At 37.8% G+C, this 72,089-nt stretch overlaps 1 protein-coding gene across 2 annotated transcripts; it reads right to left on the bottom strand.

Annotated features, from left to right (window-relative positions):
- Positions 1-19,067: 19,067 nt before the first annotated feature.
- LGSN (lengsin, lens protein with glutamine synthetase domain) lies at positions 19,068-50,100 on the bottom strand. 2 transcript variants are annotated; one of them, XM_027057505.2, is made up of 6 exons: positions 50,032-50,100; positions 48,187-48,461; positions 33,710-33,839; positions 32,780-32,977; positions 25,679-25,845; positions 19,068-22,116 (listed from the first exon to the last, which is right to left on the bottom strand). In XM_027057505.2, exons 2-6 carry the CDS (start codon positions 48,214-48,216, stop codon positions 20,917-20,919), a joined length of 1,725 nt encoding a protein of 574 aa, XP_026913306.1. In that variant the 5' UTR covers positions 48,217-48,461; positions 50,032-50,100; the 3' UTR covers positions 19,068-20,916. The 2 variants fall into 2 exon arrangements, with proteins under 2 accessions (XP_026913306.1, XP_053078596.1); XM_053222621.1 differs by lacking the exon at positions 32,780-32,977.
- Between the last annotated feature and the right edge of the window lie 21,989 nt (positions 50,101-72,089).

Raw genomic sequence — 72,089 nt, 5'->3', positions numbered from 1 at the left:
ACCCTCAGGACCCTTTGAAAATAAGAAAGGAATGATTCAAAGTGTTTCTTCCGATTAGGAGTAAGCAAGTTGCTGCGAGACAGGAGTGGCACTAGTAGAGAAGAAAATTAAAACCTCTGTGAAAGTTCTAATGCCGAATCTGATTTTTTCAATTCTGACAATGCCAAGTAGTATGAGGAACAGAGAGCCCTGGATTCATGGTTTGAGCTAAAGGAGAAAGCAGTGCAGTGGAACCCCAAACAATACAATAAGCACCATGAGCTCACTTCTGTGAGTAGAGAATGAAAGTCTGTCCTGTCATTTCCACCAGATATAGGTCAGGAAAATGCCTCCTCATAGAAAAAGAGTATTATTTTTAAGAAATATAAAGTGCTTTAAATTCTCCAAAAATTTCCCATAAGTTTCCAAGGTACTTAATATGAGGCGAAATTTTATACTGACTTTTATAAAAGCCAGAATTTGTTGACTTTCTAAGAAAGAACTCTTTGGAAAACACAGATCGAACATTTCATTAATAATATTTAGTCAACCTAGAAGACTGGCAATAAGCTGACAGAAATATCCTTGTATTTTTGTTTTATTTTGTTAATCACTTCCGCATGCTACAGATGCAACCAAAATTTTATTCTGATTAAAGAAAATCATAAATAATCATTTAAAAATATAAATCTCAATTCATAAGCATCATCAGATGCGCATTCGTTGTCCACTGTGCTCAGGGCACTAACTGAATACAATGGATGCCAGACCATGTCATCTTTGCTCAGACTCCACAATGGCACCCAGTCTGACCCAGAGAAAAGGTGAAGTATCTTTAGGAGCCTACAAGGCCCCGAACATTCTGCTGCCAACAGCCCCCCTTCTCTGACTTTATCTGCCGATCCTCTCCTCTTTTGCTCTCATGACTACAACCTCACCAGAGAACCCCCATGCCGGCTCCTGCTTGAGGATACTGGCCAACCCCAGAGTCCTCTTCCTCAGGTATCTATTTTGCTAACTCCCTCACCTCGTTTCAATCTTTGCTTACATCTCACCCTCACAGCGAGGCCCTCACTCGCTACCCTTATCGAACGCTTATGTAGCTCCTGCACCAACACCACCAGGCTTCAACCCCCTCCCCTCTGTTCTTTTCTTCTTTCCATGGCACTCTCCAACATCCTATGCAACTGACTTATATGCTTTGTTATTGTTTCTCTCTCTGCACTAGAATACAAGTTCTATAATGGGAGCTTTTGTCTGTTCTATTGATTGATGTATCCCAAGATCATAGAACTGAAACAGAGCAAGCATCATTAACTGTATGTTGAATAAATGAACACAAACTGAGGACAAGAATTTTTTTAATTACACTTTAATCCTTGCAATAAACTGTAAATTTGATAGCATTATAACTTATTTTTACAGATGCCTAAACTAAGAGCCTGCAAAGTTAAATAATTTACCTATATTATGCAGCTAGTAAATAACCAAGCTGAAACTCAACTCAAAATTTTAAACCTTTTCCAACATACCTCACAACAATACCAGTTTTCATTCTTTAATTCAGTAATTATTTCCTGAGTGCCTAGGCCCTACAAAGCATCATAGTACAGAAATTATAAACAAGAATAAAATATGGTACTTGTTCTCAAAGAGGTGACTCTCTGATAGATTTTCAAATGAGAACACACAGATTGGGATGGAATCCATCTGGTCAGCCAGCTAAACATACAGGGTTCTTAAGCTTCTCCCTGACCAACCTATCTCAGCAAACTTTGTCTCTCCTGGTTGGAAGGTTTCAGCATAAACAACAGCTTCTCTAACATCCTACGTTTAATCATCTGAGAAAATGGAAGGCCTTCTGAATTCTATTTAGTCTTGAAATGTTTTACAGCCTATAATTAGAGTATAGTTACTCAAAAGTACTTCCATTACCCTTATCCTGTTTGTTCTGCAGAGTTTCCAAAAAATGGGTTCTCATTTTCTAATGATTTATGGATTGTGGAGATGGAGAGGATAAATAATCACCTAAGTAGAGTACTCCAGGCCAAGGTTTCAGATATTCTCCAAAACACCTAGAACTTTTACTGGAAACGTAGCAGGAGCAATATATCAAGATAGTGTTACGGACTGAATCATTGTATCACTTCAAAATTCATATGTTGAAGCAATAATCTTCAGAGTCGTTGGGAAGTGAGAATAGAACCTTCATGATGAAATTAGAGCCTTCAAAAGGAAAGGAAGACAGCACACTCTCTCTCCACTGGCACATGCCAAGGAGAGGTCGTGTGTGCACACAATGAGATGACAACAATCTGCAAGGCAGGGAGACAGCTCTCACCAAGAGCCAAATCTTCTGGTGCCTTGATTCCAGATTTCACAACCTCCAGAACTGTGCAAAATAAATGAAAGTCTGTTATTTGAGCCACCCAGTCTGTGGTATTTTGTTATAGCAGCCTGAACTGACTAAGACATTAAGATATGACAAAATAAGAGTGCTGGGTGAAATAACTAAAGAGAACTATCAAAAGCTTTCTCCATCTGCAGCCCCTTTCGACTGTCTTAATAATGGACCTCGTCAAAACAAGGATTCAAGTTTTCCTGCTATGGGAAAGGAAGTGAACCAAATAAGCCTTTTAGAAAAGGCACTGTACCATTAACATGGGAATTGTTCACATTAGATGTGAGAAAATGTTTACTGCTTTGAGTCTAGGTGTTACATTGATTACTCACAAGATTCTGATTGGTTTTGTGAGGTCTATAAATCTCCAACTAATGTGCAAGCTAGTCTAGGAGATTTTAAAAAAATGTATTTTTAATTTAGTGTGTGGCTTAAAGAAAATAAAAGATGGAGTGGAAAAGAATATTCTAGCTAGCTTTTGAAGGATGCAAGACCTGGGCAAACAGAGATGAGGATAAATGGAAGTTAAGATGAAAGGAGCACCTGGAGCGAAAGTAGGCACAATGTTGCAAACTTCCCTGGTGAAAATAAAATTTACCACTAGTTCAGTTTCGCTGGGCTATGGGATCTTTGATGGCCGTGCAGACGGTAAAGACTAAGGAATCTAAATATTGTTCTATAGACAGCTGTGAGTCACTAATGTTTTTTGCTCAGGGGGTGACAATATCTGAACTGTATTTCAAAACGATTCATCCATGTGTAAGACAGATTAAATATCCATATTATTAGAGGAAAAATAAACAATAAGGAAAAGATATTCTGCGTAAAGATGTCAACACATAAACACACGAAACTTTTTGTAAGATGACATACGCTTATTTTGTCATCCAAGAACCAAAATAGGAGATATAGGACTGGACTTGTGCATAGGTTACCTAAATTACTCCCTCTTACCACGAATGACCAAGTGTGTGCCACCCCAAGAACTCAAAAGTTAATAGGTTTTTGGATTATTCATTATTCTGTCTGAAAATTTCTCTGGAGAACCCACCCACTGAGAAGACCTGAATCCTCCAGCCTGGAAGAATCTGTCTTTTTGTTAATTATAAGAATCCAATCCTCAGAGATACTACTGTTTTGCATGAATAATGAAAAGCACATTAAGCTCCCATGAACAACTGCTATTCGGATATTGAGAAGAATACCTGGCACTCTTAGCGTACCCTAATGCATAACTGCTCTGATCCAGCCCACTCTGGTGTTCTCTCAGAAATGGAGCCACTGGACAATAAACCACACATTTAAGCTAATTATGCTGTGGTTCCCATCAAATACAAATTACTTTTAATAAGCATCCCCCATCAACATTATGATGTTATGCAATATTATGAATTTCCTTTGTTCTGTAACGAAGTCTATTTGAAGTCTTCCTTTCTTTCCTTGTCTTTGAAACTATTTCTTAAGTTTGCTTTTTGCAGTGTCTCTTGAAACTTGAAGCTCTCACCCCATAACCTTAAGCTGTTGTGTGAATTTCACATTATCCATCCTTTCTTCCACTGGAGTTAACTCACCTCAAGAACCTACATCTATGGTTCTCACATCCCTATATCATTGGGCCTTGGAAGTCTTCTTTTTCTGTTCATTTGTTCATGCATTTCTGGGCCTGTGGTTGTTACCAATGATACTTTTAAAGTAGATCACCAGTTCTATATTTTTTATAAAGGGATAATGATATTATGATGATTCACTTGTAGGTCTTCCCCATTGTGTGTGGGGTTCATACTAAGAAGAAACAGAACTTCTGCAATAATAACATACCTTCCTTGTTCTCTGTCTCTCTCTCTCTCTCTTCCTGAAACTAAGCTATGAGGACAGTACATGCGATGATTTTCTATTGCCAGATCAGGAGATATTTTAGGTCTTCTTGTCATTTATAATCATAGGCTTTGCCAATGAAGCCAAAGAAATGTAGCCAGCCTGCTGTTCATATTTGCATAGTCTATATTTTCTATAAATATGGACTATTGAGAAGCTTGAATATATTAAAATTGATATACCCTATCAAATAGACATCCTATTTAATAAATATCAGACTCGAATTCACTTGTTACGTTTTCCTATAATTTAAGAAACTTATTGGGTTTTGGAAAAGGAAAAAAATCTCACTATAATGAAGCCAAAATGGATCTTTAGGTTATTTTTGTATATTTAGGGTAGAAAAATAATAATTCTGTGCATGATGATTATAATGCTGGTGATAACTGCAAATTGGATAGATATGTTTTTAATTAGACACAAGTCACTAATGAGCTTAAAATGAAATGTTTCAAAATACAGTTGCATTTTTGAGACCGCCTACATTTTTAAAAACAACATAATAATTAAGACTAAAATAAAAAAAAACAACCTTGACATTTTTGTTTTTCTTAATAGATGGCAATTAAGTCTTATGATTGTTCCAGGCTTGATATGCTCCTGCTTGATTATCCTTCTCTCCTCGTCGTCCTCTCTACATGTATTATTGCTCAGAAAAAAATTATGGATATGCGATAAAAATAATGGCTGCCTCTTACCACCTTCCGCACAAAGATTGTCCCAGATACATTACAGATGTTGCTTCCCAATAACCCCACAAAAGTATGAGGTCTTCTTCTATCCATTTCATGGCTGAACACAGATATCTCGAGTTTACACAATGGAAAGTGCCAGCTGCAGGGCGCAAGTCCAGGTCTTTTGCAACATCAAAGAATCACTGAATTGATATATACTTACCTCAAGATAAGTTTATCAACAAATCATGTTAAAATTGCACAAAAATTTTCTCCTCCTTTTCCATATTCCTTCCTATTCTTCTTCCCACTTGGGAAGCGTTTCCAGCATAACTTTCACTTCTCTGTAAACTCTGTAAACCCTCCCCTTCCTCAGCTATGAATAGTGCCGTCAGCCGAGGTTCCTATGAACTTTAGGGACATAAGCCAAGATAAATTATCCAGTAATTATCAGAACACGGGGAGTCTGGGTGGCTCAGTTGATTAAGCCTCCGACTTCGGCTCAGGTCATGATCTCACGATCTGTTAGTTTGAGCCCCTTGTTGAGTTCTGTGTTGACAGCTCAGAGGCTGGAGCCTGTTCCAGATTCTGTGTCTCCCTCTCTCTCTGCCCCTCCTCTGCTCATGCTCTCTCTCTCTCTCTCTCTCTCTCTCAAAAATAAATAAACATTTAAAAATTTTGTAAAAAGAAGAACAGATAAACAGTTCTCTTTCTCAAGTAGCTGACTGCATAAAATATCACTGAGGAGGTATTCTCTTCTTTTTTAATGTTTATTTTTGAGAGAGAGAGAGGAGAGAGAGAGAGAATGCAGGTAGGGGAGGGGCAGAGAGAGGGAGACCGAGGATCAGAAGTGGGCTCTGTGCCGACAGCAGTGAGCCTGATGTGGGGCTCGAACTCATGAACCTTGAGATCATGACCTGAGATGAAGTTGGATGCTCAACCAACTGAGCCACCCAGGTGCCCTGAGGGGGTATTTTCTTAAAAGCATATTTTTGGGGACCCACCCTGAAGTCATTCTGTTTGAGCAAGATGAGGCCGAAGAATCTGTGTCTTCAACAGCCTCCCAAGGCAATTCTCATTCACAAGCAGGTTTGAGAATTATTGGTTAAATCAAAAGCAGAATTGATAGTCAATAATCCCTTAAAGGCCAAGATTAAGAACAACTCAGCTGCACATTAGAATCACCTTGGGGGGTTTTTTATTTAAATCCTGAAGCTTAGGCCCCAGCCCCCAGACCAATCTCATCAGGATGTTTGGGGGTGGGACCCAAGCGTCAGTGTTTTTCAAAGCTCCCAGGTAACTGCAATGTGCAGCCAAGGAGAGAACCATTGCTTTAAGGGGTGGAAATAATCAGGCAGAGTGGTTTGGTTTTGTTTCCCCCCAGCTCCCTTCTCTCTGTGCCTTCTTCCTCTCTCTGGGCTACAGTCACAGAGCTGTCACCCTGAATGTGACGACACATCAACATCTGTTCGCAGCTTGAGGGTAGCTCCAACAGGGAGCCAAGAACTGGGTCTGCAGCTTCTAGTTAGCCTGCCTTCCACTGGAGCAGAATACTTAAGTATCCAAAACTGAAATCTGAAAGAGAAATGTATCCTAATTTCACTCATTTACCCAACAGCTATTTAAGCTAAGTGTAAGCATTACCTTGCACTCATGTAAAAGAAAATGTGGATGATTTTCTATTTCTGACTTGCTTACCTGCATCCATTCACAAACTCTGAACACACACTCACACGCTTATGCATGTAATCTCCATTGCAAACTCTTGCTTAAAACTTTGTCCCCTTGTGTATTTCAGGACTTAGATGGGAAGAAAGGAAGGTAGGAATGTTAGGAACTCTGGGCCGAACTGGACACAGAAAAGATAGAATTAAAATCTCAAAGATCTCAGTCGGTTAAGCGTCCGACTTCAGCTCAGGTCAAGATCTCCCGGTCCGTGAGTTCGAGCCCCGCGTCAGGCTCTGGGCTGATGGCTCAGAGCCTGGAGCCTGCTTCCAATTCTGTGTTTCCCTCTCTCTCTGCCCCTCCCCATTTCATGCTCTGTCTCTCTCTGTCCCAAAAATAAATAAACGTTAAAAAATTTTTTTAAAAATAAAATAAAATAAAATAAAATAAAATAAAATAAAATCTCAAAGATTATTGAAGGTTAGAGGTAAAGGTGCCCCAAGCAGAACATATATGTTTACATAGTATTTCTCTGTTACTCCAATTCCCAAAGGATATCGTCAGTAAAAGCTTTCTTTAAGTTGGGTGGGGGGAATAATTCATATTCCTGAGAGAAAATAGGAAGCCAGAAGCCTGACACTGACATAGCCATGAGCATCCTGGGTCAGGCAGTCAAAAGTTAATGAGGTGATAAAGGACTGGAAGACTAGGAGTCATTGACATCTGCTGGCATTTTTTCTGGAACAGGTTTGAATACACTTGGTATCTAAAATCTACCGCTACTCTTTCTTTTTTTTTCCTTAATGTGTTTGAATCTGGTCCAGGGTTCTCTAAATCACCTCAAGGGTTGGGATACTTTCCTCAGTTTCTGTCATAAGAACGTAAAACAGAATAGCAAAAGTCTGACTGGTGATTGGGAAGTAGAGAAAAATTGGAAATTATCTCCAGTTTATGTCTAAGTCAATTTAAATCAGGGGCTGGGCCCAAACTCAAGCAGGACAAGCTCACAGTTTTATGAGCCAATTCAAAATGAGTTTTAAAACAAATTTAGAACCCAAAAGGCAATTTAATTCAAAATTCCTCTAGGCAGAAAACCAATGGGGCTTTAAAACATGGCAAAACGCAAATAAAAGGGCAGATTCAAGGGTAAAAATATTTTACAAGTTCCAGTGACAGCACAAAAATTCTATTTAAATATGGGATAATAGGAAGATGACATTGTACAACATTAAAAAAAAAAAGCACTAGGCTGGAAATTAGAAGATCCTGATATTATTTTGGCTTTGCCAGTGACTAACAGCCCTTGGGCAAATTATATAAAATTTTCTGGGCCTTAGCTTCCTCATCCTTAAAAGAAAGGTGAGGGATAATTGGTATCTTTCACATTCCTAAAATGTTTAGTTCTGTATGTACTTGAAAAGCTCACACTTTGGGTTGTCTGAAAGGTTTACATCATTTGATTGTCTCATAAGTGAAAATCACTTTAAAATCATATTTGATACTTACAATTATTTCCCCCTACAACAGACTAAAACCCAATCTGAACTCACCCTACTTAAATTTAGTCTTTAGAAAATTAATAGCATTGTACTAAAAAGGCAAGAAGCTTTCAGAATTGAGAAAATATTTCCAGGTTGGTAAAATATTTTCTCTAGAAATTGTTTGTCCTCAGTCCCTAAAACGTTACCATTACAAGAGACCACGGAATCAAGTAACTATATCTCACTGGCAAAAAAAGAATAAAATTTTTAGTAATTGCTGGATGGGATATTTCAGTCAATGCTTGACAAGCATCTTGTTCTCTTCCCTCTTACAACCTCCTCATTCTCTCTGAATCCTTTTTGCTATCATCCTACTTCTCACCAACAGAAAAATTTCTTAGCCCTCGGTTTCTTCATGAGTTTGTGGTTCTGAAAATTGTCTTGCCCCTTCCAGTAAGTTTTTCTTTTTTTGTCCAAGTGGCTCCAATATTTGACATCATAGAAGCTATCACCTTTATTCATGAGAAATTCATTAAGTATCTGGAGGCAAGTTTTGGAAATAAGACTTCTTTCTTAGAAACGTTATGCCTGTAGGTTTATTGCCTAATGTAATGGCAACTATCCAGTTTTAAAATAAATAAAGACACTTGATTTACCATGCAATTCATAGAAGCTAAAAGGTGAATCCTATTGTGAATCTCCATTGATTTAGAGTAAAGCACAGGGAAGCTTACCATATAATTCTGTTGTAAAATGCTATTGATTTACTGTACGGTATATAGAAGCTCATGGTGTGGCTTTATTGAGAGACTCTTATTCACTGTGCAGTAGCATGAAACCAACTGAGTCACTTGGTAGTGAAACCCTCTGGTTTGATATGGATCTCAGAGGATTTTATTGTGTCACTCTCTGGTAACAGAACTTGAAATTTCATTAATTCATTGTGAATTTCTCAGTAGAAGCCCTTCGTAGGCTGCAATGTGGCTCTAACCAACCATGAACAGTAGCAAGCACAGTGTTCTGTGTGGAAGTCATGAAAAAACAACCTCAGGAGAACAGTCTCTGGCATAAGATGAGTGTCGCTAATCTTCCTTTTAGTAAGAAGGATGAAAGATTTTATCCTCACCAAAAAATTGTTAATACCAAAGTTCATAGTATAAATTTGAAAGGAGAAAGAACAATGTGATAATTCATCATAAAATTAGTTATATTTTATAAATACTATATGAAATAGCCTGTGATTATCTTCATTTGCTCATATTTTATTTCCTATTTAGAAAAGTGTATTAATCACTATTTGAACTATGTAGAACTAGATGAGGTAGCACAAAATAAAGTAGATTATTATCTGGGGATAATTTTTTAAAGTCTTCAGGAAAAAAATCTTACAAGATTTTCAAGTTTGAAAATAATGTAAAAAAATTAAAGTGTGCAAAATTGTGTGTTTCTTGGTCTAAATACTGTTACCAATTCGTAATATTTAATTTCTAAGTTTAATGTCCTCATTGAGGGCAATTCTTTGTTTAAAAGGTTATAAATCTGTTACTCTTTAGAATAAGTTTACTTTCCTTGAAATTTAATAAAGCGAGCTCTTTTCAGAAGAAATCCCAGTGTCAAACATTATTTTTTGTATATGTGAGGTTTTTGTCCTTTACATAAATTATTCAAATTTGTCTTTCTCTTAACCCTGCATATTTCTTTTTTGACTTAACGTGAAAATTGTACTTGGTAGTAAGCAAATGAATGAACAGGCTTGCATTTCAGTCCTTTGTATTGTTCAAGAAACACACTGTGATTTAGTATTTTAGAAAGATTCCTTTCAACTTCACAGGCAGTTGAAAATCTATGCTACATGGGATTTCTTCTAGAAAGTTCCATCTGCAAAAGTCATCTTCTTCTTACATGTGTATAAAATATAACTGTGAAGAATAATGTTCGAAGGACTGCTTGAATTTGACATACTATTATATTTTCTGTCAGTCAAAGACTACCTCTGAAGTGTATTACAAGTAAAAAAGTAATTTTTTTAAATTATACATATTGAAAGAAAGAAAGAGAAAGAGAGAAAGAAAGAAGGAAGGGAGGAAGGGAGGGAGAGAGATGAAAGAAAGAAAGAAAAAGAAAGAGAAAGAAGAAAGAAAGAGAGGGAGGAAGGAAGAGAAAAGCGGGGCAATTGGGTTGCTCAGTTGGTTAAGCATCTGACTAGATTTCAGCTCAGGTCATGATCTCAGTTTGTGAGTTTGAGCCCCATGTCAAGCTCTGCACTGACATGATAAAGTAGTGCTTATCTTGTCCAGGAACTACTTGGATTGGGAAGGAGGAAAACAAACATTGAGGCCTGAAGACATCAAGGTTAAATCTAAAACTGGTCCCTATCCTTGCTTCCTTTATACAACTCCACCATAAATATCTCCAAGAGAACTCCTTTTTTAAACTACAACCCCCAGCTGGGAAGGTCTCAAACCACATGGACAGGGTAAAAGGAAATTCATGTTTTCTCTTGTCACAAAAAATAAACAATACTATAATTTGTTTGCAAATATTTACTGTGTGTTTAACAGATGTCATGAACTAATTCAGGGGCTCTCTATGCATTAACTAATTTAATACTCACATCGACTTTTGAAGTTTTATTTTGAGCCTCCTTTTCCAGATCAGAAACTGAGCATGGAAAGTTCACAAAACCTTCACAAGGATACAGAGATAGTGAGAGATAGAGCTGGGACTCAAACCCAGAGTCTAATTCCAGAACCTTCACCATTGAAAATTCTACACTAGACCTCCCCAATAGGCATAATGGCTGTCCTTCAAATCATACATTTGTGTGTGTCTTTATGTAGGGGTTTAAATCTATTGTGGATAAATACACTTCTTTCTCTTTCATTCCTGTGTATGCATGTGTGTTTGTGTATGTATGTGTATGTGTGTGTGTGTGTGAATCTGATGTGCATAATGCATTTTAGAAATATCAGAATCTTTTACAGGAATGTGGACAAATGCAGTGTGTACACTGTGTTTCCTATTGTGAGTGTATATCCTAAAAACTGCTTCTGCCTTATGAAAAAAAAAATGGGCTTATTCTTAGAATTAAGAGGCATTAAGAGAATTAAGAGGTATTGCATAACCCCAACTAGTACCAAATAAATACCATGTGACTTCTTGATCATGCAGGAATTTTGCCTCCACAGAGTACAGATAGCTCAATAAGGTTAAATGTCCTGCCAAAATCGCATTCTTAAAAATATCCCAAACCCAATAAGTTGGAAGTCATTCAATGAAAGACTATTCTTTATAGAGCCTCTTTCCTTCCTTAAAGGAGTAAGTGATGAACTGAAGTGAGACCATTCACATGTCAAGAAGCTTTTAACTGCCTTAGCTGCAAACTTGATTAATAGTCATCACATTGGCCCTAATAGCACAGCAGATAACATACTTTTTTTGAAGCACGCAAAAGCCTTTCTTGAGTACTAGGCAGATATCCTAGGTGTGAGAACAGCTGTTTGGCTCTGTGGCAGTTTAGAATAGCAAATGTTAGCCCCAGGGGCACGAGAAACTAGAAGCATGGAAGTAGCTTCTCGAAGGCAGTGGAGGCTTTGTGTGTTTTCCCCTTAGATTCGGGGCTTATGGAAATCTCTGTGAACTACTGGACAGGTCTTGATCTTGAAGATCAGTGCTTCTCAACCCTAAGCATGCAGAGGAATCGCCTAGAGCACTTTTGAAAACACATATTCCTGGGCTTGAGAGTTTTGCATTTCTAAAAATCTCAGAGGTGATGCTTCTGCTGTTGCAAGGTTCCCTTTGAGCAGCGCTGAGCAGCACTGTTTTAGGGCATCCTTGTAACCACTGTGATTCTCAAAGCTGCCTCAGTTTCTCACTATTTTTTTTTCTCTTCCTTCATATCAGTGAGACGGAGAAACAGCTCTGGGAAACCAGGACATGCAAAAACAATTACTGTGCCCTGACCAAAATACCAAAACAACCTGCAAGGGTGTCATACAGCATGAGGCTTCTTTGACTGGGTACATGAGTATGAAAAATGAGTGTCCCTGAAGAGAATCATTCTATTGTACCATGAGCTCCAAGGGCAACAAGTGACCTTAGGGTACTGTTTCATACTATAAAGAGAAGCCAAGAAGATTTGAAGGTGAGTGCATGTGGGGTCCAATTCAGATGCTTTCTGCAGATCTCAGTCAAGACATTTCTTTATTTTCCACTCAGTTTTAGGTTTCTGTTCATCTAACTCATAACAAAGTTTTCAGTAATTGTTGGATGGTTAAGTCAAATGATCACTCATTTAATGTCACATTTTTAAAGGAATATCCAAAGAAGCTTAGCACAGTACATTTTGAGCTAAAAAGGGAGAGTTATTGCAACAGGCCTGCTGCTGTGGATAAGCAGGATATCTTTATTTATCAATGATACAAACGTGGCTTAAAGAAATTAGCTTACTTGCCCAAAATCACATGCCAAAAGCATAGAGGGAAATAGTTGACCTGAGGCAAACTGGTGTGCAGGATGAGGTAAAGCCATAGCTGAAGGTGCCCGGTGGACTGTGTAGATCCTTCAGTGGGTAGAGGATATGACTGAGACTCAGTGAGCCCTTCAAACAGGAAAAAGCTGAAGACAGACTAACGTGGGTAGGTGAGAGGGATCGGGGGGAAGACCCGACCATGTGAAGAGAAGAGAACACATGTCTAACGAGACCTCCAGTGCTTAAACAATGAATGGCAGCAGATTATCAGTAACCTGGTGAAGGGACTTCTAGTAGGACACCAGTCAAGACTGAAAGAATAGCAGAGGACAGATATGGAGATTTTTGGGCCAAAGGTCATGAGTTAAACACTGGACACTTAATTTGAGATGCCTGGGGGATATGCAAGTGGAAGTGTATTTTGAGCCATTAATTTGGAAGTCACCTACTTGTAGATGGAAACTGAAGGGATGGAATTTGCCATGAACACTCACTGGATTTTCATGTCATCCCACACAGGTTCCCCCTTCTCTGTCCCACCCACATTGTGATAGAGGAAACAGCCACGGTTGTACACTATGTCTTGCCCTTGCAGGCCACAGTTAACTGTATGAAGAGTGGGTACATTGCCCAAACTGAACCAGGCAATTTAGAATTGGAAGTAGAAAGTCCAGCTTCAGGCAAGTGCTTGTTGAACATAAAAGATATAAATCTGGTCCGTTGTATCAGCAGCCATTTTCCATTGTATACAGAAAGATATAGAGAAATCCAGGCGATGGCAAGAGAGAAAGCATAATGCTAGCATAAAGAGAGACCCAGAGATAAGAACAGAGATGTTCTGGTTCATCTACAGTGCCTTAGTCCCTGATTAGATCCATTTCTGGGACCTACCCACATGCAGGTTCTTATGGCCCATGAGGCACACCTTCTACCTCTATCAGAGAAAAACTCTAAGACTTCCCTTTTGTTTAATCAAATTCAATTTGATTTCCATTACTTCAAACCAAGAGTTTTAATCAATAAAAAGTAATACTAATAATAGATAAGAGGTTATGGGGACACTTTTTAGAATGAGGAGAGGACTTTTTAGAGAGATGACAAGGATCATAAATAATAACCAACAAAAAGTATCAGACAGAAGAGAGAAGTTCACAGGAGATTGAGAAGTGGCCATAAAGAAGAAAACCTAGAACCTGTGTTGTCTTACAAGTCAAGAGGAAGCCATTTCAACAAAAAGGCAGAGTCCAGCTGTGTCAAATTCTACCTGTCTAGCAGTCCTGAAACATAAAGAAGGAGACATGGCCAGTGGATTTAACAAGAAGGGAGGACATGGCTGTCAACCTTGATGAGAGAAGTATGGAGTAGATTGCTATGGAGCCGTCAGGAGTAAATAGTAACAGGAGGTAGAAAGAGCAAGGATATGTAACATAATCAATAAATTTGATTTAAAAGAGAGTATGAAGGGTATTTGAGATGGATACAGTTTTTTTCCGCTTCCTGGGATGTGTGTACATGTATTATACACATTGGAAACATGTCAACATGTTTAAATTCTGACAGAAAGAAACATCAGGAATGGTCCACACAGGAGATAAGTAGAAGTATCATAATGGTAGCATTAGGGCTGAGAAAGCCAGAAAACTAGGGTCCTGAGAACACCTGAGAGATGCCTCTTGCATTAGATGAGAAGCTCAAGTAAGATGCCCGTTCACTGTCAGGGAATGAAGGCAGGGGTATAGCCTGACCCAGCCTCTGTTTCTTCTCTCCTTCCTAGCCACACCTCTTTTCCTTCTTCAAGCCCTGGAGACAGGGATCCTGATAACCCCTGCCCCTGCGGGGAATGAGTTCGGAGTCAAGGACATATAGACAAGATACAGACTTTAGTATTACTCGATCAATGACATTCTCCACTCTGCTGTTTTGTTGTCTTCTCCAACATGTATCTGTCCTCAATCCGTAGACATTAATAAATATGTCTTACTCTCTCAATTAAGTTAAAAATTCTTTGTGAAAGACAAACATGTATTGTCCAGTTTTGCAGCTTCCTCTTCAGAATTTACATGCAAAATTCTCTCAAAAACAATTATTTAATAAGTTGATTAGAAATGTTGCTTAGTATCTAAGTCAATAACCACTTAAAATCTCACCATATTTTTTCACTCCTGATGCTAAAGTATCCTAATTTCTGATTACCTTGTGAAAGGTGATTTAGCCTATGTGTTTTCTAGTGATGTGAGAAAGAAAACTATCATTTGGAGAAATTTTTTTAATTTGTAGAGGTTTGAGAGGCTTTTATAATCTGATTTATTTAAATGGACCTCCGAATAAGTAACAAATTATAGCCAGGCTTTTTATCATTCTTTTTATAGCTTATTAAATATTAAACATTTCTTCTTTAGTCCTTTTCAGAACTATTTATTCCAAATCCATTGCAGAGTCATCCAGAATTTTAAACACCTGGATTAATTTCAGGCATCACATAATGAAGCTAATGTTTCCATGGTTTCATATTTCTAATGGCTCCTGAATGTACCCTTCAGTGTCAGTAATATTATAACCTTCCTCTCTCCTTTCCCCCTACCCTGATATTGAGCCTCTGCTTAATATCTGTTAACCTAAAGATACTCAAATGTGAGTCATGTGATTGGAGATGCATTTATGCTGTTAGTATTTCTAATAGGTTTTTTTTTCCAATTTCTATTCATTTAAGATCTGGTTACTTTCATGTTTAATATCAGGTTTTGTGATGAATTCCAAGCCACAAGTTCTGTGTTTGATGGTCCGCTGCTGCCCTCTAGCTTACATTTGCAAACTTCCCCACAATGTAACAATTTATTCAGCAAATCCCTTGTATGAGTCCAGTAAACAGATACCCATTCGTTTTCAATGAATCATACATTGGAGGCCCTTTATTTGTACAGCTATTAATTAAAGTTATACATTTCTTTCCTTTCCAGATAAGATTTACGCAGATTTATAAGTTGATTAACTGATCATATTACAATAGAAGAAAAATCTTAAAAAGGAAAAAATTTAAAGCTCCCTCATTGTGTGCCAGATTCCCAGCCGATTCTCTTTTCACCTTAATTTACACCTTCTCCTTTCAGGTAAGCTGACTGTTTTAAAAATCAATGTGCTTTCTTATCTTTTATTCCTTAAGCAGCCAGAGAGAAGTATCAAATCTTTTATGCTCTCAGTGAATGCTGAACACTTGTCAAAGGATATTTCTGAAGACAGAACAAAATAATTTCAGTTCACATTCCGAGGACTATCAGTAACTTCAAAAACAGCTGTTTTTGTATTCAAAAAAATTATAAAACTCTTTAAGGCTTGGGTTGCTATTCTTCTCTGAGAAAAGTTCTGAAATAGATGCTGTTCTGACATGAAACTCCTTTGTGATGGGATTTTCTGGCCTTGGACAGAGTTATCAGCTATTTGTTACCTGAACAATTCCGTATCTGCTTGGCTGAGGTTTATTTGTAGTCAAACATATTGGCTAAAACCCAGTGAAACGACATTAAATTGAACATGTCGACACATTAACAGAAAAGGAAGATATGTTTATTTAAGTATCTACTTGCATTTTGGTACCCAAAAGCCTTAAAAGTGAAATATAATGTGCAGCTTAAGTTTCAGTGTTGTTCTCAGCTGGAACTGTGTAGGGAATGACATTTGCATATAGCACAGAGACCATGATGCCCCAAGGGTGGATACCTGGATTTGATTCTCAGTTCTGTCAGCACTTAAGTACTGAGTCTTACCTCTCTTACATTTAAAATAATGAGTATACCATGCTCATGCAATTGTAGAAACCATCAAACGAGGCAATGAATGAGAAAGCACGAGCATGATGGAGGCTCCAAACAAGGAGTTTAATAAGCCTTTGTTTACTCTAATATAAACATTAAATTGTTCCTATTCTTCTGATAAAGGGCACTCTCTATCTTGTATCTTCTTTTCCCCTTATCAAAGTTTCGTGCTTTTTGTGTATCCTTACGTACTGTTTTTCGATCTTTGCAAATTCGAGCTTGTTTAAGCAGAAGTGAATTTATTAAGAGATATTAAGTAATTCACAGAATCAGGGATGGTCAGAAAACCAGGTTTGGAAGCTACACTGATGGTTCCACACAGACCATAAGCCACTCCCACTGAGCAACTAGTACTACCAATGCCAACCCAGGATGCTACCCTTGGGACTCTTGTCACTGCTTCCTCCTCAGGTTTACCCAGAGTGAAGTCCATAAGGGTTGAATTATTACATCTGATTGGCAGAGCCTGTACCAAGGCTGCAAGAAAAACTGGAAAGGTGAGATTCTAACTTCTACTTTGGACAACAGGAGACAAAAAGTGAGGAATTCTACAAACATAAGGAAGTTACTTAAGGGTTCAATGTGGCCAAAAAGCATGATCACTCCACCTTGCTCTCTGTTTTTTGTTTTTTGTTTGTTTGTTGTTTTTTTCTAAGATCCCCATCAAGCTGATCAAATTGTTTACCCAAGAGTTCCTAGAAACAGAGAAGCTGAAGAAGTACATCTAACGGCAGAACGTTTAGGGCTAATAACAAAGCACAAATCATGGATTCTCTCAGCTGTCCCCATTTCTATTTTTCACTCTCTCTGGGCATATGAATATGTGTAAGAGTATGATACTGGACAAGCATAGAACTCCATTATGCTTACACTATATACATTGATTGATTGATGGATGGATTGATTAAGCATTTATTGAATTCCTTGTAGAACATCTACAAGGAATAGGAAATATAAACATAAATATGAATAAGATCTGTGTCCTTCATTCTTGAAACTCACATCCATAGGAAATCCGCCGTATGAACTGCTAACTAAAGATAACATGTGGAGCATGTTAACAGAGAAGATGTAGGGCACTCTGCATATATGTAGTGTTTAGAGACACTAGTTCTAACTCTTGTAGTGGGAAACCCAAGATGAAAGGTATTGCCCCGTAAGACTTATATCACAAACATATTGGTAAGTCTATTTTGTTAAACAGAGACCGGAGATATGTCAATAGACTGTTGCACATTGCTGATAAGTTCAGGTCTTACTGTGTGTGCACTTTCAATTTTTATTCATATTAAAGTTTTTGGGTCTTTTATTGCCTTCAAATCATCATTTCAAGCTTCGTTATGATTCAGACACTGTAAAATGAAATTTTAGATCATAAAATGTCCTTGAAAATAGAAACTTCTTACTATGATACTAATGTTTTAGTTTCTGGTCTTAAAACATTATAGTTTTTAATTTACATTTCTTATGTATACTCATTTAATAACCAACTTTAAATTCAGGAATCACATTTTCCCCTAAGCTTTGATTAGAACAATTATAGTTAATGAAAATAAGAAAGTAATTTCTGTAAAGAGATTCATAAAGCATCCTTTTCAAGCCATAAAGCAGCCTTCCAAATAGTTTCTTCAGCATTAGGTCTATCAAAAAAAATTATTCTGTTCTGCTCAAGATACACAGATCCAAAACACTTTCACTGTCTTCTCATCTTTTTTTCTGGGTCTACTCTGGTACTGTGGCTCCCAGCAGAAGAGTTAGCACACAAAATGTGCCCAATAAATGCTACTGAGTGAGTATCTGGCCCTTTTGCCTAGACCTAAAAGCTTGAAGCATTAGCAGAAAGTCCCCTCAAAAATAGAAAGCATGTAAACAGGTAAAGAAATAGAAAAGAAACAGATCATTCCATTTTTACATCTATCACAATTTTTCTTTAACCCTCAACTTTACTCTTGGCCAATGTTACTTTGGTTTTACCTTTAAAAACAAGAATATACATCAGCCCACACCTAAAGGAAATCTCTGTGAAGATTACCACACCAAATTATGTTGTAAGATCAGCCGAAAATTTTTTGTCAACTCACTATGGTACAATTAACATCAAAGGTATTATTCCTGGTTACATGATTTCCTCACATTGCCATCCTGAATTTTGTAGTTTTTTTTTTAGGTTATGCTGATATAACATATATACACACACACACACACACACACACACACACACACACACTGATATAACAACTTGATTAGCAGAATTTTTATAGTACCTTCTATCTGTTGTGGAAAAAACAAGCCAAAACACTAGCCATGTTTCATGAAGGCCCATGGATGACAGAAGTGTCTATACAGCTCTGTTAAGGTGGGAGAGAGTACAGTTTTTTTTACACGCGTGGATCCTTCTGATTCAGATTCTCAAGAAGTAGAAACATTGAGGAAGTAGTCTTTCACTGTTTCTTATATCTTTATTCTTTCATTCTCAAATTCCCCAAATGTCCCCCACACACGTATATATACACATACAACTCAGGCACATGCACTCGTGCACACACACACACACACACACACACACAAGTAGGAAGATAAGTTTTGTCACAGAAACAAAGACCCAAAATCACAGCACCTTAGAGGAGAGTTTCCTTCTCTCTCAGGTAAAAATCTCAATGTAGGCCATTGAGCAGAGTTTCCACCTTGTAACTCCATCTCGTGTGGGTTCCATTCCCGAGGGCATTACTCTAGCTGCAAGACCTGCAGGTTAACCAACAGGAATGGCAAAGGCAGAAGGATAGAGAAAGGGCGGGAGACAGAGAGTGTGCCCTTTAAAGAAGTTTCCCAGAGTTTCCATGCAGCACTTGTACTTACATCTCTTTGGCCTGAATCTAATCACATGACCACACTCAGCCACAGTGGAACTCAGAAATGTCATTTTTATTTTCCATAATGCGTTCCAACTGACACATTTAGGTGTTACTATGGGGAACAGAGAGAGAATGAATATTGGCAAATAACTAGCGAGCTGCCATGGGGTTCCTCCCTGCCATCCTTCCCATGATGTAATGTGTGGGATTCCATTCTCAGAAGTTTCTGGGCTGATTCCTTTCCTTCTCCACTCACCCAGCACCACCTTGCCCTCTACCTCTTAATCCACCAAGAACGTTATTCTCCTGCTCAACAGAGAAAAGAGGGCAGCAATTAGTGATGGACAGGCGACTTTGACTGTTTAAGCTACTGGGTGCTATGAATTTGAATAGGAGGATCTGAGCCAAGTCTAATCCTCTGCTCTTGTGTTTGCTATTTAAACTGAGGCCACTGTCAGTTTTAATTGAACATAAAATCTCTTGTTTGATCCTAAGCAGTAGAATAGGGTTTTCACTTGCTAGTCAGTGGATTTTGGATTTCCTCCCAATGAAGCTAAACTTTAGGGATAGTTAGCAAAATTATCTCATTCAAATGAAGATCTGGAACATTTAATATTCTCTGGGACATACCAACCTCTGTGGGCAGTAGAATCAGTCATTTAAAGATAAACTTAAGCTGCAAGCATAGCCCTCTTATATAGGCAGTTGCTCTGACACTTCACAAAGCACTACAGACATCTTCAAAGAACAGAGCGAAGCATGAAGAGCCCAGCCATCCCCCCCCCAAGCCCTGCCACACATACCCATTCCACCTGTGTTTTATGCATAGGAGTCTATATGAGATATTGCTTAAAGAAAAATTTTCATGACTTTCAAATATTTGACCTCATTGTCCCCAGCCAAATTTTATTTCTTATGGATTTGTTTCTCATGGACATTATAGTCCTGAACTTCCCAGGCCTTTCAGAAACTAGTAAAAAAAACAGTGAAAAGAAGGGATATAGGTGAAAACTTCTGCTAACTTGTCATCATGACATATTTTTGAAAACTCATTTAACTTATTTAGAAAGATCACAATGATGCTTGCAAAATTTGCTTCGCAACACAGCTTCCACGTTGTTACTCCATCTTGTGCGGGCTCCATTCCCAGGAGTGTCACCCTCGCCACATCACCTGCAGGTTGGCCAACAGGAGGGGTAATGGCAGAAGGGTGGGGAAAGGGCAGGAAACAGAGCACCTGTCCTCCAGAGGTCTTGATTAGTGAGACTGTATTAGTAAGCATTTTTGTCTTTCTGGCAGTCACAACCTATGTGTATAATTGAAATTAATTGAAATCCTTTGGGTTTTTTAGTCATTTAAATTCTGTTTTGTAATTCTTAAGACTTCTTTTATTGTGTGAATGTATCCGTTGCCCAAAATAACTGCATATTTCTATGTAGGTCAACATACACAGAGGAAATGATGACTGACTGACAAGACCTGGTAAATTTGCATAATACAGCCGCACCACAACTTTATTGTTTGTTTCTACTGTCAGAATCTCTCAGCAGTCCCACTTCATATCTGTCAAATACTCCATGGGGACAAAAAAGAGCGAAAGCATTTGTAGTCTTTTTGTTGTTAATTATAAAAATCCAATCTTTTCTTTCTGGGAGATCAACTACTTAAGTAAAAATCACATCTCTGAAAGAAGAATTAAGGGTGCTATTCTAAATAAAATATTCTAAGAATTTATTTCTCTCTGCATCTGTTTCTTCATTTTCCAACTCATATTTTTTCATGGCAACAAAATAGCGAATAAAAGTTTCCCCGAGAGCCTGTCTCAGGCATTGATCTTCCTCCAGGGCCACAAGAGCATCTTCCAGTTTCAAAGGAATCTCGGAAGGTTTTGACTGATAGAGGTCTGTGCTGTCATCTGGACCAACCAGGACACCATCGCTGCTTTGAAGTCCATCCAAGCCTGCAGCAACAGTAGCAGCCAACACCAGGTAAGGATTCGCAGTGGCTGAGCCCAGTTTGTTCTCTATCCGGGTGCCTTTCTCACCATGACACTTGATATTAAAAGTACAGCTGTTATCATTGTATCCCCACGTTGTAGGCACACTGTCCTTGAGGTCTTTACTCTCCTTAGAATAACGCTTTCGGCAGCTAACAGCGGGAGCCATCAAGCAGCTGAGAGCAGCGGAATGCTTCAAGAGTCCTGCCAACCATTTTTTCCCAGTGATCGTGAGCTCCTCAATCCCAGAACTGCTGCAGAACATGTTTTCCTTCCCATCGACATCCCAGAGACTGTGAGACAAAATTCCTGAATTGCAGAATCCAGTCTCAATGAAAAAGCTGGCGATGTAGTTATATTTCCTTGCCACTTCTTTGACACCTGTTCTGAGGGTAAATGCATTATCAGCGGCACTGATGCCAAATTCGGGCAAAAAACAGATTTCCATCTGACCAGGCCTGGTAGAGGAGGAAAAGCTCTCAACATTGGCTCCTGTGTGATACAAACCATCAACGAGTTCCTGGATGAAAGGCTGGTCATGATTATTTAGCAACGTTGAAGCAGGAAAAGATATGGTCTTTGAATTGATAATTTCAGGCACGGCAAAAATGCAAAAATCATAGATGAAGGCAGAGAGCAAGGAAAAGCCAGAATCTTGTAGCTGGCTCAGTTGCCTCTTGGCAATGTACCTTGGGGAAGTCAGAAGAGGTTCACCAGTCACAGTGAATGTGTCACATATCACTCTTGCCGTTCTCTCAGCCCATGGCAACACTCGAAAGGTTGAGAGCTCTGGCATCAGGACTATGTCACTATTAAAACATGTTGCTCTTATGTGATCCACTTCGTCGTCCTTAGGATTCGGTATCAATTCAAGATAACCTCGAGGCATGCAAACGCCATGGATCACTTTTTCCTAAAGAAAGTAGACACAGCAATCAGGTTTTGAAACTTGAAAACAAACAAAAGGGTGGAGGTGGGGGTGAGACACTGCTGATGAGGAAAAAAAAATGTGTCTAATGTCTGCTGGGTAACATTAGCTTAGTATCAAGCAAATTTCAAATATTTTAAAAATAAACCCCCAAAGTTACTTTTATAAGCAACTGTTAACCTTTTTAGCCTTCAAGGCTTTATATGTTCTTGGATCTGAAAGTAGCCGTCCTAAATAAAGGGTACAATGATAAAATGTCTTTATCACAAACAACAAAGGTAAAGCCTTATGAAATTATTTGAAATGATTATAACCTAGCCCTTTTCAAAGCACTTTTTATTTTATGGCATAGTTGCTAATACTTCAGATAAGATTTTATTTTGGCTTATTCTATTGTAATCCACACAGTTAACTGAGAATCCTCAGTTCTTCCCAGAGAGACTAGTATGGGTCAATCCTAGGACACACATGACAATTATCCTATTCTAGGACACACATGACAGACATCCTAACACCAGAGGAACCGGGTCTACTGAAAGCTGCACTTCTGTCTTCAGTCATTTTTATAGCCCACTAAGAATGATTGCCTCGCAGCCTCACAGTCCCAGAAACTGCCTGTGAGCTAGAGTTCCAAAATGTTATAGCCTTCAAGTCAGCCATGAACTGGATGTTACCAAATCTGACTTCTAGCCCTAGGCCTTTCACCAATTACCTATGCGAAGTTAGGCAAATCACTGGACTATGTGCCATCAGCTTCCATGTCTGTGAAACAAAAGGGTTAGACTAGATGATTGCTAAGACACTTTCTAGCTATATACCTCTGGGGTCAATAGATTTGGTCATTTATTTAACTTTTGCTATGTGCCAGACAACAGGGACATGATGAGGTTATAAAGTTGAGCAGACACATAAAACAATTTCTAGAAATAGTGTCATAGCAGTATAACAAGGCTTCATGTGTTGAAGGTTACACTGATGGTAGAGAAAGCTAAATATAAAGTCTGGTTCCCATAATGTCAGTGTGCATCATGAGGTTAATAAAACATACTAACATTCTGTGAGCCAAATTGTTTCTTATATTACCTCCAATCCCAAAGAGCATGGGTACCAAAAAGGGGCCAAAGCTAGTAGAGGCAATCTACTGGTCCCTCTTCTGCCTTTGACCTTAAGCCACTGTCTCCTTCACTTTCCACCATCTATACACATGTTTTCAAATGCCATTTGGCTTAGCTGATCCAAATCTGCTTTTGCCAGTAATAAAGTAGAGAAAGTCAAGCACTATTCAGTTATTCAGTGCCTGCTTAATTTTTCAACTCCCTCAAGGACCTGTATACACACATACATATTGTGGAATTTTAGAGTACTTTAATATAAAATCCTTTCATTTGAATTTTTACTGTAAGAAATAATATTATTTCCCTACTTTTCAATTTCTTCGTTTGAAAATCTGTCGTTTTGTATGTATCTAACATGAGGGGTAATATTATTTTACTCATGAGACTTCCGAGAGTTCCTGCAATTTAAATCTGTTTGTATTCACTTGATTGTGAACAATAAAGAACGGCTTGTTACCATTTCATTCCACTAGGCCTTCACAAATTTAAAGAATAGTAAAAAGTCACACTGTATTCTTCAAACGATTTAATCTGTATTTTTCCGAGCAATCTTTGTTAACACTATCATTTTCTTTTCTCGTTTTTGGACATTCTGATTCAAACTACTCTATTAGTAGGGGGAAATATATAAATATATACAAACATGTCATGTTCATGACCACAAATTAAGTTACCTTGTATATATATAAAGCACTAGAACAACTTCACACCCCAATATAGATCACCAGGAATTCAATACTAATTCTTGCAAAATAGCTTAAATCTCTATAATAACTGAAATTTGGATCACAACAAAGTCCACCAAAGTCCACCATCTGTCACCATACAACGTTATCACAATATTATTGACTATATTCCCTTTGCTGCACTTTTCATCTGCATGGCGTATTTATAACTGGAAGTTTTGTACTTTGTCATTGCCTTCACCTATTTCACCCACCCCCTACCCCATACTCCCTGGCAACTATCAGTTTGTTCTCAATGAATCCGTTTCAGCTTGTTTGTTTGTTTGCTCCTTTGTTTTCTTTTTTTGAGATTCCACATGTAGATGGAATCATATGGTATTTCTTTCTTTATCTGACTTATTTCACTTAGCATAATACCCTCTAGATCCATCTATGTTGTCACAAGTGGCAAGATCTCATCCTTTTTGTGGCTGAGAAATATTCCACTGTATATGTGTTCCACATCTTTATTCATTTATCAATGGACACTTAGATTGTTTCTGTATCTTAGCTATTGTAAATAATGCTACAATAAACGTAGGGGTAATATGTCTTTCCAAATTTGTATTTTCATTTTTGGAGGGTAAATAGCCAGTAGTGGAATTACTGAATGCTATGGCATTTCTACTTTTCATATTTTAAGGAATCTCTATACTGTGGTTTTCCACAGTGGTTGCACCAATTTACATTCCCGTCAACTGTGCACAAGGGCTCCCTTTTCTCCACATCCTTGCCAACACTTGTTATTTCTTTTTTTTTTTTAACACTTGTTATTTCTTGTCTTTTGGGTACCAGCCATTCTGACAGGTGTGAGATTATATCTCATTGTGGTTTTGACTTGCATTTCCCTGATGATGAGTGATGTTGAAAATTTTTAAGAAACAAATTTGAACCTGTTGGAATTCTTGTAAAAAAAAAAGTGTTTTTGGGATGCTCAGTTTTTCCCAAAATAAAACAAATGATAAAATTACAATTTAATATTAAAGTGATGAAAGTAAGATATCTCTTAAAAATAAACTTCAAGGATGCTTAACTTTTACACTTTCATATGTAATACTGACTAACATCCCTTCCTTCTAAGAAATGTTTCAGTGATGCAATAAATCAGTCATTAAAAAAAATACATGACATAAACTGGAAAAAAAATCTCAAAAAGTCTCAAAACATATCCAAAACTACAATATTTCTTAATATCACTATTTTCAAGAATTTAATCATATTCATTAAGTCATCCAACAACAATAAGGTATTTTCTTATCAGAATTAGAAGCTGAAAGGGATGTTCTTTTTATCTAGCAAGTTCTTACTATTTAATCTTTTTTTTTCATTTGATATTTGCTCTTGGGTCTTCTGTTGCAATTTTCTCATGTCAAACAAAATATAATCTTCATAATTGCAGCAAGAGAGAAAAGATAATTCTATAGAGGGAAACTATTCAAGGCAGAAAAACTAAAATTACCAGTCTTAATTAGTTTTCTATTTCTATCGGGTAAAGGAATTGCTGCTTGGGCCTTGAAAGTATATGTTCAGCTCCTTAGGGAGCAATAATGTGTTTGGGGAGGGACAAGCAAGAAAGAAAAGAAATTATTGGTTTTCAGCTTTAATTACTGTATAGATTACAAGAAAATAAGAAAGATTAGTTAGGACCATTTGCTTGCTCATGGTTGTGAAATTACATTTGATCTTAACTCCACCTGTAAAACTCACTTGGAAAAAGTGTGCAGGGATACTCTTAGATCTGGACACACCATGGAGGTCTGTTGCTTCAAATCGCACAAACTGTAGGTGATTTTTGACCATTTCTTGCTTAATGTGCTTCATTCTAGAGGAGATATGGGGTGTGGTCGGAAGCTGAGTGCCATTTCTGGTGTTATCTGTAAAATAGAGAATGGCCCTAAGTAGTTAAACCACGATGAACTGAAAAGCAAAAGGAAGCTACACAGTAGTGGCTTCGTCACCATGATTGTTAACAAAAGCATCATATACTCATATACTCATATACTGTTATTGGCTTAGAATTGGGGATCTTACCTTTCTTTCCCTGCCTTTACCATATTCCCAAGAACATGGTCTCTAAACAGCCTTAGAGACTGTTTAGCACTTGGGGGTAGGTGAAAGATAACCTTATGTGAATAAGGCACCACACAAGTCTGCATACAGATGACTATCATTGAAAAGACTGAGCTTCTTGAACTAACTAGTAATGCCTTCATTAGAAGTTCCTGTATGATTAAAGGCAAAAGTGTTTGGTTTTTGTGTATTTTCTGCGGGTTTCCATTTTGTGTTTCTTGTTTTGTTTGCCAAAAGGATTTTATAATGGCATCTAAATCTAAGACATCTACATGTCACTGTCAGATTTAAATTTTAAAATCAGTGTGAGTGAGCAAACAAAAGGGTTCTTCAAGGATGAGAGTGTGAGAGAGGAAAAATCTAGAGTGAGTATTCAATTTTAAAACCAGAAACCTAACCCCAAATGTGCGTGTGTGTGCGTCTATGTGTGTGTGCATGTGTAGGTAGGTATGTATATATTTTCAAGGCATTTAAGGTAGACTGCAAATTCTAAAACTTCAGAGCTAGAAGAGAGTTTGGAGATAAATCACCTAATTCAACTAACTGTCTAGCTTGAGTCCCAGAGAGGTACAGTAAGGTAGTCCAAATCATGCTCTCAGTCCAGTGCTGAAATTGAAACTAGAAACCAGACCTCTTAACTCCCAGTTGGTGACTTGTTACCATAAAGTGAATGAATATATATAAAGCACATAGAGCTAAAGGATCTGGCACATAATACACATCATACATGTTAGCTACTGTCCGAACTTTGAGGAGAGGTAGCGGACCGTGATGATTCAACACACACACTGAAGCCTATCTGCCTCCCTCGGAATCCTGCCTGTGCCCTAGACACTTTTTTTATCCTCTCTGTGCCTGGGCTCTCTCACTGATGCAATATTACCCTCTTCATAGGCTTGCTGTGACGATTAAACAAGTTATTTAACAATCCCTGGCAGACATTAAGCATCATATAAGTGCTTCTGAAATGCATAAAGTGAACACAATTACTCTAACCCTAGTAATGGTACCATGATCATGTCTGAATCTGAATACTCATCAATCTGTCACATCACTGATGTTGAGCAGCTATAATTTTAACGTGATACCTGAATATCCTTTTTTGATATATAATTGGCTTTAAAAATAGGCATAAAGATTGACAGTTTAAAAACACAGATTAAGCAGATTTTAAGTATGTGAAGCATGAGGAAAACAAATTACTGGTTCCACCTCTACAAATATATTAGAGATAATGTCCTGTCACTGATACATTTGGCTACTCTGAGACTCCTGAGGCTTTATAACTACCTTCCATTTAACACAAACAATTAAGCTGTAGCAATTACAATGTTTCATGCTAAATTAGCAGTTGCTGTCTTCCCAACCTATCCTGAAGTATTGGGTGTTCTGCCCAGGTTGCACAATTCTCTTTACAGAAAATAAAGCTGATAAGCATTTTAAAATATGGAAAACTTCTGGGGCCAGTTAAGGGCTGACCTCAGCTTAGGTCATGATCTCACGGTTTGTGGGTTGGAGGCCTGCATTGGGCTCTGTGCTGACACCTGGAGCCTGCTTCTGATTCTGTCTCCCTCTCCCTCTGCCCCTCCCCTGCTCTCTCTCTCTCTCTCTCTCTGAAAAATGAATAAACATTAAAAAATTATAAAATATGGAAAATTTCAGACAAGCAGTATTCTAAAAATAATAAGCAATTAATATATAAGCTATAAATATTTTAACAACATAAAAAAATCAGTATTCATTTCCTATCAAAGGAGGAAGGTCATTTTATTGGTTCATCCGTAATATAATCACAGGCAATCTTATTAGTTCTTTGTCTTACCTGTAGCTTCTAACATTTCTACAATAAATATGCATTCTTTTAAAATAAGAAAAGTATGTATCCACTCAAAATATGTTGTTTAGTTACCATGTATCATTTATTTATTATTATTATTTATTGGACATATATCTAGGAAGAAGCCAGAAAAAGCCCTGCCCTCATACAGCTTTATATTATTGAATGGGGGAACGATAGACAATACATATGCCATTGAGTGCAAAGGTGGTATACTTTACCATGGTTAAAAGTGCTGAAAATAAACAAAATATAATCACCTGGAGTAATAATTCTATGAGATCTGATCACAGTACGGGCAGGTCTAACCCCTGATTTATTCAAAGATTGCCAAGTGGACATGTGGCTGGACAATAAGTAGATGTATTCATTTGCTAGGGGTGCCAAGACAAATTCCACAGACCAGGCGACTTATGTACAAATTTATTTTCTTACACTTCCAGAGGGTAGAAGTCTAAGTTCGAAGTGTCACCAGAGTTGGTCTCTTCCGAGAACCCTCCCTCGTTGGCTCGTAAATGGCTGTCTTCATATGATCTTCCCTCTTTGGGTGTCCTAATCTTCTCTTCTCATAAGAAGAGTAACATTCATTACTCCTTTTAAAACCCTATCTCCAAATACAGTTACAATGTGAGGTATGAGGGGATAGGATTCCAACCACCCACGAATTTGGGGAAGACACAATTCAACCCCTAACAATATATCATCTCATTTCCATTTTCTTGAGTCCCTATCACTACCCACCATATTGTATAATCACATGTTTACTTTCTGTCTTTCCCCACTTGCATGTCAGTTCCAGGAGAACACTTTACTTGCTGCTGTATCCCCGGTACCTGCAGCAGTACGAGCATATCAGAGATGCTCAATGACCACTCCTTTAATCCTTTCATAAAGGGTTGTGTGAATAAATTAATTAATTAATAAACCCTGCATGATTTGACCTCATCTAATTAAGAAGTAGAAATTGGCATCACATGTTTTGGTAATTTGATATCTTTTTTTTTTTAATTTAAAAGTTTAATTCTTCCATCAAATATGAGAATTCTATGCAATCTAATTTCATTTTCAAGGAATCAACTAATCTTACTGTATCGTTGTCTGAATTTCTCTTCTTCAAATAAATCATACTTGTTAGTTACAATTAAACCTTTTGGTCAGGACTTCCCAGATGTACATGATGAATAGCAGGCAGATAATTGCTAATTCGGGGACTCATTTGTTTTTCTTGCAGTATGGTTCCTGGGAGATGTTCTCCTTTCCTATCCCCTCAGCGGACTAATAAATTAAATCAATCTGCTTTTACAGAGGAAGTTTTCCTGCTGTGAGTGTTTGGCGGGGGGGGGGGGGGGGGGGGGGGAGATAAGACAACACTACAAAAAAAATTAAAATTAAAATAAAACCTCAAAGCTCTATAGCAACTAAAATGCCTTGGAGAAATGTTGTCTGTGTTCAGTGACGATGAGGACATATTTCAGCTATAGAGAACAAGCTGTGGTCACTTATAAAAGGCAGAGTGAATAGGTGTTTGAGCTTTCAGAAATGTCGATTTAAAAAGGGAAAAGTGCACCAAAGAGTACTGTGCAACACATTTAGCTTATGGAATATGCCTTGGATGATGTGCCACACTCCGTTCCCAGGGCCTGCCCTCCTTCCTCCACATGGCTTCTCTGACAGACACCCTCTTAGAGCAAATGTGACCCCACTCTCCAGAAGTATCATGTCGGCCCAGGTGGCAGAATAACCAAGTACAAAGCAGCAAGAAAAACAAAAACAATAAAAAAAAAAAAGTCCGGAGGGGGGGTTTCTTTGAAAAAAATATATTTTTTTAAGTCAGAGTGGTGGGGCACATGAGTGACTCAGTCGGTTAAGCAGTTAAGTGTTGGCCTCTTGATCTCAGCTCAGGTTATGATCTCATAGGCTCATGAGTTCAAGCCCCAGGCATCAGGCTATATGCACTGTCAGTACAGTCTGCTTGGGATTTCTCTCTCTCCCTCTCTCTCTCTCTCTCTCTCTGCCCCTCCCACTGCTTGTGTGTGCCCTCTCTCTCTCTCAGAATAAATAAATAAACTTAAAAAAAAAAAACTTTTTTTAGAGTCAGGGTGGTATCACAGAGAAGAAAACACCATGTTAAAATTTCTAGCATTTATTGGGGGATGGATTTTTTATACATATCTTTAAATTCTGTAATGGTGGTTTGTTGCAAGCTATAAACTTTTTGGTGCTCTGGGCCTATAAAAAAATTAATGTAGCCTGGGGCCAAAGAGGGAACTTCTGAATGAACCAAACTGAGTTAATAATGATACCCATAATCCTAGTCATAGTCGGTTGGTGCAAAGAGAGCTCATGACACAAATTCCTTCCACAGATTTTTTTGATGTAAGACTAATAAATGGTAAATTTCATCTCAATTTTATGGCTGAGACTATATGAAACAAGGGTCACAAACTGTTCATGGAAGAGCCAATGTGGCTAGCAGATGTTTTCTCACTGGTTGTCTCACAGTGTTTGGAAACATTTAAAATAGTTGACACTTGAAAATCTGAAAATTGCATAGAAAAATCTTCAGTTCAAGCTTCTCTTGAAGAAATTAAATTTGGTACCACTGGGTAATTATTTCTCCATAGCAACCACTGGCTGGAGCTCTGAGGTGGCCTGAAATGGGGCACACATCCTCTAATCCATGGGTTGGCAAATGCTTTCTGTAAAGGGCCAAAGAGTAAATATTTGCAGCTTGGCAGACCGTATGGTATCTGCTCTCGCAACCACTCAACTATGCCGCCGTAGCACAAAAGCAGCCATAGACAATACATAAACCTTACTTACAAAACATGGCCAGCAGGCTGAATTTGTCCTGTGGGCCACAGTGTGTCAACCTCTGCTCTAGTTCCTCACAGCCAGCATCACTGTTTCTTTATACAAGCCCACCTTACTCATTTGTATTATTTACCTGGCCCCTATGGCATTAACATCAATAGTTCCTGAGGCTAGACTGTCAGCGCTCACCCACATTTCATGGAGAAACTCACAAAGCCAACACACAAAGAAATGCAGAGATGAGAAATGCCACGGTGGGCAGAGCTGCCTCACAAATATGTTCACATCCTAAGTCCTGAAACCTAAAGAATATGTTAAACTGCAGGCAATTAAGGCTATAAACCTTAAAATTGGGATATTGTCTTGGATTATCCAAGTGAGTTCTTAAAAGCAGAGAACTTTCTCCAGCTGTAAGGAGAAAAGAGATGTAGAAGAAGGAGAATTTGGAGAGGTTCCATACGTGAGAAGGATTTGACTGATTGTCTTGGTCCCGAGACACAGGACCACACAGAGGCTTCCAGAAGGCAAGGGCCACTCCAGGTGACAGCCAGCAAGGAAACATAAACCTCAATCCTACAACCCCAAGGAAATGGATTCTCCCAACCATCTGAATGAACTCCCTAGAATCGCTGGATAAGAATCCAGATGGACAACACCTTGACTTCAACCTTGCAAAATCTGAATCAGAGAAACCAGCTGAGACAACCCTGACTTCTGGCATACAGAACTGTAAGGTAATGAATTGTATTCTTTTAAGTTACTAAATGTGTGGTAATCCGTTATGGTGGCAATGGAAAACTAATACATATGGAGTCCTGACAGCATTCACTTCTCAGGCTCTAGTTCCTCCTTAGGACCTGTGTGTAGTAAAGAATTTAACCTTACCAAAGGAGACCTCCTTACCCTTGGCTCCTGGAAGATAATCTCTAAGACTTTGGAACACCCTGCCTAACGAGAGTGTCTTTGTTTGTGATCTCTGGGCCACACTAGAAAATCTAATAATGTCATTTTTCATGGGAGCTTTGAGTCATGTTGTATCAGCTTGACCCCCCAGAGAAGCTGGAGACGGAGGTCTGCCACATGGAACCCTGCTATGGAGCTCCAGTAAAGACTCTGGAGACCAAGACTCAGGTAAGCTTCCCTGGTTGGCAATACTCCATGCATATTGTCACACATCATTGTCAGAAGAGTGGTTCTGTCCATGACTCCACTGGGAGAAGACAAGTGGAGGCACCATGCTTCGAACTTTCCTGGACTCCCCCTGCTGGGTCTCTTCCCTTGGCTGATTTTAATCTGTATTCTTTCACTGTATCCTTGAGTATAATAGTTTTCAATGAGTTCTGTGAGTCCTTATAGCAAATTATCAAAACTAGGATTAGTCTTGGGGAATTCTCAAACTTGCAATTGGTGTCAGTAACGACGGTGGAAACCTAACTTAACACCCTGTCATATTTCTATCTTTTCAAACCTTGTTTGTTCAACCCTCTTATCAGGGATTCCCTTATGGAATACATATTTCATTTTTTTAAATTTGTTTAAGGATTATTCATTTTTCAGAGACAGAGAGAGACAGAGCATGAGGTAGGGGGAGGGACAGAGAGAGAAGGAGACACAGAATCTGAAGCAGGCTCCAGGCTCTGAGCGGTCAGCACAGAGTCCAACGCGGGCTCGAACTCACAGACTGTGAGATCATGACCTGAGCCAAAGTCGGACACTCAACCGACTGAGCCACCCAGGTGCCCCAATATTTCATTTTAACTAGTTTCTGTCACTTGGATCCCAGAGATTTTTAACCCATACACAGATAGACCAAAATACTTATATAGCTATTAATAAGCCAGAAACTTAAAAGAATTTCACTTTAAAAAAAAGACTAGAAAGATCATCCATTGCAACCCCGCCATTTTCTTGATGAGCAGCCTAGTGGTTAAAGAAAATTATAAGGTCTTTTATAAATGATAGGTATATAAATTCTTCGATGACTCCGAGACTAGCGTTCTTCAATCAAGGCCACATTGTCTCTATTTCAAATACAAATTTAGGGGCAGTGGCTAGAATGACACGTGAGTTTGTTTCCCAGTCCTTACCAGAATGGCTGGAGTTTGTGTTAAATTCGCTACAAGGAGCACTGGCTGATGTTTTGAGGCGGGAGGGTTTTATCACTGTTGTCTGATTCTCAGAGTCCTTGTCATCTTGTGGCAGATGAGAGTCTGCAGAGCCAGGTCCCACAACTGGTTTGCTCATATCCCCCAACTTGTGGCACACCATTTGGTATCTGATCCTTTCTTTAATAATAAAGAAAAATGTTAAAACACGCACTGCCTTGTTTTTCAACCGTCTTTTAACATGATATGGAGAGGAATCTTTGAGAAAATAATTTATTCCTGGGCAGTGACATACCAAATGAGGGGCAAGGGGAAAGGTCTGCACCGGTTGCAGGCCATAAGGGGGCACATGGTCTGCAGAAAATTTTAAAGCAATAATAAAATCGATGAGCACCCTGCTTGCTTTTTATTGTTACCATGTACCAGCCATCCCTGTGCCCCTGCCTTGGAACACCACTGTTCCTGGATTGCATCTCTTGTTCAGATTAACTCCTAGTTTCAGCACTGTTTCAGATCTATTGAGTTTGGTTGAAATTCCAGCATGTGGTATGAAAACTTGTTCTACATCTTTATTGTGGCCTCCCAAATCCTTGGCAATGATCTTTGCAATCAATCTCAGAGCAGAAATGTGCTTCCCTGCTTATGCATATGTTCTCTCTGTTGTCTTCTTTTTGCCCCACTATCAACCTAGTTCTGCTCCCTTTACATTCTAAATATTTTGATTGGTTATTTTTATATATTTACGTTATACCCTTATATTTGCTATCTTTTGTGTTGCCTATGTAGAACTAAATTTCATTTCTTTGTTTTTGTTTTTCCCTTCGATGAAAAGAAAAGGTTTTGTAAAAAGGAGAACTAAATAGAGATTGCAATTGACATCATATTCCTGAGGGATAAGAGTAACTAAGTTACCTTTTGAGTTGGATATATCCATTTCTCCTACTTCAGTTGAAAATAGATGTTGTTTAGTAACTTTCTTTCTTGTTCTTCTTAATTTACTCATCCTGTTGGCTTCAGTCTCATTACCTTCATCTCTCGTGTCCTGTAATAATTAATAAACAAAAACCAGATAACAGATCGTGCACACGAGTAAATCTGGATGTCAGGAAAGCATGGTGACTGGATACTTAAGTTTTAAAGTGAATGTAAGAACTTTTATAATGAGGTAAATTTTGTCACTTCTGTCACTTGAATAATTCAAAATTAACAAGCCCAATATTCTGTTTACAGGCTGGATATTCTGTACTCCTTTTATACCTGGTACAGAAATATAATTAAATAAGTTGGGATCTTGTCCAACTAGTCAAGATTTTAATCTTTATTTTTTACTCTGGGATATTTTATATTATCCATGCCTAAACACATTTAAGCGTAAAATCCTCTTTTTATGATTTCTATCTTTTTTTGGATCTCTAACCTTTTGACCAAAAGCACAAGTACCCGAGGAATTAGATTCTATTCTTTCTTTTCTCTTACCCTCAGCCTTACTGCATCAATATTTACTTTACTTCAAAAGTAAATTAAAATATAAAAAATAAAATAAAAAATGCAGTTGCATTTGTACATATTAGTTTCTATGGGTAGAACAAATGTTATACTCAAAACAGTTTTATAGCTTGGGAAAATGTAAAGAAAAATATTTTAAAACAAAATAACTTCACTTTTACAATCAAGTTCTAATCCTTGACAGAATTCTTCAATAGACCTGTCAAGGGCTATTCCCAGCAAGGAGCTGGGCAGTGAAGCAGGGGCTGAAGGGGGAAGAGCTCGGGCATCTCTGCGCCAACAGTGGGCAGAATCACCCCTGCAGTCCCAGGACATGAAAGCTAACATTAAAAAAAATAATAAGAAAAAAAAGCAGACATTAGTATTCTTTATGTTTTTTTTTTTTTTTTACAAACTCCTCATTGTAGTGTGAAGGGAGAAATAAGTGGCAGGGTCAGGGTCAAAAACTATAGTCTAAAATGTTTTGAGCTATTGTCTTTTTGAAGAGCAGATTCTGAAAGATTCTGCATCTGGGAGCAAGTTATCTGGGGAACAGCTGTACACATTTGTCAATAAGACCAGTTCAGCCTCCAAAAGCTAAAAGAAGAAAACAGAATTCAACCTGTTGGTGTTTATATGTAATCAGGACACATTGTTATTATTGTTACTACGTTTTAAAAGGTATATTTCATAGGATACAATCTTTTTTGTCATTTTAAAATTTCACATCTTAGGGGCGCCTGGGTGGATCAGTTGGTTGAGCATCATCCGACTTCAGCTCATGTCCTGATCTCTAGGTTCATGAGTTCCCCCACATGGGGCTCCCTGCTGTCAGCGGGGAGCCTGCTTCGGATCCTCTGTCCCTCCTCCACTTGCGCTCTCTCAAAAATAAACATTTTTTTAAAAATAAATAAAATAAAATAAAATAAAATAAAATAAAATAAAATAAAAGTAAAATTTCACATCTTAGAAAATTGTGGTCCCCTCTACTCCAGACAATTTTATATTTGAATGATGTGATACTTATTGTGAGATATACGAGTTTAATTTTTCCTAGCAGTTTATCATTTTATTTACATATTTTCCAATACACTTGTGAAAGAATTCTGACAGTGATATCCTGACTTTATTGTACGTATTCAACATTTCTAAAATTGCATTGCCAGAAATATACATCATATAATTGTACTTTTGGTAAATGTTTCTATAAATACATGACTAGCTTTATTAAGAAGTCTTGTTTAGACAAGGAAATACTTGATCAGGTATGTAAATATGAAAGAAAATTGAGCAGACTAACATTTGTGTTAGTTGACCCATTAGGTATCCCTCATATACAGATAGAAGGAATCAAATGAGATAGACTTTAAGATTTCCTTCAGCTTTAAACTGTAACCTGCAATTGAATAGCAATGTGCTAAAATCGAGCCCTTTGTCAGGCACATTTCTCAGCATAACCCTCACAGTAATAGAATCTCCATTTTACAAATGAGAAAAGTGAGACCCAGAATAATTTGCCAAGGCCTCAAGAGGGAGTGAGAGATGTAGTTTACAAACACATCTTCCGATTGCCAAAATGCCATTCTGCTTCCCAAATGCCAGAGACGCCCGTTTAGAGAAAGTTCATTTTAATAAGAGTCACCTGTGAAATTTTATGCTTTTTAAATATTGGCAATTAATTTAAAGTATAAGGTAGGAAGTAAAGAAGAAAAGAAAATTTCTCAACTACTATATAGCCAGGTCTCAAAAAGACTGGAATGCTGCTCAGAATATGCAGTTCTGGAGGCCCCCAGCACAATGAGAGCAGCGGTGACGGCGTATCTCTTCCCTAACGTTGGTATTTAATGTGGTCCTGAGACATGATGGTCAAAACATCTAACTGTTATTACAGCTAATAAAAAATAAAAAATACTTTTATTGTACCTACTATATGTCACATCTCTTCTAAATGCTTTGCATGTATTAATTCATTTAGTCTCAAAATAACCCCTTGCAATAAATATATTATCAACTGAGTCAAAGGAATACTAATTAACTAGCTCAAAATCACATTTCTCATAATTGGTAAAGCTAAGGTTTGAACCCAGACATTGACTCCAGATTACAAATACTTAATGCATCCTTAATGAACACCTCCAGAATACCCCTGCATCATTGCTGGGATGCTGGGAAGCGTCATTGCTGGTTCTAGAAGGCCCCTGCAGGGTGAGATGTTAACTCTTTAGCTGATGGATCATGAAAGTTCCAAAAGCCCAAGAGGAATAGTAGGCTAGCTACAGAAGTTAGGAGGGTTGGGGGAGCCTTTAGGGACTCTTACCAGCACCTGTTTACCAACTAGTTTAGAAACTTTTCTTGATCTGTCAGACATTCAGCAATATAGTTCCAATTTACAGATCTCCTGGTTGCACCATTATGTTGGACAAGCAGTGCCTGATGTATGTAGTAAGCACTGAAACAGACATTAATCCTTATTATTATTCCCTAGGCACTCTGCATTACTGGGGTTGTCTGTGGGAAAGATACCTCCTGGGTATCCTGGGCCCCTGGCTCTTGGGAGATGGCTCTCACTGAGTCAGGCCCTAATCCTTTATCTGAACAGCTCTAGATTCTGAACATAAACTAGGGGAACTTCTCAGAGAGGTGAGGGTATGCCAAGCAGTCGGAGAATTCTCGGGGAGGGTTCCGAGAATATACTCATGCCTGGACTCTATAGTACTACTACTATTAAATAGGCAGAATATTTTATAAACAGTCTCCACACAGCCAGGGAAACTAGGCCAAGCTTTAAAAGAAGAAGGGATACATACGCTGAAGATAGAGAGAGGTGAGGTAAGGCAGGTTGGAAGAACCAGGAGCACAAGCACAGATACATAATTTAATTTTGATCACATGACATAAATATGCAAATCCAATTCATGCTTAGCTTAGACAGTCTCAAAATTCCACTACAGTAGGTTGATCCTGACTTGATTTGACATTCCCAACAGAGAGGCTTTTCCCACTTCAGAAATGTTTCTGCTGTCATTCCATTAGAGGACTCCTTTGTCTCATACATGGGACTGGCCTCAAAGAAGTTTTCATATTACAAGAATTTTCATAATTCATGTTTCTCTCATCACATTGTTGCTTTTGAAAGTTGTTTTATGGCTTAATAAAAGTTTGTCATTTTGCATTTCAACCCAGTGGCTTGATCAAATTAACTAAAAGAGGCTTAACCTAAAGGGATTGTGCCAAGCATTAAATTTAGACCCTAATTTGACCTAATAAGTTTCCCTTCTATGTATTAACCAGTGTTATTTAGATTCTAAATATCACTGATTTTATTCATTTACTTTCAATTTTCTCTAACAGCTACTTTTTTAATATCAATACTTTAAAAATCATTGTTTTGTCTCCTGTATACTGGCTAGAGTCTGAGGTATAATCACGAATGCATTTACCAAACACTCTGACTTCATTAATGATGGGGTGCAAGAAAAAGAAAGCAAGCCAAAAACAAATCTCATCAAGTTTTAACCTCTGTGAGAAATAATGGGAGAGGCACCTGAGTGGCTCAGTCAGTTAAGCGTCTGATTCTTGGTTTCCGCTCAGGTTGTGATCTTACAGTTGGTGGGTTCAAGCCCCATTGCCAACTCTGCACTGACAATGCAGAGCCTGTTTGGGATTCTGTCTCCCTCTTTCTCTCTGCCCCTCCCCTCCTTGCTCTCTCTCTCTCTCTCTCTCTCAAAAATAAATAAATAAATATTTTTTTTAAAGAAATAATGAGGGGTGCCGGGTGGCTCAGTCAGTTAAGCATCTGACTTCAGCTCAGGTCATGATCTCTCAGTTTGTGAGTTCGAGCCCCACATAGGTCTCTGCACTGACAGCTTTGAAGCCTGGAGCCTGCTTCAGATTCTGTGTGTGTGTCTCTCTCTGCCCCTCCCCCACTCACACTCTTTCTCTCTCTCTCTCTCTCTTTCAAAAATAACTAAACTTTAAAATAATTTAGAAGAAAAGAAAAAAGGAGAAAAAAGTATCAATGATTATCAAATTTAAAAGAATATGTCAGGGAGAAAAGAGTATGTCTTCAGTTTCCTTAAAGTGTGCTCTTCAAAGAAAAAGGGAGGAAAATGTATTCAAAATATTTACAGAAGAGATACTTCAAAGACACATCACAAACTTACATCAATGAATCTAAAACCATCCATACCCATTAACTACTAGTTCTACTTCTAACAATTTGTTCTAAGAAAATAATACAAAATATAAAGTCATGCATGTCCAGGGTCACTTTTTTTATAATAGCAAACACTTGAAAGCAGAGCACAGTGAAGTAGGAAGAGTGGAACAGATTGTGGTCATTCTGTTCAGTGAGTTCACCATTTAAAATGAGTGCTTCCATTTCCTATCTTTGTCACCTGGATTACCACAACAGTTACCAAAATGTCCTCCCTGCATTCTCCATTTTTACCCATCCTCCACACTATGGCCCATGGTCCTTCTTTAAATCACAATGTTGGTATTACTATTTCTCTGCTTAGGTTGCAGCCAGTTTCCCCCCACCTTTAAGAAAAATTCAGATTAGTATTCTCTGAGGTCCTGCAGAGGCCAGTCTCACCAATGCCTCCAGACTCCATAGCTGGCCATTTGTACACACAAACCTTATCTCCACCCATTCAAAACTAATTTTATCATTCCTCTGTCCCACACTGATTTCTTTTTTCCTTCGCTCATTGGTTTTCTAGCCTGTCCTAAGGAAATGTAATCTACTCTTTTGGTCACAGCTCAAAATTAACCCCCTGGACAATTTGCTGTAGCCACTCCATTCAAAGATGGCTAATTTTTTTTTAAATCCTCAGTGAAAGCAGATCCCTTATCAAATTTTGTAATCAATTATTGTCTTCTTCATCACAATTGGTAAAATATTCAGCCTTCTCTTAAAAATCTCTGCTTTGTAAAATAATTCTCAGTATCATTAAAGTAGCTTCCTTCCATTTGTATACTTTTCTCTCCAAACCACAAGGCAACAATTAGTTTTTGGGGTTCCTTAAGTGCCAAGGATATATTTAGGCATCCCTTCTAGAGTTAAGAACCACTGCCACTATAAACCAAGGAAGTACTTATAGCCTCAATATCCACTTGGGCAAACTAGGGTAGAGATTATGTTGATCTGATTATGGCAATGGCTGTAGGGACGGGGAAAATGAACATACTACAGATATATTTGGGAGGTAGACTTAACAATTTGGTGATTGACTTGATATAGGAGGTGCAAGAGACAGAGGGTCAAAGGTGATAGGTTTCTGACTAGAGATCCCAGGATGAGGAGGAGACCTGAGACAGGAGTTGCTGGGTTGTTTTGTGAACATATGGACCCTATGATGACTGTGTCTTCTGAAGGCCTACAGCAAGCAGGGGTCAGAATCCAAGAGATAAAATGGAAGTAAAGAGCATAGCCCTGAAAGTGGCTAAACCATTAAGAGAAAGAGCAGAGACTGAGAAAATAAGAGGACTAAGCTAGAGCTGAAAAAGGACAACACTTAATAAGTAAACAAAGAAATGGAATCCCAAAAAGTAATCAGAGGAAAAAAAAATGACAAGAAAGTGAAAGAAAAAGTTGGGACAGAGTGGTTTCATTGATAGCAAGAAATAAAAGCTGTATTAAAAGAAGGGAGTACCAGTAGGCCTACTACTGAAATGATAAATAAGGTTGATATTAAGACTAGTCCATTGTTGAGAAAGAATAAAATCATGCCATTTGAAACAATGTGGATGGAACTGGAAGGTATTATGCTGAGTGAAATAAGTCAGTCAGAGGACAGATATCATATATTTTTACTCATATGTGGATCTTGAGAAACTTAACAGAAGTCCATGGGGGAAGGGTAGGTGGGAAAAAAAGTTTCAAACAGAGAGGGAGGCAAACCACAAGAGACTCTTAAATACAGAGAACAAACTGAGGGTGGATGGGGAGGTAGGGGAGAGGGGAAAAGTGTGATGGGCATTGAGGAGGGCACTTGTTGGGATGAGCGCTGGGTGTTGTATGTAAGACGATTTGACAATAAATTATATTTAAAAAAAACATACGTTGTATAAATGTACATCTTCCATATTATCAAAAACAAGAAAAAAGGAAAAAAGGCTAGTCCATTGTGTTTTACAACTCGAGTCACTAGAGGCATTGGTAAAGGCAGGTTCAGTGGAAGAAGGTGGACACCAAAGAGTTGAGGAGGGAATGAGAGATGCTTAGTCCAAGGTCCACACACTACAAACACAACAGAAATAGTCCCTACTATCAAGCGGAGACAGTCAGAAAATACACCTCAAAAATAACAAGAGAAAGAGACAGAGACTTTGACCACTGGAGAAGTGCTGAAGGGTCTAAGAAAAGCGTATGTTGCTTTTAGGAAGAACGGCTTACACATATTTAAATGCTTAATGAAAGGAGTTAATAAAGAAGATGTTGAAGGGAGAAGAAGAAGGATAAAGCAAGGTCCCTGAAAGGGCAGAAAAGATGGAAACTAGAGTTGAAATGAAAGGTTTAACTTTAATATATCTTCCTCTATAAGAGGAAGAAAGGAAGATAGAATGTTAGAAGGAAGAGAGAAGAAAAAAAATTAAGGAGGAAAGGGAAATTAAGAGGAGGAGGGGAAGAAGGGAATTGTCAACATCTAATGAGGGCTATTCAGGTGACATAATTGTGCCTCATGACAATTAAGTTCACCCAGGAAGTGGCAGAATCTGGATGCAAAACTAATTTTAAACATTTGTTCTTTCTTGTCTATTTTGGATAAGAAAGGTAGCCAGTTATGAAGCTTCCAATTTTCTTCTCTGGGTGGGAGATGCACAGTATTAGACGCACAGATGACAGTATTAGAATGCAAGACTAGAGGTTTAAGAAAAATGGAAATGGTTGACATTGCCATAGCAGAGAATTCAAAAAAGCCAACTCAGGAAACAAAAGTGCCGAGTGCCCCACAGAAATGGGAGATTTTTAAGTTATAGTGGCATCAATCTGTACAGGTAAATTATTTTTCCTCCAGCAAATTCTTCCAGGATTGAGGTTTTGTGAAGATACAAACTTAGGAAGACAATAACAAAAATAAGTTAAGGATACTGGCAAGAAAGATGAGATATGGAATCCAAGAGAGATGAAATGGGAAATGAAACCAGGAAAGACCGACAAGGGGAACCTAGTCCAAGGACTGGAGAGTCTTAGAAGGTGGCATTTTATATGTATCCTTGTGCCGAATATATTGACTAGAATAAAATAGGAATTGAGTAAATATTTTCTAATCAGTGAATGGCAACCAAGGCCTACTTTGCTGGAATATAAGGCCAGAAGGGAACTTCAACTCAGATCTCTCCTTCATAAGTGATTTAAAATGAAATCTTTGGATATCCAATAGAATGAATGGGTTGATGTAATCAAAACACTTTTCCTAGATAAAATGTTACTGGATTCCCTCAGTTTTCTCAAGGTGAGCTAAGAGAAAGGAATCCCTGCTGGGGAGCTGCTCTGCAGTGACTCTGCCCCTTCACCCCATTAATTCCACCTTTCCTTTAGGGTTTTCCTCACTGTATTTATCCTCAAAGCCACACCTTATCTTCAAGGTTATGATTATGTCCTTTAAGACATACACAAAATCTTATTTCCTATTTTTCCTCATAGCATAACTAAAACATGCTGATATTTCAAAAGAATTTTCTAAGCATTAAGGAACAATAAAAAAGAAAATAAAAAAGAAAGAAAATTATAAAACACATGCTTTCTATTGTCTTGGTCATTAATTTTCTTCAGTTCTTATCTGTTCCCTGTCTTACTCAAGACCTGTCCAAAGTATTTGCCTTTTTAGTTCTCTGACTCACCAACCAGATAAATAACCATCCTTTGGAAACTTATTTGGAAACCTAGAACACTTCTTTATGGTCTACTAAGTGATTCACTCCTTCAACCAAGCTGTTTCTGCAAAGTCACTGTAGTCTTACCCTAAATTAGAGTCCCTGATATCATTAAGGACAAAGACCCAAATGACCACCATTTCCCAACTTAAAGAAAATAAGACATTCTTAAGGAGACATTACCTACAGATCTACTTATTTCCAACGCTAATTCTTCATCTATATATTTTTTAAATAATTTTAATCCTTAAGCTGTATTGCATTTTAGGAGGTTCCATCTGAATACATGGATCTCTGGAGACTTTTGTTACAATGTTCTTTATTACAAATGCAATAATCCTCATTGCAAAAACTCAAAGGTCAGAAGCTCATGAAATAAAATATAAAATTTTAAAAACAGTAAGAGTCCTCTGTTCTCCTCTAAACTTTAGATTTTTTGACAAGCAAATATTTTCGGAAAGTCATTTCTTACCACTCCAAATAACTCTTATAATGGCTCATCTTCTAATATAACTTCTTTAATAATTGTTTCTAGTAATGATTTAATGTGTCAGTACTGATTGGGACTATGCGCATTTTGAAATATATCAAAAATAGAAACTGAAAATAGATATAGTACATTTATACACCTTGTTGACAGGAGACTTACTGGAGCCACCCTCTTTGTATGAAATTCATTCATACAAGTACTTAGTGAGTATCTAGAAGAGGCCAGTCACTGGTTTGGATGCCATAGGAGAAATAAAGATGAGCTACTTGTTCCATGGAACATAAATATAATACGTGATAGAAAGTGGTGTAAGTATATTATATGAATGAGGAAGGTGCCCCTAGAACCATCTTGCTGATGCAACAGCTAAGTCTTTGAAAGTTATAGTAACTACCCCCCCTGACTTCACACCTAGAAAATAGCAGAATCCAAACGTGTGGTTTGAAATTCTTCTTTCATTTTTTCCTCTTATTTACAAACTTAACAGACAACAAAATAATGAGTTGTTGTTGTTGTTGTTGTTGTTGTTGTTGTTGTTTTGAGAGAGTGAGATAGAGAGTAAGCAAGGGGGTGAGAAGTGGGGGTGGTGGGCAAAGATAGAAGGAGACAGAATCCCAATCAGGCTCTGTGCTATCAACACAGAGCCAATTGTGGGGCTCAAACCCACGAACCAGGAGATCATGACCTGAGCTAAATCAAGAGTCAGGGGCTGGATGGGGCACCTGGGTGGCTCAGTTGGTTAAGCATCTGACTTCAGCTCAGGTCATGATCTTACCATTCCTGAGTCTGAGCCCTGCACTGGGCTCTGGGCTGACAGCTTGGAGCCTGGAGCATGCTTCAGATTCTGTATCTCCCGCTCTCTGCTGCTCCCCCCGTTCGTTCACTCTCTCTCTCTCTCTCTCTCTCTCTCAAAAATAAATAAACATTAAAAAAAAAATTTTTAAAGAGATGCTCAACCAAATGAGCAACCCAGGTGCCCTCAAGCAACAAAATATTGAAAACTAAAAATGTTGCTTTTAAGAATGCTAAACACTGAGCAGTTTTATATAAAAGGCAGCAGGAAATTCAAGTTGATTTTTTTTAACTTCACATTTTAACACAGAGTTCAATAGCATCCCTGTCTTTTGAGGTAAACCTAAGGTAAAGGTAACTACAGATACATTCCTTGGAAGTTACAGAGAATCAGAATTTTACTTAACTATAATGGGCTAAAAATAGGAGGAGCTATTTGGAAACATGTCAGGTTTGTCATCCTCAAGCACATTTGTGGTGGGGTTGGATAGTCAATTGTCAGGGATGACCCAGATAGTTTCCAGTTCTCACCACTTTTACAGTAAAATAACCTAGATCCAAGTTGGTAGGTTAGATGGAACCCTGTTCCACCTATATATCCATCTCCGCCCAAAAATTATAGAGAAACTATCATTGTAAGGAGCCTCTATGTGAAAGAAGGGCCACAATGTTAATTATTGGCTGCCACTACGCTGTAAATGATGTGAAGTTCTCGGCATCTCACTTCCATTCCCAACAAGATGGCAAAATATGCAACAGCAGAACCAAGCCTAGAGCCAATCTCTCCTCTGCAGGTAAAATCTTGAACACAACATTCTATATGAGAAAAGTGTGCAGAGTCAATAGTTTCAGAGAGGGGAAAAATGATTTTATAAACATCTAACACCATGTTATTTTCACAATATGAAGCTAAAAAACAAATGAAGCTAAAATAATAAAGGACAAAAAGTTTGGTCAATTTCCTGAGCTTGATGCTAGTACTGGCCTTCTTTTTTTACTGAAAAATAAATTTCCATATTTACCTGAGAAATGAAGATTTTGTCTCTAAAAATATCCGTGTAAATAGGATCAAAGTAATTTTTGCAGTCTCTGTGATGGGCATAAAACCAAATATGTTTCAAAGGTGAGAGAAGATTTGTAGAAAAATTTAAATATACATGTAGTATATAATATATATTTATGGTAATGAGTTCTATAATATAGAGTGAAATAAGATCCAAGAACATTATAGAACTGTCAGCAAAGATATCAGCTAATAGGCTGCTGCAGATAAAAATATTGGGCCTCATCAAAAAAGAATATTTTCAATGTGACAGGAGGAGCTCCATCTTTTAAAAACAATGTGATATGTTTATGGCTAGAATACTAAATATAGTTCTAGTCACTGCCCCTGGAAAAACATTAATGAGCTAGAAGTGGATCAATATGTGTTTATTTATATAAATGTATGCCACATGTAATTGTTATCATTATCACATAGAAAGGCAAATAGGGGCACCTGGGTGGCTCACCCGGTTAAGTGTCCAACTCTTGATTTCAGTTCAGGTCATGGTCTCACGGTTCATGAGATGGAGCCCCAGGTTGGGCTCTGTGCTGATAGTGTGGAGCCTGCTTGGGATTCTCTTTCTCCCTCTCTCTGCCCCTCCCCCACTCTCATAAACAAACAAACAAACAAACGTTTACCAAAAAAGGTAAATAAAGTTCTACCATGTAAAAGAAAAAGTGCAAAACTCCTCAAGGCTATAAAAATGAAAACTTCGGGGAAACACTGCTGGTCATCTACAACATAGTAAAGTGCATATGATGAATAACTGCTGTTATTCAGTAGTTCTGAGCACTATTCTAAGCCCTGGACTTGTATTAACTCATTTAATCTCTCACAAAATCTCTTCCAGTCAGTACTATTAATGTCCAAATGAAGCACAGAAAAATCCAATACTTTGCCCCAGCTCACCCAGCTAGTAGGTAGTACAGCCAAGATGAAAACACAGGCATTCCGGTTTCGGGGAGTGTATTAGGTATGTGAAACACAAACCTAATTTTTAACATCAAGAGAGGTACTTAAAGGGAGGTAGATTCAAGGTAAATAAAAATAAACATAAAATGAATTAAAAACCTTGAAATCTAAAAACAAAACTGAATGTTTAAGAGACAAAACATATTTAAAATATAAAAATAGAATCAGAAAGTCTATACAGAGTTGCACAGACAAGCATAAAGCAGGGAAAAGAGGGTAAGTTGGAGTAGGGAAATCTCTAGCCTTGAGTCCTACTTCTAGAAAGTCAGTCATAGCTTCCCACAGAGCTGCACTTAATGCCCCAACACACACACACACACACACACACACACACACACACACACAAGATACAGGCTGCAGAGTAGGATGAACCTCTGGTCTCACCCAGATGGGGTCCATTCGTCCTGCAATCTGGAAGCATCACCCCTTTGTGTCTACCTGTGCAGGTGTTTTCCTCTGTGTCTACCTCACAGATGCATAATTTACAGGGCAGAGAACAGATCTTACCCAACTCGCTTGGCATATCACCCAGCTCAGGACCACATGCAAGGTTTTGATAAATAGCTTTTAATTATTATGATGTCCTGCCATTTCCATCAATTTGCAACTTCACACACCCATAGGGTCTACTTTCAGGAATAAGAATGTGTTTTTGATCTATTGTCTGTTCCCTGCTGCTGAGAATTTGGCTGAACACACGACTTTATGACATTGTTTTGAATAGAGAATCTCAGTAAAATATTCTTTAGGGAAATACCAAATCTAAGATTAATAACTGTTCATTTCCACTGAAGATTCTACCAAAGAATTTGTTCAGGCTGGGGAAGTAACCACCTGGGAGAGTTTCTTCACACGCACAATCTTCCCTTTTGATTCATCGAGTCTTTGTTCAGCTGCTGTGTTTTTTGCAGTTAACCTCATGCTGCTGCAGCTCACGTTACCAAAACATCTGGTATGGAACAAAATCATTGTCCTTTTCCAGACATTAGTTAAGTAGAAACAGAATGTCACACACCATCTCCCTCCCACCTTCCATATTCTTTCTCTTTCTGAGAATATGACCCTACACAGGGTAACCACAGGGATTATTCAGAGGAGAGTTGGGTCAAGTGGACACCAACACTCACTTTTATTACATCTAGTAAATATAATGTTCTATCCCAGTTATCAAAGAACTTTTTCCCAAGACACAGGGTTTGTCTCTTGCCATGAAAATTGTGTACTTCAAAATCATATTGCTAGTTTTTCTATTCTCCTAAGAGTGAATGAATACTCAACATTTGGTCTAGACTGGTCTTGGAAGACTATGACACTTAAAGATTTTCACAAAAGCTGGGCCACCTGGGAATACAGCTGGGGGTGGGAAATACAGTTTTGTCATAGGCTCAGGTGTAATAAAACCTAGACCAAGAAGAAGTTGAATAGTTAGACGCCAATATTTGAAAAGGTGAGTGAGTTACCTGTGTGGCTCAGTTGGTTAAGCATCTGACTCCTGATTTCTGCTCAGGTCATGATCTCAAGGTTCTTGGGTTTGAGCCCTGAACTGGGCTCCACACTGACAGTGCAGAACCTGTTTGGGATTCTCTCCCTCCTTGTCTCTCTCCCCCTTCCCCTGCTCATGTTCTCTTTCTCTCTCAAAATAAATAAAACTTAAAAGAAATTTTTTAAAAAGGTAATGATGTGCATTCTAATTACTTTCCCGAAGTCATCATTTATTTTCAGCTCCAAATTTACTTTCAGATAAAATCATTCTATTAAATGTGTCCATCATTTGACACCTCTGACAATGACAGGACACTGTGTGATGAGCCACAGCTACTCTTCAGTGAATCCCTTCTTCACATACTGTTACCCAGTTTCCTTGTGGAAAGTGCATTTGTTGTCTCCATCCCAAAGCACACAGCTCACACTCATTCTACGTAGCAGTGGCCCCACTCTTCCTTAGCCTTCAAGCTGTCTTCTCCACTAGATGGAGGAGGGGGGATCAGGTCTATTTTCTCTATGCCTCTATTTCAAACACAGTGCATTGTCCTACCACTATGCTTTGCACTTAGTAGATGTGCTTCTTGTATTTTATTTTCTTAAATCCATCTAAAGAAAACCCACATTCTCCAAGATTCGACCACAATGCACCTCCCAGTCTACCTTACAGTCTTCCAGAATGGTCTGTCAGAAATACAAGAGTAAAAGTTGGATACATACCCATTAAAAACTAGTGAGAAGTGCTACATGTTGACAACTGAGTATTTTAATATATTCTAGAGCAGATGAGAGGCTATCACTATTTAAATGCCATGCATTTCAATTATAATTTGAAAATGGGTTCTCACCTTTAGCCACTTAACCTCAAAGCATTTTTATTATGAGACAAAAGCTTTGAGAAAAACAAAGATTGTGCTCTTAAAAACAACCAAAATATGCATAAAAGAATTCTACACCATCTTTATGCTTCCTAAATGCAGTGCCTAGTAAAGTTATTTTCAATGATTATTCAAACTAAATGAGCTTTTCTAATGCAAATTCTGAATTTAGTTTTGATTATATTTATAAACTCAACGTGTAGTAGAGGAGAGAGTGTCTTCACCAACTTCTCTGAAGCAGACATAAAACAAGTATAATCATGCTGCCCTTATTCATACTGGCACTCAAATAGTTCACATAGAATAATAAAAAGCTTTGCTGTCAGTATTTTGGTAAGTAACATTTTAACCATTAACTTCATACCTCCTGTAGAAGGTCCCCTTCATCATCCATCTCACACTTTTTTATTTAAGTCCACTTTGGAAACCACAATCCCCAACAAATGCGTTCAACACGTATTTATATGTATACCTGAAACAAATACGGCAGATGATGAATTCCATTGAGGCTCTTTTCCAGAGGGGTCTGGCAGGTAATAAAAGATAAACACCAGACTCTGATGTGTCATGCCCAAGGCACAGTATGCTGGAAATGCACTAGAAGAGTCGAATGACAAATGCTCATTTATGCCTGACTCCCTACAAACAAAGGACATTGCAGAGCTTAAAACTGTGTTGATTGACTTTTTCTCCAACATACTGAATTTTGTTATATAACAATTGTATTCTAGAATGAACTCTATTGTTAGACTCAGATGATGAAACATTTATTAGACAACTATGCAATCACAGTCCACAGACAAAACACAAATGGAAAAATACAGTTGTAAGTGACCCAGATTTATACCAATGGCAAAGATCCACTCATTTGTAATTCCCATTTTTTTCTTCTCTTCTCTTCTCTTCTCTTCTCTTCTCGTCTCGTCTCTTCTCGTCTCTTCTCGTCTCTTCTCGTCTCTTCCCTTCCCTTCCCTTCCCTTCCCTTTCCTTTCCTCTCCTTTTGTTTTCTAGGGTCCTTTCTAGCTTCTAAATTAATTTTGGTCCTTTGCTATATAGCCACAACCATTTTTCTTTATTTACCCTTTCTAATTTTACAAATGTCACTCTCTGACAAACCCCCGCCCTTCCCAGCTGGCCACAAGGAACATAGAATGATCTACAGGTTGCCCCCACATAGTCCAGAAACAATCCTAACTCAGTCAGAGGAATAAGGAATGCTTTCTCAAAGAGAGTTTGAAATTATGCTTCTGTTGCCTTCACTTGTGACTTCGTGTTGGTGGGGGAGAGGAGGGAAGTGTTCTGAATCAAATCAAATCCTCTCTAAGCATTTTCCATGTATGAGTGTACAGTCTCCATAGCTGATCACTTCTGTTCTGGACTCTGGCCTGAGGAAGCCCAAGCCAACACTCCAGCCCATCAGCCAGGCCTGACTCTTTTGTTCTATTTCCATAACTGCATATTGTTTTATGTTTGTTGTAATCAACTCTATTTTTTCCTTTGCTTCTTTGCTCATCTTTCCACCTGTCTCCCTTGTGTCCCTTGTCTACCGTATAAACTTCAAGGTCTTCTCAGTTTACCCTCTGTGTCTACTTCTAACTAAACCATAATATAAAATTCAAACACATTGTTTATAATAGTTTCTATATTGCTGACAAATTTTGCTCTCTGTTCTTAATTACAAAACTTAATATCTAAAAAGTTTTTCATTTCTCTCTTAAAACTTAAAAAAATCAAACTGGACCTATTTGCCTAATTATTTTTGGTTGATTTTTCATAATTTAATCCAAAGCCAAATGCTGATTTTCTTTGGAAACTTTAATAAATCATGGGGTGCCTGGGTGGCTCAGTTGGTTGAGCATCTAACTCTTGTTTAAGCTCAGGTCATGATCTCACAGTTCTCGAGATCAAGCCCCACGTCAGTCTCCACATTCACAGCACAGAGCCTGCTTGCGATTCTCCCTCTCCTTCTTTCTCTGCCCGATCCCTGCTTGTTCTTTCTCAAAATTAATCAATAAACTTTAAAAATTTTTAAAAATAAAGGCAGAGTAAAAAAATTATAGCTGAAGTTTTCATCCTCTTTCTTTAACCCTCCCAATTAACAATTAATTCTAATTCTAATAAGCAAAATAAAATGAAAATATTGTTGTATTGTGAAACAGGGAGTTGATACATTTCTGAAGAGTAAATCAGATAAATAATTAAATCTTACCAGGCTGTTAAAACATCTTCATTATTCATATATAAGAGTTTTCCTGTCACATGCAGAGGAGTATTATCTGCAATAGTGACACAAGCCATACATTGTAAGTCAGAGAGATCTTAATTCAGAGATTCCAATTTCCAGTAACAACCTATCCACTGAGCATCTTTCCAATTCTGTTGTACTCACTAGCCTGTACCCCATCATCTCTCACCTCCCAATCAAATTACCTTTGACCCTCCTCACTCTAACCCTCGAGATCAGCTACTTTAACAAGTCCCGTCCACCACTTCTTCCACCATTCTAGTTGTATACTTACTAAAAATTAATTGTAGTTCTTTCCAAAATTGCTTATCCTAACTGCGCTGGTTCTTGCAAATATGCAGTTTAATTAAATATTGTGTAAACTAATAAAAAGAAAGATATTTAACATTGCTTCAAAGCTAAGGTGAATGGTACTTTATTTTAGCTGATTTCCTTGATTAACCAAATATTTTTTTACTTGATCGTTTAAGATGAAAGACCTCCTTTATTTTTATAAACTTTTCTTTAAAAAAAGTGGATAAGGCTTTTTGGAGAGAGATGTCAGATATAATATACACATTTACTTTTGCTGGTTTCAAAAAAAATGAACTAAAAGGCATAAGTGAAAAAGGAAAAAGAAAATGGAAATGAGGACAACAGAAAAAAGATTTGGATGGTAGAAAGCATGTTGAAAAATTGTAGCAAACTTTTAACAAACCACAGTAAGCTAATCCTAAGTAATCAGTGAGAAGAGTCAAGAAACAATGCAGCGTGCACTGTAGAACTTTCCAGAAATAAGAGAAAAAAGCAAAAAGTAAAAAAAATAAGGTCAAAGAGACTAAAAAAGAAAAAGATGACCAATCTAGGAGGTTTGATATATGAATAATAAGAACCTCAGAAAAATATAATAGAGAAAAATAAAGGGGAAGGTATCTTCAAAAATAGTCATTTCCCAGAATTGAAGGCCATGAGTTTTCAGAATGAAAGGTTACACTGAATAACTAGCTAAATGGAATAAAATTTATACATATCTAGTCTCACTATTATAAAATTTCAGAACACTAACATATACAATGTATGAAGAATCCAAAAGAACCCAGACTTCTTAATAGAAAACAATGGAGAAAAGGTTTCAAAGTTCTGTGGAAAAATACCTAACCCATTATTCTATACTGAGTCAAAACTAACAATCAAATGAACAAACTAATGACGTGTTTCACATACCACTCATGTACCCTTTCTCAGAAAACTAATGAAGGATATTGTTTTCCAATGTGGGAAACCAAAACAGAAGAAAACCACAGGCCCAAGTAACAGGAGATCCACATGGGGGAGAGTAAAGAGAATCACCAGGAAACTGATAAGGTGAAATCTCAGAATGACGGCTGAATATCAAAAGTAAAGTATTGCCAGATATTTTCAGAGCAAAGTCTCAAGAAATAACTTTCAAAAAGAATAAGTTAATAAAACATCTCTTGTGTCTAAATTTTGGGGGAATAACTGAGACTAAATTTCTAATTTTACATAGGATACTTATATATAAGCAACTGGGAAAAAAAGACAATTGCTAACATCATGGAAAAGAAAAAAATGATGTGGGTCAGGAAAAAGAATCATGTAATAATACTACACAGCTCAACTGTGAATAGCTTTACATAATAATGTAAATACTAAGTTTTGATCCTAATAACATTACAATGCTTTATTAGAACAACTGTGGGAATTGAAAGTGTACATGTATATTCAGCAAGGAAAGACAGCTAAATCCTCATTTATCCAATGTGAGAAGTCAATAGTTAATGCCAAAAACTTAAAGATGAATAAATAGTAATGTAAGTACAATTTTTAGAGATAACTGAGTCAAAACAAAAAGATCCAGCTGAAGAAATTGAGACTAAATGTCTTGGGAGAAGGAAACAGAAGTGGACTGAGGAACTGTTTGCCTCTTTAGACCATGGGCATATATATCTTTAATAAACACAAAAGTTAGTGAGGGTGGGGATGGTTGAAATGTTGATTTCTCTCTTCAAAAAGCAGTTCATTCAATTGTGTTTACTTGATCTCTGTTTCTTTCTTTCTTTTTTTGGTAAGTGGTCTTATGTAATTTCTTTATGTACAGTTAGCCACTTAATCCTTTTACATAACTTAATATAGTGTTTACCATATCATAGAGCATTTTATCTGTTTCTGTATCTCCCACCAAAGCTGTGAATTCCTAGAGAGTTTGGACTCTATTTTGTAACTCAAGTACCTGGAATACTGCCTATCTCATAAGAGATCAATATACTTTTGTTAAATGAATGAATGATGTATGAGAAAAACTGAATTTATTATCTAGGAAAAATATGGCACACTTCTACTATGAGAATTAAGTATATATTGCCAAAAAACAAATAGTCTCTTATGCCATTCTAAATCAAATTTTTATGATGACTTAGTTTCAAGTGATATAGCCTCTATGCTGCAGTCACTCACCATAGCCACTGAAGTTATCATGAGTGCTTTCTTTCTATTAGACAAAGGACTGAAAACATCTACTGTCAGACATCTTCACCCAGAAGTGACAATTTGTATTCATGATTACTTTTTAGGTAAAGTCAGAGCCCTTCATATAATTTATATACCAAACATTTGACTGTTCTCTGACCAGGTTGCTGCTTTAGAAAATACTGTATATTATTTACTCCTATTTCAGGTTTCTTGAAAATCATTCTAGCATTGTTCAATTAAGAATGATTCTTGGGGCACTTGGTTCACTCAGTCAGTTAAGCCTCCAACTCTGGCTCAGGTAATGATCTCGCAGTTTGTGAGTTCGAGCCCTGCATTGGACTCTGTGCTGACAGCTCAGAGGCTGGAGCCTGCTTTGGATTCTGTGTCTCCCTCTCTCTCTCTACCCCTCCCCCGCTTGCACTGTCTGTCTCTCTCAAAAATAAATAAACATTTTAAAAAAATAAAAATAAAAATAAAACTTTTTTAAAAAGAATGATTCAGGGGCGTTTGGGTGGCTCAGTCAGTTAAGCATCCAACTTTGGCTCAGGTCATGATGTCACAGTTGGTGAGTTCGAGCTCCCCATTTGGCTCTGTGCTGACAGCTCAGACCCTGGAGCCTGCTTCAGATTCTGTGTCTCCCTCTCTCTCTGCCCCTCTCCAGCTCATGCTCACTCATGCACTCTCTTTCTCTCTCTCGCTCTCTCTCAAAAATAAATAAGTATTTTCAAAAATGTTTTAAAAAGAATGATTCACAAACCGAACATAATATTCTTACCACCTAGAAAGATAAGCTGTATCTTCTGCTTGAATTTAAATGATTAATGAACAATGTTTTCTAAAAAATAGAATTGTCATCTGTACACAAAATATTTTAAAAACATAAAGATATTAGACTCTAAAACAATAGGGCCCACGCTCATTTGAAACATTTGATTTCCGTTGTATGCTGGCCTCTATAAAAGATGGTAGGTAATAAACTAATGGTATATGTTTCATGTCTGTTTGGTATACTTTACATTAGACTACAAATAAATACGTTTCTGATGGCATCATAAGTTTTAAAGTAATGGGTCTTTAATTAAGCAAACATGCTTTAGAAAAGGAAGCAAATGAGAAAAAAAAAAGTCCAAGAAGATCTCTTTCTTTGGCTCACTGATTGAGCTTCTTCACTGAACGCCCTTGTGCCTATATCGTGCGCTGCAATCTCTTTACTTTGGAACTGTGACCCAGATGAAGCTGGAGTGTTGACACTGTTTCCTCCACTCCATTTGAGAAGTTTGTAATTATGACAAAAATCTTTAGCAACTTTGCAAATATTTAACACTGCTACATTATTGTAATAGATAAAATAAGATACACGTACCTAGTTCTTAGTGTGTACAGATGAATGTCTAAGTGCTTTACGGATACGAACTCATTTAACCTCCCCCAAAATTAATGAGGTACTGCTATTATTACCACCATTTTACAGATGGAGTAACTGAGGCACAGAAACTTTATGTATCTTTTGGGAGCCCCACAGCTTAAGTGGCACAACCAGGATCTGAACTCTAATAGCCTCGCCCAGACTCCACAATCTCAGCCATGAAGGCAACACAGGAGAGGACTCAGGCTTAAAAGAACACAGCACCTAAGAAAGCATAAACATATGCATAAATCTAAAGTCAGGAAACTCAATAACCCTTGCCCCTTTGCATTTATAAGAGCCTATCAGGACCCATACAGGTTAAAGGAAACTCTGCTGGTGTCATTTTTTAAATTTTTTTCTAATGTTTTATTTTATATTTGAGAGAGAGAGTGAGAGAGACAGAGCATGAGCAGAGAGATGGAGACAGAATCTGAAGCAGGCTCCAGTCTCTGAACTGTCAGCACAGAGCCCAATGTGGGGCTCAAAACCATGAGCAGTGAGATCATGACCTGAGCTGAAGTCGGACGCTCAACTGACCGTGCCACACAGGCACCTCTGGCGTCATTTTTTGATCTCTAAAACTGACTGATGTGAGTAGGAACTCATTGGACTACTTGCAGCAAAAATTAAATTGTCAATCTATTTTAGGAGGGCACAGGTACTTTTTACTTTGTGGGAGTGAGGTTTAATATCATATATTTAACATTCCTAAATACTGAAGACTTCAGATGGAAATCTGCATAGGTAGAAGTAGGCCATTCCGTCTGTAGAAAGTATGATAGTTGAAGGCTGAGGAAAGAGGCAAAATTTTAGAATAGCATTTGCACAGAATTTGAGACCAACATTTGGTCTTTGACATTATTTTTGTCTCTCCTTTCTGCTAATTTGATTTTTTTTTCCCTCAATTTTTCAGAGCAAGGAAAATCCTTGTAGGGAAAGGAATGTTTAAAAGAAACTGTTGAAAGATAATTAACATGCACAGATTACTTTAAAGGATAAATCAGGGCGGGGGCACCTGGGTGGCTCAATGAGTTAAATGTTGGACTCTTGCTTTCTGCTCAGGTCATGATCTCACAGTTCGTGAGTTTGAGCCCCGCATCCATGTGGAGCCTACTTGGGATTCTTTGTCTCTCCCTCTCTCTCTGCCCCTCCCACATCTCTCTCTCTCAAACTAAATAAATAAACTTTAAGGAATAAATCTGGGTATTTAACCATGAATGGGGATCAACAAACTTTTTTTCCATAATCCAAATAATAAATATTTTAAGCTTTGTAGGTCATTGTTGTGCCTCTGTAGGATGACAACAGCCATAGACAATATATGGCCAGTTTGCCAACCCCTGACAGAGAATTTGATCGACAAATGTACACATTTATACTTTGTGATCTCTCAAGAGACTTTTTGTTTTCATTCTTTTAAATAAAAATATGTAATAATATATTCTATATATCACATATCATTTTGAAAGTAAACTTAAAATGAGAGGCCTGAGAAAATTGAAACTTAAAAGCTTAAGTTATGGGAAACTGAAACCTAACCAAGCTTAACCAGCTTGTTCCTTTTCTGTACAATTGCTTGGCGCGCCCATGTATTCCTGATCAATCATTATTGCCTGGCACATCTGTATATTCTTGATCAACCATTGTTACTTGGCACATCCGTGTACTCCTGATCAATCATTGTTGCTTGGCACATCCGTGTATTCCTGATCAATCATTGTGATACCGGTACCCCCGGTTGTGGTCTGACCTAAAGGCAGGAACCAATCGAATACTGTTAAGTGTCCAACTTTAAACACCAACCAATTGCAGCTCTGTAACTGTGGAAAATTCCTGATTTCCCCATGACTTGTTTGTACCTGTCTATAAAAGGGGTGTAAAAACCTCTCTCAGGGCCTCTTGGCGTCACCGGCAATGGGGGCGCAGAGGTCCAGGTTCGAACCTGCAATAAATGACCCTTGCTGCTTAGCTTTGACTCTGGACTCTGGTGGTTCATTTTTAGTGGTCTCTTAGACTCTGGGCATTTCAAAAACATTTAATAAGACACAGGAACAAACATATTTTTGCTTTTAAAAACTCCTTTCATCAATGTCCGATTTTCTGGAAGAATTCTTATTTAGCACATTGCCTCATATTCTGTTTAGGGTCAGCAAAAGTAAATATAAGCACTATTTGCTTACTATAATTTCCTTTCTTCTTATATGCTTTGCATCTTTTTATGAGGTATACACATTTTTTTCCTCAGTGTGATTTTTCTTTTTTTTTAGTGCTTATTTTTTATTTTTGAGAGAGAGAGAGTGAACAAGGAAAGGGCAGAGAAAGAGGGGGACAGAAGATCCAAAGTGGGCTCTACACTGACAGCAGTGAGCCCAATGCAGGGCTCAAACTTATGAACCACAAGATCATGACCTGAGCCAAAGTTGGATGCTCAACTGACTAAGCCACCTAGGCACCCCTCCTTAGTATGATTTATGATTTGTTCCTTAAAATGTTGATTGAAAAATATGTTATTTAAAGTCCAAGACATCAAGTCAATTTTCAAGACCAATTGTAATTTTACCCAGGGAATTTTATTATATGAAGAATTTATAGGGGTGCCTGGGTGGCTCAGTCAGTTAAGTGACCAACTTTTAATTCAGCTCAGGTCACGATCACAGGGTTTATGAGACTGAGCCCTGCATTGGGCTCAATCAGCACAGTGCCTGCTTGGGATTCTCTCCCCTGCTCTCTCTGCCCCTCCCCTCTTGTGCATTCACACTCTTTCTCAAAATAAATAAACATTAAAAAAAAAAACAAAAAGAATTTATAGGGGCATCTGGGTGGTTTAGTTGGTTAAGCATCTGACTCTTGATTTTGACTCAGGTCACAATCCCAGAGTCCTGAGATCAAGCCCCACCTCAGACTCCTTGCTGAGCGTGGAGCCTGCTTAAGATTCTCTCTCCCTCTGCTCCTCTCCCCTGCTTATGCTCACTCTCTCTCTCTCTAAAATAAAAATAAAATAAAATAAAATCTATGAAGAAAAGAATTTATAAAATGTTAAACTTCACTCTTGAACTAAAAACTATTAAAGGAAAAACAAATTGGATGAATGATAAAGTCCATTATTTCACTTATACATATTTATGTGTATATATTTAACGTCCTTTTGGAAAATTCTTGGTTATTTGCTATTCCACTTATTCATCTATTCATCTTTTCATTGATACTGCTGCAGTCCAGCAATGGATGGCAAATAGGCTAACCATGCATGCAGCTACCATAATCATTTGTGTGCATGGATACATGGAAATAACCAAATCTGTGATAGTAGCACAAGATACATTAAAAGTCTTACTGTTATAAAGTCAGTTTTCAGGAAACCGAATGTCAGTAAAATGTTTAAGAGATAGATGGGAAAAAACAGTGAATTGTCATAAGTCCATAGTCAATATTGCTCATTCACAAGCATTTGTTCAATACCTACTATATTCAGGGACTATATCAGCCAAATGATTAGAGTCATTGAGCCATGAACATAAGATTCAAGTCTTTCCCCTACCACTCTTCTGAGACAACATATGGGAAGACTGTTCAACTCGAGTACTTCTCTTGCCAAAAAGATGTACTCTAATTGAGTGGATCCAGAGAGGAGTGACTAAAATGATTAACGGAATGATGGGATTCATTCTCTGAGAACAGATTGCAGGAGCTAAAGTTTACTAAGTACCAACCAGGGGAAACAGTGTGTTGTTTACCACTAAGTTACTGCCTTCTGTTGAATTATTTAACAGGACTAGAGGAGCAAAGGATGCAAATTAAGTACAAGATTAAACCTATTCTTTCATTGTACAAGAAACAGTGGAAGAAAATGAAACCACAATAATTCTGGTTTTACTTCACACTTATGTATGCATGTTACAAAACAATGTATAAGACACAAAGTTCTTGCCTTCCCAACACTAACTGCTGAAGAAATAGGATAGAACATGCCCAATGGAGCTAAGGGCCTAACTGATTTGTGAGAATAATAGATAAGTGCAAAGGAGAGAATAGTCTTTCTTACCACTTCCATCAATCACAAAACCATAGTTTAGGGTCAGTGCAAGGCCATGACAACAGTGACAGGATACTTGCACTTTATCTTTCTCCAGATTTGTGTTCTAGAAGCTGCATGGGTTTGCTCCTCTTTCATATGTTTCTAGCTGTGACAGACAACCAGAAAACTGCCATCGACAGCCTTAACTGAAGAGAATATGGCCAAGCATTGTGAAGAGTAATATTTGGGCTCTCTCAGGAGTTCTGGAACTCCTGATTACAACAGCTTCCAGTAGTCCCCTCCACCTACTCAGCCCCCCCCCCCCCCCCAGTTCTGCCTAGAAACATTTCATTTCCTAAGGAAACGGTAGATCTGTTTACAGGATTGAGATTTTAAACCCATCACTAAAAAAAGTAGTTTGGGTGGGGCTGTGTAGAGGCTTAGTGATTTCATGAATGAGAAGAAACACACATTGGCAGGGAATGTGAGGATTTTGCTGTTGTTGTTGCCCTCTTCACTTGCTCTGGAAAGGGAATTTCTCCTGTCATCTTCCCCTTCTGTAAATTCAATGAGGCAAGAAGTACAAAATAATGCAACTCCCTGAAAAAAGTAGGTGACAATTATGCAGATTTGATAAAATGAAAAACTAGTTCAAAACCATTTTAATACAATATTTTCAATCATTATTCATATATTTAGCCAAACTCCATAAAGTTAAATAAAGTCAATCATGAATGTTGGAGCAGGAAATCTTAGTTCCAAGGAGCTTGCTATCACGTATAATGAGTAAAAAAATTACTCCCAAACAGCCAGAGCCCTATTTAGAGAAAGAAGGGGAGTGTCACAGAAAACATTTTTATAGCACCATTAATTTAACAAATTTGATAGTGAATGTTGTCCAGTCCATGTTTTCTTCTCTTACTAAGGACATCCTTCCAAACACTGGGACAGTGCTTAAAAATTATTGAGAATTCCAAAACCTTTCATTTATGTAGATTATGTCAATCAATATTGACCGTATTTCAAAACAAAATAGTAATGAACAGAGTACATGTTAACACAAATAATATATTTCAAAGAAAAATAACCATATTCTCCAAAACGCAAAAAAGTAATAGAGGCTTGACACCATTTCATATTTTTGCAACTCTTGTTAGTGTCTAGAAATTGAAAATCACTAGAACCTCACATCTGCTTCTGCATTCTACTGCATCACCACATGCCAGGCAGCCCCTGGACAATTCCACTGTATACTCGTGAGAGAATAAGAGTGAAAAAGGCAAATAGCATCTTATTATGGAAATAATTTTGATGTCATAATCTCCTCACAAGGTGTGGGGATCCCTGGGTCCCTGGACCATACCGAGAACTGCTACTGCAATGGGGAAGAGCCAGCAGATTAAAGACCCGAGTTCCAGATGAAGCCTTGAAGGCACATCACTTAATTTTCTAGATCTTGGTTCCTTTGCCAAATGAGGATTGGGTAAGATGATCTCTCAGGTTCTTCCCAACTCTAATATTCTGTAATTCTGTAAAATATTAAAGAACAGGAGACACACTCATGGTCCCCTACACTTATTTATGCTCCTTGTGGTGTATTCCAAGTTTAATGTAACCTCTTCACGTCCATGCTGTAATTGTCATAATAGGAAACTGATCTTAGAAATTAACTCCAACTGGGAGTTGAAGCCTGCGTGGCTCAGTCAGTTAAGCATCCCAGTTTGGCTCAGGTCATGATCTCGCGGATCATAGGTTCGAGCCCAGTGTCAGCCTCTGTACTGACAGCTCAGGGCCTGAAGCCTGCTTCAGATTCTGTGTCCCCTCTCTCTGTCCCTTCCCCACTCACACTCTGTCTCTCTCAAAATTAAATAAACGTTAAAAAAATTAAAATAAAACAAGGAAATTAATTCCAAGTAAGCACCTAGCATGACTAGGCCAGGGAAGAACTGTAAAATTTCTATGTGTAGAGTTATCTGACATAATAAATTAAATAAAATAAAAATAAAGCTATGGTGTTTCTAAGGGCAAAATGGGATTTGAAATAAATAAAGGACATTTTTGGAAAAACTGGTGAAATACAAATACATTCTCTAATTAGTAGTACTGTGCCAAGATTAATTTCTTAGTTTTCTTAGTTTTGGTAAATGTTCTGTGGTTATGTAAGATGCAAACATAAGAGGAAGCTTGAAAAAGAGCATACTAGAACTCTGTACTATTTTTGGAACTCTTCTGTAAGTTTAAATCATCTCAAAACATAAGGTGGCATTGAGGGCACTGTTATATCACTGTGACAGAGCTGATGGGGAGAGGGGCAGAGCCGCCCTTCAGATCCCTCCATAGCAACTCTGCTCCTCAGGCCCTCGCTGTCTCCTAATCATTTTTTAAGAACCCAAAAGATTTTGAAGGGAAGTAGCCCAGATATCTCAGAACATGATTCAAGATCCCATATAAGAATTTAATTTTTAGAAAACTGATTAAAACTGGGAAATTTATTTTTATAATGTTTATTTATTTTGAGAGGGGGGAGGGGTAGAGGGAGAGGGAGAAAGAGAATCCACACTCAGTGTGGAGCCTGCCGAGGAGCTGATTTTGGGACCCTGAGGTCATGACCTGAGCTGAAATCAAGAGTCAGATACTTAACACACTGAGCCACAGAGGCACCTGAAAACTGGGACATTTAAATGTTATTATCAGTGAATGTTGAAAGTACAGCTATTCAATTTGCTACTTGCTTTATCAATTCAATTAGATGAATAGTGAACATTGTTTACTCATAGCCCTTATGGATACTGGTGCTATTTTGTGTTGTTTACTGCCTAAAATCTAAAACCCTTCCTGCGCTTGGGGGAAAAAAGTACCTACGTTGAGAGTCTTGGTGGAAGCAATAGTCAGCTCTCACTACAGAGGATGAAAATATCAGATTCTCACATTTCTACCCCTACAATTAACATGTATGCACCTAATCTAAGAAAAGATATTTGTCCTCTGCCCAGCCAGTCAGGCAGAGCTACCAGGATTCTCAATCCAAAACTCAGAGTCCAAGGCTCTAAGGGAAACTCTTCCAGATGGAAGCACATCTGAAGAGCCATAAGAATACCTGGTGGGTCTGAATGTATTAAGAAGAGGTTTAGACCATTGATTGAGAGTTTAGGGTCAAACTGATAGTTCATAGAGACATAAGCAAATGAAGAAAATAAACTGTAATTAATACCTAGGAAAACAAAGAGTTGAAGTAAAGGAAAAATGATCATAGTATAATATTTGGCTGAGCCATCCACAACATTTATATTCATGATAATATAAACACACAAAATACTGTAAACTTAACAATGTGATTATATTAGAAAGGCAGAAGACTGGAAATATGTACTACTATCAATATTGATTCAAGTCCCTGTGTCTTTATCAGAACCCGCTATTGTCCTCTGTGGCACTGGTTCATAGGGAACCCAACCATCATCCATAACTTTACTTCTATGAGAAAATATATTCCAAATCCTAATCAAGAAACTTACAAATGAACTTTTGGAACAGACACCATTATCCCACAAAAATAAAGACACCCCTTTAAAGAATCATTACATTAGCAGTAAAGAGATAAAACCTAGGCTCAGAAATATATGCCTTGGGCTTGAGGATTCTTTCTTTTCTCTTTAACATGTTTTAGTAAGGTGGTTTCTTTTTTATTTCTTCTTTTTTTCCACTTTTTTGTAAACTTTAAATTTATTTCTTAAATGTGTAATCAATAGTCTTATATCTGTGACAGATAGAATAGGGTTCATCTAGAGATAACAGGAAACCCAAAATAGGAGAGGCACAAACAAAATAGAATTGTATATTCCTCCAAAAATAAGATTTAAAGATAGGTGAGCCAGCACTTGTAGTGTCATGGATCCCTGTCCCCTCTATCTTATTTCTCTGCCAACTATAGGCATGGCTTTTTCCACATGGGCCAAGACTGTTTTAAGATAGCAGATAGGTGAGCCTGGGTGGCTCAGTCCATTAAGGGTCTGACTTCAGCTCAGGTCATGATCTCAGGGTTGGCTACTTCGAGCCCGGTGCTGGGCTCTGTACTGACAGCTCAGAGCCTGGAGCCTACTTCGGATTCTGTCTCCCTCTCTCTCTGCCCCTACCCTGCTCGCTCTCTCTCTCTCAAAAATAAATAACCATAAAAAAAAAAGATATCAGATATTGTGCTTGTTTCAACCAGCAGGAAGAGTGAAAGGCAAAGGCACAAAGGTGCCTATGCCTTTTACTTTGAGATCACAGTACAACCTTCATGCTTCCAGCCCATTGCCCATCAATCTGGAATTAATCACATAGCCACCCTACTGGAAGGGAGGCCGGAAAGTATGGTCTTTACTGTGGGCAGCCATATTCTGAGCTGGAAATCATGGGTTCTATAACGAAATAGCAGAGAAGAATGGACCAACTAGCAGTCTCTGGCCCCACTTCAATTTCCAGAACTAAATGGTATGTTTCGGAATTCCATATTACAGTATGTGACCTATTTGTTGATTCTTACACTAATTCTGCACTGTTTTACTTACAACAAATTTAAAGTATACTTTAGAGATGCAGTGGGGCTACAGAGAGGGAGGGAGGCAAACCATAAGAGACTCTTAAATACAGAGAGCAAACTAAGGGTGGATGGGGGCATGGGGGAAAGGGAAAGTGGGTGATAGGCATTGAGGAGGGCACTTATTGGGATGAGAACTGGGTGTTGCATGGAACCCAATGTGACAATAAATTATATTAAATAAAACATATGCAGCAGGGCAAATCTTCCTTCATTGTTCCCTTTTCAAAATTTTAATAGTTGTGTGCATTTTCCATTACAGATGAATTACAAGACCAAAACAAACAAGAAAAAAAATCCATTTGATACTTTGGATTCACATCAATTGTAGAATATTTGGGGAAAATTGACATATTTATTCACAGTGTTGTTATTACAATGACATGATTATTTATTTAGGTCTTTTTTGTGTTCTTTAGTTAAGTTGTAAGGTTTTGATTATTTTCTCAAATGTGCAACTTAAAGTTCATTTTTCTCTGCTTCCATTTATTTTGTAATCTGTTATTTTTCCATAAGTTCATTCACTTTATCCATTCATAAGTTAATTCATTTTTTTTTTCCAAAATCACTTATTTCAGTATGTTCTAAAAGGGATCTCTAAGGTAAGGTACTATTTTTCACAGCTGATGATGACATACATGCTTTATGAAATAAAATTAAATAATTAATGCCAAAGTCCTTTGAAAATTCAGAAAAGTTACCAAGTAAATATCTGTTCTGTTCTTATTTTTAATTAATCATAACTGAAACTGTGCAAGCTGAATCGCAGAATGACTAATCATGTTTGTGAAGCCTGCTTAAATAAATGGTAACTCATTTAAAATCCAAAATAATCGCTGAGTCATGCATGACTCATATAACAGAGTCCACTAGTCAAGGAATGACTTGTAAAGAAATATTACTAATATTAAAAAACAGTAAATTCTGTGAATGAGATAATAAGGTAGAAGACTAAGTCTCTCTCTAGCTCTTGAAAGTTTTCTTAAATTTCAACAGAAAAACATTTTTATCCAGTATATCAAAAACATTTATTTATAATAATTGAAAACACAAATGAGTTGAACATTCAATATTAGGTAGGCATTTGAAGAATATAGTCTAACTGAGAAACCACAGCTCTGGAGTCAATGACCTTGAAAAATAGTTGCCACAAAAGAACAGACTATCAGCCTGAACTGCCAAAGATGTGGAAATGTAATTAAGCATTCACAATGAAGATCTATGAATTCTCTTTTTTTTTTAAGTTTATTTTTATTTATTTTGAGAGAGAGCACAATCAGGGGAGGGGTAAAGAGAGAAGGAGACAGAATCCCAAGCAGGCTCCATGCTGTTAGTGCAGAGCCTGATGTGGAGCTGGAACTCAAGAACTATGAGATCATGATCTGTGCCGGAAGTCAAGAATCTGACACTTAACCAACTGAGCCACCCAGGCATCCCAGAATATCTATGAATTTTTGACCCACTCTGGTTTCTATTTTTATTTTGACTTAATGGCTCAACAACCATTAGGCAACATAAAATCTCTACAAGGTACTACCAGGTGTTTTAGAGAGACAAAGATGAACCAAATCCAGATCTGGCCTGGAAGAATTCTCCATTCATTAGGAGCAATTATTCCTTACAGTTTGTTACTTACCCTAGCCCAAGGTGGAGCCCTCACCACACTAGAGATATAAACTTCAAAAAAATAAAACAAAAGCATTCAAAGGAGAAAAGGTTAATGCAAAGCTCTTTGAAGGAGTTAGCATTGGAATGCTGCCTTGAAACAACATTTAAGATTTGTAAAGATGAGGGCAAGGAAAAGAGGGAGAAGTCAAAGCACTGAGCTTGCCGTATACTGGACACACAGGATGAATTCTCGATTTAATGATGCGTGAAGGAAAGTAGAGAGAAACAGGTGACACAGATCTTGATTTTCAGTGCCCTTACTTACAATGAGGGACCTTCAAAGTGTGGGTTGTTTTATTATCAATTTAAGCAAGATTCACTGAGGGTCCTATTTTGTAATGTGAATTTATGGGAGTATTAAAAGCCAAATTAGAAAATGTTTGTAGCTGCACAGATGACAAGCATGGTCAGTAAAATTCTAAAAAGACCCTCAAAATTCCCAGCCCTTGGTATATGCACATCTTCTCCCAGTTATTCAGCAAAATATTAATCAAGGTGTTGCTGTGAATGGATTTGGGGATGTAATTAAGGTCCCAAATCAGCTGACCTTAACAGACAAAGAAATCAGGGGTGCCTGGGTGGCTCAGTCAGTTGAGGGACCGACTTTGGCTCAGGTCATGATCTCGCCGTTTGTGGTTTCAGGCCCCGCGTCAGGCTCTGTGCTGAGAGCTCGGAGCCTGGAGCCTTCTTCCGATTCTGTGTCTCCCTTTCTCTACGCTCCTCCCCTGCTCACACTCTGTCTCCCTCTCAAGAATAAATAAAGATTAAAAAAATTAAAAATTTTAAAAATTTAAAAAGACAAATCATCCAGGAATACCTGACCTAATCACAAGTCCCTTCAATATATGTGTGTCTCGAGGCCAGAGACAGGGAAGTTAGAAAGAGCCAAAGCATGAGAGGAGCTCAACAAGGGAAAATGTTTCCATTACTGTCTTTGAAGACGGAGGAGGCTCTTTATGGCAAGGAAGGTCAGTGACCTCTGGGAGCTAAAATTGGCTCCTGGTCAATAGCCAGCAAGAAAATGGGGACTTCAGTCTCACAACAAAAGGAACTGAATTCTGTCCACAATTTGAATAAGTTTGGAAGTGGCTCAATCCCTAGAGTCTCCACACAAAAACTCAGCCTGGCCAATACCTTGCTTTCAGCCTTGTGATACCTTCAGCCTAAAATTCACTCACCTCATGCCAAGACGTCTGACCTACAGAAGTGGTGATATCACATATTTGTGTTATTTTAAGCCTTTAAGTTTGTGGTAATTTGCTAGCAGCAATAGAAATAGCGCAAGTAATGAAATATTGTACTTTCTACCATTTTAAAAGATCTGCTCTTTACTAAACCAAGTATTCAGCACATACTGAGGGAAGGCAGTGTTTACAGACCTGCTTGTCCAGGTCAGCTTCATAGGACAAGAATACATTTCAGTAAATTTCAGTTGTTAGTTACAGACTTGCCCAAAGATTTGGAGGTGAATTACGTGATTTTTGCAAATACTTTAAAATTAATTACTCAACAAGCAAAAGTTGAAAAGGTGTTGAGTACCTATCTTGTAAATTAATTAAACCTACTTATAACAAATAATAAGTGAATAAGCTCAGGAGTTAAGAGAATTGGATTTGTAGTTATTTGGGCCATGCAGTATTCAACGGGTACCTTGATTTCTTCCAGTCTTACTTCCTTTATCTGTAATATGGAAACAATTACTGTACTAATTACTCTACAGTATTGTTACTAGGACCAAATTTACTAAAATATACAAAAAAAATTACATACTGTAAAACAGTTCACAGATTTTAATTAAGATTATTACTAGGTCTAGAATAGTTATTTGTCTATAAGCCACAGATTATCTCAGTGCATTTAAATTAGCCTGAAATAGGGTTGAGAAGATTTAAAATTTTTCACTTTATTTCCAGTTTGAATCAACATCCTACTTAAAATAGTGCTACACGCACCTACTACAAAGTAGTAGGAACTACAAAGTAGACATTGGTTAGTAGAAGAATTGGTATTTTATCCTAATGAAAAGAATGGACAATCACTGACATCTAAATATATTTACGGGAGGGGGAAAGCAGATATTTGCCTTATAAATATCTTCGATTTGAATCTTAAAACTAACAGCAATCCAGTAATCTTAACTCCTTTGAATTAGATTGAAGACTAATGTATTTTTTAAATGGTGTTTCAGAGGAAACTGGTTGGCTCAGTTAAGTGTCTGACATTGGCTCAGGTCATGATCTCACAGTTCATGGGTTCCAGCCCACATTGGACTCTGTGCTGACAGCTCGGAGCCTAGAGCCTGCTTCAGATTCTGTGTCTCCCAATCTCTCTCTCTCTGCCCCTGCCCTACTCATGCTCCCTGTCTCTCTCTCTCTCTCTCTCTCTCTCTCTCTCTCAAAAATAAATAAACATTTAAAAGATCAAAAAATAATAATAAATAAATAAATAAAATGGGGTTTCAATTACACATACTATATATCTTTTCGAACCTAAAAATTATTTCAATATATTGCGGAAGATTTAAGGAAAATTAGGCCACTTCCTCCGGATTTCCTAGTATATCAGTGGAAGAATTTCTTGTGATAACTTTGTAGAGTACTTAACAGTAAGTGATTAAATAAACAATTTTAAAAGAAGAAGGAATTGAGATAAAAATGGTCTTTGCAGAAAGAGAAATGCAGTTAGAGGAAAGAGAATGGTTATATAAAAGTGAATTATACTAGTATATTTCCAGGCAAACAGTAGGTGGCAACATCACCACAGTCTTGTTTTGGAAATGATTGTATAACACGGAGATAAAACAGGCTAATGATTCATGAAATATGGGACTTTCCAAAACTCATGTATTAAGAGGGATGTTTATGCATGAACGTATTCTTTGTTTTTATTCTTTCTATTTTAGAATATCATGCTGCTGCCTTATCAGAAGGACTTCACTGAGATCATTAATCTTAATGTTTTCTTTGTGAGGCATATTAGATTGTTCATCTAAATAAAGTGATAGAATATTTTTTTCCTCCCATGAGTTGGCCAGATGAGGTGGCAGAATTAGATAAGAGTGAGGATTAATGGAAGCATGGACTCTTTATTTTATGTTTTAAAAAAAAAAGCCATAGCGTCACCTCAGTAACTAGAGTTTGCAGCAAGTTGCTGCAGGAGGCACATCTAGTGGTCAAGGGAAGGCAGAAGCTGCATCAAGTTTCCTTTTCTCTTTACTCTCTCGGTAACACTGAAGGTTGAAGACCTGTGACCCTGTGTGCAGTTCTCACAGACAAGTTTCCAAACCTCAGAAGCCATTTTAGGACATAAATGGTGGAAGTCACTGTGGCCTTTGACGCCTGGGGTTATTTTTATTTTCCAGAATGATGAGATTTGTTACTGAATGTTTTCCTGGTGGACAATGAAAACGCAGCTCTTGAAGGTGAGCAGAAGGCGCTGCTTTGCATCAGCAGAGGTCAGTGACAGCAAAGGGGAAGGGAAATGGAGCAATCCTGCCAGAACTTGCTGTCACTTTCTTTGAGTTGCACAACAGGCAAGAGGCTGACAACACACAGGATATCCTAATCCTAAGTACCCAACAGAGTCTCCTGGGCAGACGGTGTCTCCATCTTGGTCATAGCCCCTTCCTGGACATCCTCAGAGATATTTAAGACTCTCCCTACCAGAGAATCAATTCCTACAACAGAATATTTTTTAGGGAACCATAATAGAATATGAAGTAAAGTTTTTTCCTCTATACTCCTCTACAGTTATTGACATTTTTTCCTACCTCTCCAATCCTGGACCTGGATTTATAAGATAAGAAAGACTAAATAGTAGCAAAGAAAAGAATAGGAAAAAATAAAATTTCTTATCCCTACACTTGGCAAATATTTATTGAGTGCCAGGGACTGTTCTAAGTACGTGGGGTACGTAATAAACAAAATACACCATGCCTCTTTCCTCATGGAACTTGGAATCTGCCAGGGGCAGACAAAAGTTAAATAAATGGTAAATGTTGAGTGGTATATTCATTTCCTAGAGCTGCTACAACAACATGCTACAAGTAATATGAGTTAAAACAACAGAAATCTATTGTCTCACAGTTCTGGAGAATAGAAATCCAAAATCAAGTTATCTGTAGGGCCATGTCTCTCTGCAATCTTCTTTGCCATTTCCCTAGCTTTTGGTGGTTGTCCATTGATCTTTGTCGTTCCTTGGCTTGTAGATACATCACTTCCATTCTCTGTGTTCACATGGTACTCTCCTCATGTCTCTTCATATACCCTTCTTCCCATATATGTCTATGTCTATGCCCAAATGTCCCCTTTTTATAAGGACACTAGTCATATTGGACTAATGTCCCACCTAAACAACCTCATTTTAACTTGGCTACATCTACAAAGACCCCATATATAAATAAGGTCACAATCTGAGGTGTTGGGAGTTAGTGCCTCAGCACACCTGTTGGTGGGGACACAATTCAACTCATAACCTATACAGTGAAAAAAAAAAAAAAAGAAACAGAACAAAATAAATTGAAGGTGGCAAAGGTGGGGGAAGGCATGTTTAGATAAGGTGGTCACAGAAAATGACATTTGAATAAAATGAGATTTGAACAAAGAATTGAGAAATTGGAGCATGCAGGCAAATGAAAGAAGAGATATCTGCTCCTGAAAATAAGAACTTTAAGTGACCCTCGTCTTCTTCGTTCTTTAAAAGATTTTCATGATTGTAAAAGAAAGGTCTATGAATATTACAACCACAAATCATTCTTTTTAACTCTGAACAAGTTGATGTTTTTCAGTTAACTTATCTTTAGCAAGAATAGTGGGGATACTGATTGATTGTAAACTTAAATTATTATTCTTTAAACAGATATTTATTTTACCCTAAATATTCATTTTACACATTTCTTGTGCCTGGGGACAAAGCAGTAAATAAAATTGTACAACTCTTTACCTTCAATGAGTTTACATTTCAATAAAAGCAAAACTGAATTTGACTTTTCACCCTCCCTCCACCACTGGTTTGGAATTTGAAGAAAACTGCCCTATAAGAATAAAGTGCATCTTTGTGGAAATCAACAGTTGTAAGAGCTCATTGGAACCCATAAAAGTTATCTGGTCCAAGTATTCATCTGGTAGTGAATCTTTTACAAGACTGTCCTTAATTTAGGCACTAACTTGTGTGTCAACACCTTTAACAACATTCACAAAACCTCCAACTTCACCATCTACTAGAATTTCTCTGGCCCTCACTCCCTCTACTCCAACAATGCAGTATTGCTGCTTTTCCTGGAAAACACCAGGCACTACACTTGCTGTTCTCCAGATACATTCTTGGCTGGCTGCTTCCGCTCCTTCAAATATTTATGAAAATGTCACCTTCTCATGGGCACCATGTTCCCACCTCAGTGTCCTTATTCCCTTTCTTTGCATTATTTTTCTCCAAATCTCATAGCGTCACCTCTTTTTTTTTTAACTCATTTATTTTGTTTATTGTCTGTTTCCTACTGTTGGAATGTAAAATTCATAAAAGCAGAAATTTGTATCTTTTTTATTTACTGCAGTGTCCTCTAGAGTGAGAAGCATGCCTTGCACAGAATAACTGCAAAATGAATGTTTGAAGAATGATCATTTAAAGTCACAATTAGCAGCCCCTCTATTTGTGCTAAGGGAGTGTTGACAGCTTGTCCCAGGTGGGCTACATCTGAATTAACACAGAGCACTATCTTTAATTATAGTTGTGGGAAATTCAAAGACATTCCCTCAATTTGGTGTTGCTCATATTTGTCTTCATAAAAGGCAAGGATGTGTCTTTAAATCTCAATAAGGAACGGAAGCTCAGCTCAAGTACACTATTTTATACTGAACGAATTCATACACGGATAAAACTTGGAGAGGTTGGCTCAAGGAGTTCCACCAGTAATTTCACCAAACATCCAGCATGATCTGTAGATGGAATAAGTCGTGTGACTTGCACACATACGTGCTGCTTCTTAAAATGTAAATAGAGGTCCATTACGATTAGTAAGTACATATGGGAGAAACAATTTGGCATTAGCTTGGCCATATTCGTATGTAGATAGATATATGTTACGTAAGAAGTGGAAATGATGCTAGGTGACTTGAAATTTATTCTGATAATGAAAAGACTCGCAGAGTAAAAGAATGTAGTTCACATCAGGCTCCTTAGGGTTATAAGCAGAGCAGTGGATTCTTGACCCTATTTGCAAACTAGAATCACCTGGGAAGATTTGCAAGCACGGATGCCTAATCCTCACCCCTAGACGTTCTGTTTTAAATAGTGAAGGGTAGGACCAAGTGTTTTCTTACGCTTCCAAGGTGATTCAAATGTGCAGGTAGAGTCAATGCAGTAAAGAACTATTCTCTGGGAAATGACCAAGGAAATTGTTAGACTTGTATATCGAGTTTACAGAATTGTTCCCAGAAGCACACTGTACTAATAGGAATAGGGTTTTCAAAAAGGGTCAAGAAAAAGAGGCAAAGGCCACATTTCTCTTCGAGGTATTTACAACAGGGAGATTTATAGGCATTATCATTTATGATAGTGGAAATACAATAATTTCAGTTTATGATAAAGATATTTGAACTGTTTGTGACATTCCCTCAAGTAAGAAATTGCATTGCAAAGTTGGATCAAACTGCTGTGAGTGCCCAAAGGTAGATCCCAGAAGAGAGTAACAACAAGGTTTACTTGCATGGTGTCCCAGGCACAGACATAGAAGTCAAACCAACCTGGGTTTAATGCCCAATTCTGTCGTTTAGCAGGTGTGAACATTCAGAGTTTAACTTCTTTATCTACCAAATAAAGATAACAAAACCTGCCTCAGAAAGACTTGTGACTAGGCCATGTGACCAGTAGAGTCTCCAAGGGTCCCACACTCAGATGGGCCTTTTGTTTGCAATTTTATTGCTTTGTGGTCACTGTCTTGAAACTTTTGATAATTTTGTCTTTGATTTTGACTTTGGTAAGTGAAGTCTTATGGGACAACAGAGTAGCCACTAGAGGCTTGGTGGTGGGATCACATAGGGCCCTACCTACCCATCTCTCCAGGAAGAGTTCTCAAGGATGCTCTCCTCACCCATGAGCCACCACTGTGGCCTCCCACCCGCACCTGAGCCTGGGAATGGCTTGGATTCAGATGTAAATGCCTTGCCTGCCAAGTCACAGAGCAGGGCCCTGAGCTCCTCTGAGGGTCTACACTTGCCCTGCAAGTAACTCTATGCCAGGGGGAGCAAGTTTCCAAATAGCTTTGACAGGTAGAGAAAGAAACCTTGGAAAAGAAGAAAAAGTGTTTTCCTTGCTTTTTCTTTTTAACTTTTTTTAATGTTCATTTGTTTTTTAAGAGAGAAAAAGTGCAACAGGGGAGGGCAGAGAGAGAGGAAGACACAGAATCCAAAGCAGGTTCCAGGTTCCAAGCTGTCAGCACAGAGCCCGACGTGGGGCTTGGACTCACAAACCATGAGATCATGACCTGAGCTGAAGTCGGATGCTTAGCCGACTGAGCCACCCAGGTGCCCCTGTTTTTCTTGCTTTTTGAACAAGAAGCCCACATTTCCATTTCGCATTGGGCCCTGCAAATAATATAGCTGCCCCTACTTGTGAGACATAGATTTTTATCATACATAGCTCTTGTGCATACATCAGAAAGAAAACATGAGGCAAATAGACTGGCTCTGTCAGAGTGGAAAGCCTAGCAAACTTCTCCTTGTTGGTTGTCCTCATCCTTGTCAACGTGTTGTTCCCTTTCTACGATGCACGTTGTTAACTATTGGTGGGCATGTCTCTATCTAAGATTTTTCTAAGAACTTAGAGCATAATCTAGAACATATTTTGGATGCTTTTCTCCTAATAATTTCTATTTTCTAGGTGCTTTG

The sequence above is a fragment of the Acinonyx jubatus genome, chromosome B2 (assembly GCF_027475565.1).
Source record: "Acinonyx jubatus isolate Ajub_Pintada_27869175 chromosome B2, VMU_Ajub_asm_v1.0, whole genome shotgun sequence".
NCBI lineage: Eukaryota > Metazoa > Chordata > Mammalia > Carnivora > Felidae > Acinonyx > Acinonyx jubatus.
The sequence above is the reverse complement of the archived record's forward strand: the minus strand, read 5'-3'. Positions and strand labels throughout refer to the sequence as shown.

Bases quoted from the DNA above. Each gene is read 5' to 3' on its own strand.
- LGSN (XM_027057505.2), bottom strand. From the start codon at position 48,216: ATGGATGATGAAGGGGACCTTCTACAGGAG. The intron at 33,840-48,186 runs GTATGAAGTTAA...TAATTATTACAG, and splicing joins AAGGGGACCTTCTACAGGAG to GACACGAGAGATGAAGGTAA. The intron at 32,978-33,709 runs GTAACTTAGTTA...TTATTATTAAAG, and splicing joins GGATATATCCAACTCAAAAG to AAAGGATCAGATACCAAATG.